We start from the raw sequence: 60,459 nt of genomic DNA on the forward strand, positions 1-60,459 counted from the left end.
GCAGCACGGAGCCAAGCCCGGCTGGCAGAGTGGGTTTTGCCCAAGAAGAGGAGCTGGGAGCGTGTGTAACTCGCTAACCACAGCCCCAGGGGGCATGCACCTGCCGGAATCGCTGCTTCCCAGAAAGGACAGCCAGCACCTCCCGCTAACTCGATTCCATGGTGCGCCAGGCCCATTAGGGTCAGGTTTCCCTGCACTGTCCAGCCAGCTCTAGGTCCCTGATTCCTGCCAGGGGAGGTGAGACGCTGCAACCACGCTGGCTAATGGGCATCTGGCCCTTGTAAGAGGTGCTCCCTGCCCCTCCCTTCTGGTCACAGCCCCATCCCACAGATGCTGGCAGCGGTGGGATCACACGTGGGGTTGCAGCGATAGGCCCGTCATTAGGGTGGTCTGGGATCTGCTCGAAGCCCCCTGGTCGCCCTCCGCTGCTGCACGGCTGGGCTCCCCCTCAGCGCAGATCGGGGAGATGGGGTGTAGAGCCTGGGGACAGGAGGGGGCAGCGCCCGCTGGGATGAAACGGACTCGGCAAAGGTTTAACTCAAAGCAGCGCCTTGCCCCAAAGGAGCAATGGCCGCGGGGCAGCAGTCGGAGTGTTTATTCTCTTTAATGAAGAAACCAGCCTAGCCCCTTTTTCAGGCCACACTTTTGGCTTTTGACAAAAAGTCCATTTGAACCCCAGCCAGTTAAAATAGCAGAGAAGCTGGGGGACGTTGGCTGAGACTCCAGAATTGTTTCTAAATTTCCCCCAACTAACAGGCGATTGTTGAGCACCTCTAGAAATAGCAGCGCCCGCCTGCCCCCATCCCATGCCCCGGGAGTGGGTTTGCTTTAGCAGGACGGGGGCTTGGCTTTCCCGACCCAGCGTACAAGTGAGCAGGGTAAGGAATGAGGGAGCAGGAATGGGAGGGTCCCTGCAGGCTGTTTTCATAACACAAGGTGGGGCTGGGTGGGGTGAAACTGGCCCCAAATGCCTGGGCATGTGGCCGGCCAAAGTGGCTCACAAAGGGGGTGAGGGTGGCATGGTGTCTGGCGGCTGAAAGGGAGTGGGACACACAGATGTTAGGCACATGCACGGATGGGAGGCGCCCAGAGACCCCGGTGACAGGAACCTACACACCAGACCATTCCCGGCCCAGGCTCCTGCCCCAGACAAAGGAGGCTGCAAAAGCAGGTCAGCAGCTCCTCCTGCTGGCTGCCATCTGGAAATGCAGGGCAGTCCCACAGCCGCCCAGCCCAGTGCCCCCCCCCCCCGGCCTTTGCAAAGGATTCTGCATGCAGCTGCAGAGGGGGAGCAGGGCATGGGCTGGGGGAGCCAGTCTCCGCTTCCAGGAGTGCTTTTAACTCTGCCCTGAGCAGGGCCAGCTCTGGCTTTTTTGCCACCCTAGGCAAAAAAGCCACCCGCCGCCCCCCCACCCCCAGCGCGGCAGGGGAGGGCACCGAGCAATCCCCGAGCGGCCGGAGCGCCAGGGGGAGGGCGGCCAGCCCGCCGCGGCTCTGCTCTCCCCGGCGGCCAGAGCGCCGGGGGAAGACGGAGAGAGCCCCTGGCGGCCAGAGCGCCGGGAGGAGGGCCGCTCTCCCCAGCAGCCAGAGCGCTGGGAGGAGGGCGGAGAGCCCGGCCAAGGCTCTCTGCTCTCCCCAGCGGCCAGAGCGCTGGGGGGAGGGCGGCGAGCCCGGCCAGGGCTCTCTGCTCTCCCCGGCGGCCAGAGCGCTGGGAGGAGGGCGGAGAGCCCGGCCAAGGCTCTCTGCTCTCCCCAGCGGCCAGAGCGCTGGGAGGAGGGCGGAGAGCCCGGCCAAGGCTCTCTGCTCTCCCCGGCGGCCAGAGTGCCGGGAGCAGGGCGGAGAGCCCCTGGCGGCCGGAGTGCCGCAGGGAGGGCGGCGAGCCCAGTCGCAGCCCCGCTCTCTGGCAGGAGCACCCCGCCGCGCCACCCCAAGCATATGCTTGGTGGGCTGGTGCCTGGAGCTGGCCCTGGCCCTGAGTCAACAGCCCCACTCCAGCCAGCCGGGCTGGATGGCACCATGCCTGGCACGACCAGCACCTACTCCTCCAGGAGCTGAGTGGCAAAGGACAGGCCACATCACCAGCCCCCCACATGCTAATACTGGGCATTAATCAGCCCTGGCAGTGCCAGGCTCAGCAAAGGCTGAAGATGGAGCAGGCTAGAGCCAAGCACCCTTCCTGGCTAGGCAGAGCCACACTGGGGGACGGACGGGACCCACATCCACACACCTTGCACAGCCCCCACCCATGTGCACCCCGCCTAAGCTGTGAGCCCAGCACCTTCACTGCCCCGACTACAGCTGCAAAAGCCCCCCCCTCCCAAGCCTAGCTCAGACCCTGCGGCAGCAGAGCTTGGAGCACTTCACCAAGGTCAGCAGCATCAGCCTCACTTTATAGATGGGGAAACTGAGGAAACAAGGCCGGGCCCTGTCCCTCAAGCATGGGCTGGGGCACCCATGAAGATGGGCAAAGGCTGCCGCAGAAGGACAAGCCCAGGGCCCGGGCCGGGGGCAGCCTGTGTGAAGAATGGAACCGCCCAGACCTGCAGTCAGCACCGGGTGCTGCAGCTTCCCCTAGGAGAACTCTGCCGGGGGGAGCGAATCCTCCTGCAGCCCAGGCCGGACAAAGCCATGTGCCCGCACCCCCGGCCACTGGGGACAGGATCCAGGAGGCAGGAGCCGACCTCCCACGGCCAGTGTTCCCTCTGTTTTCCCACGCGTGTGCGGAATGAATGTTATGTGCACCGGGCTGAGTTGGGGCCAGGGGAGGGGTGCCCCTCCCCCAGCTACAGCAGGTCCCGGTGGGGCGGGTTCCCTGAGCCCCTGCGCAGCTGCACACCTTACAGCGAAATTAGCCCCTGGCTCCTTGGCCCAGGGACTCTGCTGGGAGCAGGGCATTTTATGGGCCACGCTCAGGCACCTCCGCGTGCAGAGCCCTGAGGTGGGGCCCAGCCTGTGAGAACAGCACTGCGGTCCTGCCCTGCCCAGGGAAAGCGAGGGAGCCGTAGGCCAGGCTAGGCCAGGCTGCGGGAGGAGCTAGCGCTCGGAGGAGGGGGGCCTGCTGGCGTGGGGATGGGCACAGCAGGGCAGCTGGGAGAGCGGTGCCCTGACAGATGGCAGGGAGACGAGAATCAGTCACCACAACTGGACACCTTGGTACCCAAAATGGGACTGGGGATCAGCCTTCGGGTGTGAACTAGGCCCTGCCCCCAACGCCCTCAGCCAATCAGAGCAGAGACTTGGTCCCCTCCACCCTGCCCCCATACATTCACACCCTACCCACCCTGCGGTCCAGGGCCTGCCCCCCAGGAGGACAGGGCTGCTGCAGTTGGACCGAAGGCCCAGTACCTGCCGAGTACAGCAGGGCCGGGCTCTCCCGTGACCCCACCAGCGTTGATTTCACACATGGGCAGTGGCCCCCGTGCCCCATGCGGCAGCTGCCTCTCCTCCCTTCCGTACCAGGGCTCCAGTGCAATCCAGCTCACGGGGAGACGGCCCTCTTCCCCCACTACCGGCCCCCATTCTGGGCTGTACCATTGCATAGCCGCTTTCCTCACTGCACTACTGGGGCGAGCGGCGGGGGAGGGGTTAAGGCTGACCATGGCCCTGGGCTGCAGGAGGGGAGGGCACTCTGCCTGCCTGGAGTGGGACTCATTTCCCATGTGCTCCCTCCCACTGGGATATGTGCACACGCTGCCTCCCGCCTGCCCCCAACAGCCTGGCACTCGTCATAGCAACTCTTTATTCACAAACTTATCAAAAACCCTAATAAAAACCATCAAGGGCCCTAAGGGGGGAGTCCCAGAGCCCACAGCCACCCACCTGCACGCAGGAATGGGGGTGCAGAAAGGAGCCCCGCTGAGAGGAGGGGCTGCCCCTGGTTTCACTCCCGCTGCTCCTCTACAGCCTACAGTCAGTCAGTGGCAGGGCGGCATGGCACTGTCCTGTGGGGGAGGGCACTGCCCAGCCCTCGGGCCGCCCTGCAACATGGACAGCTTCAGTCCCTCTACAGCCTCCAGCGCTGGGCACGGCTGAACGGGCACCTTGACCTCAGTCACACTCCAGGGCCGTGGAGCTGGCAGCAGGAAAGCCAAGGGGCAGGTCGGTGGGTGCCAACAGCCAGGGGTAGAAGCTGCTGTGGCACAAGACTCAGACACCCCCCCCCTGCTCCTGGGGTGCATGGCAGCAGGGCAGGGGGCTGGTCTGTCAGCACCGGAGCTGCGGGTTCAGCTGCAGCAGCCACTCAATGGTCTCGAGCAGGTGGGCCATGCTGTAGTGCTGGGCAATGCTGCGGAAGACGTTGATCTGCTCCACGAAGGCCTGCGGGAGCAGAGGGAGCGGTTGGGGGAGGCACGGCACTGCAGCGCGGGTGGGGAGCCACGTGCCGGCACCAGGCCCAGGGCAGGACATGAGGAGCCAGCGGGCGGGCACAGGGGAGGAGAGGCTGGACTCCTGGCCATTTCCCATGGAGCACGGTGGGGCTGGGGGCCGTCAGGGGCAGCATGTACCTTGGTCTGGATCAGCAGGGTGAAGTCTCCAGCGCAGGCGCAGTAGATGGGCATGTGTGTCTCCTTCACGCCTTTGCACTTCACGCACACCTGGGAGCAGAGGAGCTTTGCTGAGGTGAGGGGCTAGCCCCAGGATTGGGCCCCAGCCCCCGGCCGAGGGGACAGCCTCACGTTGTCTGGCCCCAGTGGCCCACAGGGCCCTGCAGAGGGGGACTGTGTGTGCCTGCCCTCTCCCCCCACAACAGTGGTTGCTAAGCACACTGCAATCGTGCCAGCCAGAGGGCACTGGGCTCAGTCTCATAAGGTGGATAGAAAGCTGGCTAGCTTGTCGGGCTCAATGGGTAGTGGTCAACGGCTCCATGTCTAGCTGGCAGCCAGTTTCAAGCAGAGTGCCCCAAGAGTCGCTCCTGGGGCCGGTTTTGTTCAATATCTTTATTAATGATCTGGAAGATGGCGTGGACTGCACTCTCAGCAAGTTTGCAGTTGATACTAAACTAGGAGGAGTGGTAGATACGCTGGAGGGTAGGGATAGGATACAGAGGGACCTAGACAAATTAGAGGATTGAGCCAAAAGAAATCTGATGAGGTTCAACAAGGACAAGTGCAGAGTCCTGCACTTAGGACGGAAGAATCCCATGTACTGCTACAGACTAGGGACCGACTGGCTAGGCAGCAGTTCTGCAGAAAAGGACCTAAGGGTTACAGTGGACGAGAAGCTGGATATGAGTCAACAGTGTGCTCTTGTTGCCAAGAAGGCTAACGGCATTTTGGGCTGTATAAGTAGGGGCATTGCCAGCAGATCGAGGAACGTGATCATTCCCCTCTATTCAGCATTGGTGAGGCCTCATCTGGAGTACTGTGTCCAGTTTTGGGACCCACACTACAAGAAGGATGTGGAAAAATTGGAAAGAGTCCAGCGGACGGCAACAAAAATGATTAGGGGGCTGGAGCACGACTTATGAGGAGAGGCTGAGAGAACTGGGATTGTTTAGTCTGCAGAAGAGAAGAGTGAGGGGGGATTTGATAACTGCTTTCAACTACCTGAAGGGGGGTTCCAAAGAGGATGGATCTAGACTGTTCTCAGTGGTGGCAGATGACAGAACAAGGAGTAATGGTCTCAAGTTGCAGTTGGGGAGGTTTAGGTTGGATATTAGGAAAAACTTTTTCACTAGGAGGGTGGTGAAACACTGGAATGCGTTACCTAGGGAGGTGGTGGAATCTCCTTCCTTAGAGGTTTTTAAGGTCAGGCTTGACAAAGCCCTGGCTGGGATGATTTAGTTGGTGTTGGTCCTGCTTTGAGCAGGGGGTTGGACTAGATACCTCCTGAGGTCCCTTCCAACCCTGAGATTCTATGATTCATGTGTCTCGAGTGGCCGCCCCATTCGCCCGCCGCTGTGTGGAGAGCAGCCCCATGCCCAGGCTTTTGGGCAGCCCTGCCCCATCCAACGCGGGCAGCAGCTGGACATTAGCGGCAGCAAGGGCCCTGCCGAGACAGCCCCTCCCCCGCCTCTCACCAGGTCCTGCAGCGTGAAGGCCATCAGCTTCTTCTGCAGGGCTTCCACCAGGGCCGCTTCGATGGAGCCGCGCTCATACTCCGCCTGGCAGTTGGAGCACACCCAGCTGGGGGGCACAGCGCCATCCTAAGGGCAGAGACAGGGTGAGCGGGAGCGGGGCACTTGCTAGAGTTCAGCGTGGGAGCCCAGCGAGCTTCTGCGGCAGCCTGGTACCTGGCAGGGGCTGGGGTCTTTGCAGAGGTCCAGGTCCCTGCAGAAGTTGCAGTTGCGGCAGATCACCTCAGAGAGCACATAGGAGCGGCAGGGGTCCCGGAACTGGGCCTCCTCCGAGAACTCACCCACGTCCACCAGTCGCAGCAGGTCCCGCTTCAGCTTATTCACTTGATTGGTTATGTTGGCATCCAGCGACAGCACCTGCCGGAGGGGAGAGCCGCATGGGCCACCGGCTGCAAGGGTGGGGTCTGTGCCCCTCTCACGGGGCCGCAGCCACCCACACGGCCTGCAGAGTCCCTGGGGCTGCGATGGCAGCCGACTGGGGCAGCAGGGGAGGGGTAAATCCTTCCTGGGGGAACTAGCGGGCTGGAGCCCTGCACCAGGGCCTCCCGCTCTCTGCAGGAGGTGAGTGGCATGGGCAAGCTGCAGATCAGAGCAAGACCGCCTGGGGATTCCCCAGCCTGGCTGGCTCCCAGGAGGGCAGCTGTGCCAGAGTCCCGGGCGCAGGGGGAAGGGAAGAGCCCAGGGCTCTGCCGCGCAGCGGGCGCACCGCTAACCTTACAGACGTATTTGATGAACTCCAGCGCCGGGTTGTTGAGCGGCAGGTAAGAGCCAGGCAGCATTGGGAACATGTCTGAGGGCAGTGTGGCATGGCGGGAGCCAGTCACCTTCTTCTGGATCTTCTGAGTGATGGTGAAAAAGCTCTGGGTGAGCTCATTGGAGACATAGTCCTGCGAGAAGGTGATCACGCCTGGGGCGAGAGGGGAAAGGGCACCGTGAGCTAGACTGCGGCGTGACGGGGCCAGCTCGCCTCACCCCAGACACCAGCGTCCGGCAGGCTGCAGTCCCCAGGGCAAAGGAAGAGTTTAACTCACCAGGCATGGCGCCCGCCTCGCCCACAGCCTCCTGGGAAGCCTGGCTGCTGGCCCGCCTCCTGATGGGCGTGCTCCCAGGGGCGCTGCGCCGCATCTCCTCCTTCATGCTGTGGTACACGGCGACGATGTAGGCTGGGAAGAGGGGGCAGAGGCAAGGCTCCAACCACGATCCCAGCATGGCACCCTGTGGTGCTTGGGATTGGCCCCCAGCACAGCGCCGCCTGATGGGCGGACAGGAGGGGACGCCCCGGCAGGCTGCCCACCCCCATCCCAGGGGAGCCCCCTCAGATGGGCTGCCCACCCACAGGCACCTTCCAGGGGCTGTGTCTGTGCAGCGCACAGCGCGATGGCGTCTGGTCTGGGGACTCCCAGCTGCTATCACAACACAGTGTCAATGGAATGGGCAGAGATGGGGAGTCCCCACTGAGCGTCTCAAGGGGCAGCCGGGAAGAGCCTGGGTCTGGCTCCTGTGGGGGGCAGCAGTGAGTGCTTGGGGAGGGGAGCCCCCCCAAGAGCCCTGCAGGGGGCGCACTCACCTGACACGATCATGAGGAAGTAGTTCTGGCAGGAGGCTGCCTGGGGCAGGTACTGCACAATGTTCCAGTTGTTCTCCAGCAAATCCTCCACACTGGCCTCCCCCGGCTCTTCCTCCTCCTCAGCCTCCTCTTCCTCATCCTCACTGCCCTCCTCAGCACCCGCTTGCCGTTTGCTGGGGTCCGTCTAGACCAAAGGGCCAAGTGCTGGACAGTTACACGCCTGATTCCTGGCCCCATTTCACCTCCCTCAGTGGCTAACAGTGCCCCATGCCCAGCAGGGACAACCCATCCCCCTGCCCCCATGCCTGGCACAGCCCCTGCTCCCCTCTCCACAGTGCCTGCCCTGGGCACTTACCTCCCCAGAGGGGACGCTGGTGGGCACTCTCCCCTTGATGCCCCCGTAGTTAGCTGGGTCCATCCAGAGCAGGAACTCCCAGCAGCGGGAGAAGGAGATGGTCAGGGAGTGGAAGATCTCCTTCGAGTGGATGCTGGAGGGGAAGAGATGATGGTCACCCAGAGACATACGGAGACTGCAGCCTGCCCAGGCTCTGATTTCTACTTCGCACCTCGGAGGCAAGTCCCCTTGGGGCCCGAGAGAGGAGGGCAGTGTGGGATGTGTGCCCCACGTGGGGGTGCCACTCCCTCGCCCAGCCAGCCAGTAGAGACCCCTCACATCAGACCCCCTTCAGGGAGTGGGCCTGGCATAAGGCGACTGGAACATGGCTCTGCTCTGACCAGGGGGTGTCGAGTCTGTCCCACAGAGGCTCCAGGCCTGGGGACGAAGGGGCATGTTTGATCCAGGGGCTCCGGGACGACAACATCTGTGCTCATCAGGCTGCCCCGTACCCCGAGCACCCCCCAGATCCAAAGGCCGTGGGGAGCCCCTGCATTCTAATGGCTCGGATGCAGCCAGCTCTGGCATGCTGAGAGCCAGCCAGGCCAGGGTGCGTAGCTGGCACTGGGGGAAATTCGCTAGCCTGGGTTATGCAGGAGTCAGACTGGCCGATGCAGTGGGCGAGGGAATATCTTTGATTGGCCCAACTTCTGTTGAGGAGAGACATTGTTACCTCCCACAGCTGGTCTGCCCAGTGTCTGGGGCCCAGCACGGCTAGACCACCACTGCACAGAGGTGCTAGTGAGCGTGCCTGGGTTTAAACTCCAGGAACCACTGACTCCTGCTCTGAGCCACAGAGCCACCTGCCCCCGCCACGTCCTGGCTAGAGCCGTCGGCTGCAGCTTCTCCGCATGCCCCGGCTGTGGGGCTCAGCCCTGCCCAGCCGCACCTGTTGGTGATGTACTCCACGTAGGCAATGGCGTCCTCGATGCGCCGTTTCTTGGTGCACAGGATGATGCGGTTGAAGTTGGCGTAAACCACGGAAGAGCCGAGTCGCTTGAACTCGGCCACCAGCCTGGGGGAAGGGCGCAAAGGGGAGAGGAGCATGTGAGGCCGGTACTGCCCCCGCAGAGAGCTCTGGCCCCAGCCCCCTCTGCGGGCACAGCCTCAGGAGCAGACCCCATTGGGCATCGCATCTCTGAAGGGAGCTCCCCTTGGCAGGGTGCTGGGCACAGGAGGCCTGGCACAGGGCGTGGCCAGCCCAGCCGGCTGGGGCGCATGCAGTACCCTTTGGAGAGCACGGCAGTGCCATCACCCCTCCTGTGTTTGGCGCCTCCCCAGCCCAGTGCCCCGAACCTCTCAGCCTGGATCCCCTGCTCTGGGCAGGCGAGGGGGAACAGTGCAGGGTTCCCAGACTGCCGCCTGCGAGCTTGATCTTCCAGCCCTTCACCTCACGGCCACTGTTCAAGGTGCTATGTGAACCACTGATGTTTGAGAGCCGTCGGGCCCCAGAATGGCCCCCTGGCCTGCAGGTCTCAGCACGCCTCATCCCCCCGGCTCCGGCGCGGCCCCCCCCGCCTGCAGGTCTCAGCACGCCTCATCCCCCCCTGCTCCGGCGCGGCCCCCCCGCCTGCAGGTCTCAGCACGCCTCATCCTCCCGGCTCCGGCGCAGCCCCCCGCCTGCGGGTCTCAGCACGCCTCATCGCCCCGGCTCCGGCACGGCCCCCACTTGATGAGCACGTTAATGATGCCACCTAGTGGTGCTCTACGTGAGCTGCAGTCCCACAGCACAGCAGAGGCTGTCCGCGCTTCCAGCTGGCAAAAGCCCCATCCCCAGAGCCAGAGGAGTACAGCAGCGAGTGGGGTGACCCAGGTCCATTTTGGGGCCTGTCCTACCAACCTGCAGCTAGCTCCTCCCATCTGTTCACGCTGCCGTGGAGCTCAGGGGACCCGGCTGCAGCTGGCACCGTGACAGGGCGACACGCCGCACCATGGTCTATATCGCCCCCCCGCTGGCCCTGCCAGCCGCCCGCCCTCACTCACTGCAGGAAGAGCTTCTTCATCATGTTGTGCAGGGTGCGGTGCAGCGCCGGGTCGTGCAGCAGCGAGGCCGGTGAGCGGAGCCAGCGGTAGAAGTGGATCACCTGGTTGTCGGCATAGACGTTGTGGTACTGCGTGATCTCCTTCACCCAGCCCACCACCATGCTCTTCAGGATCCTGCCAGGAGAGCCAAGATCAGCCCCGGCTCAGCTCCGGGCAGAGCCCACAGGCCTCAGCCGGAGCCTGACCCCTCCAAATGCTGCTGGAGGAACCCCCCCCCCAGCACTCGGATGTCCCTGCGTCCCCACCACAGCCAGAGGCCAAACCTCCAGGTCCCCTCCCGCCGACACCTACAGACCCGGGAATGGGGGAAGGTCCCCTGTCCCTAGAGCCATGCTCCTGGCTACCCACAGCCATGCCCTTCGAACTGCTGCTCCAAAACACCTGCTGGGTACGCAAACGCCCCCCAGCCCTGCCAGGCGTCTCCTCGCAGAGCACCTGGCAGAGCCGGGCCCGCACTCCGGCCGCGCGGCCACACCTGAACGTGTTGGAGCAGAGGGCGGTCTCGTCGTAGCTGGCCGGGATGCTGGCGGCCTGGTTCCCCGTTACCATGTCCTCGAGAGACGCCTGCTGGATCACGTCGAAGCTGATGCTCATACTGGAGGCTCCCTCCATGTTGTTGATGTGGTGGGACTGCAGGATGGTGTTCACAGCCAGGCTCTGGATGTCCAGCTCCAGGCACACTGAATACAAGCAGCCTGTCAGCAGGAGGGAAGTCCCCCAGCCCCAGCACAGCGAACTCCTGGCCCCACTGAAGTCAATGGTTCAACACAAGCGAACCCCGCGCGGAGCTATTTACAGCTCAACTGTTGCAGTGTATGGCTACCCCTGTGGCTTTGTACAGAACGATGCCTGGGGGGGTGTGGCGTAGGGGCTGGTTATCTGGAGCAGCGGCTGCTGTGGAGATGGAGGGCCCTGAACCGTCTCACACCCTCTGATGAGGCAGGGCGGCCGCCTGGGTCTGCACAGCCACTAGCCGGCTGATCAGTCGCTAGCCGCAGCCAGGACTTCGCTATTTGCTGGCGTTTAAAGAGGCTCAGGGTCTCAGTTGCAGGGACCCTGGCCCTGGCAGGCTGTTCGGTGTTATTCAGCCTCTGGGTTGTTTTGCCTAGTTCTGAATGTTTCACAATAATGGGCTGACTTTCCGAGGACAGCCGGGGTGACCATGGGGGTGCTGGAGCTTCTATCCCCGGCATTTACTGGGGGTTTCCCGTCTCCAGAGACCAGCACAGCCCATAATGCAGACACAGCCTACGCCGCTGGACGGGGTTTCTCTGTTACCCTGTGTCTACACCGGGGCTATGTCAGCATGGCTGCATCAGGCGGAGGGGGGGGGTCAAAACGTAGCTCTGCCCATGTCACTTTTCACCATAAACCAGCCTCAGAATCGACTGCCTTGACCCTGGCTTAGCCAAGAGGCTCACAGCCCCAGGTGGGCCGGTGGCCAGGTGCTGAGCAGTCCCCCAAACACCCTACCCCTGGGGGGAGCAGGCTGGCTCCCCAACCCCTGCTTCTCACCCCCTGAGCAGCAGCCCAGCACCCCGCAGCCCCCTCCTCACCGGTGGAATAGCAGCCCGGGTTGTTGATCTCCACCGAGGCTCTGTCATCAAACTCCATGACCAGCCGGTTGTCATCCGCCTCCTTGCCCCCGAGGTCCGGGCGGGCCGTGGGCGAGAGCCACAGCAAGTGGTTGTGGCGACGCAGGTGGCGGGAGAAGAAGAGGTCGGAGCCGAAGGTGGAGATGTCGTCAGGGAGGTTCCCAATGGGGATGTGATAGTACCTGGGACGGGGAAGGCGAGGGGCAAGGCTCAGCCAGGTACAGAGACAGCGACTGACACTGGCCTGCCCCATCTCAGGGGCACAGGACAGAGCCAACCACAGCCCTCCCACTGTGCCAGGCACCTGTCCCCACCCATACTGTCCCCAGACAGGGGGCAGCAGCAGCAGCTCACCTGCTCATCTCAAAGGCCTGTGACAGGCAGGTGTCAAGGTTGAGGTAGTGGCGGATCATGCGGCGGGCAGCATGGCGCTGCCAGTCCAGGACGGCATAGCTGATGTCATCTGTCACCCGCACGGGAACCAAGGGGAACTCTTCGAAGACGGGAATCCCGCTCGCCAGCCGCTTCACGTCCCAGTTGGACTGCACAGCGATCAGCGTGGGGCCCCTGCGCTCGTCCTGCACGGGGCGGGAGGGGAGTTGGGGCTGGCCGGGGCACAGGACAGCCCCTCCGGGGGGTACGGAGGCCTCTGCCTAGGTGGGGAAACTGCAGCCTGGCCAGCGAGTGCCCGTGGCTGATAACACCCGCCCCTGCAGCGGGTCAGAGCACCCCGCACAGCTGGTGGGTCCCAGTGCATTCTGGGGCCTCTGCCTCCTCTCCATCACGTTGGTCACCACGGCTGGGAGCAGGGGCTCTGGGGACGTGGCCCCAAGGAACGAGTCGAGAGGCCTAACTGCAAGGCTTGGGGAGAGACCGCACCTGGCTAGGGCGACGGCTGGCCAGTCAGGGCCGGGGTGGGTGTAAAGTGCTGGGCCAATGGTCTGCTGCCGCGCCTGCGTGTCTAGCCCAGCCCGAGTGCCAGGGGGCGGCCGTGCGGCTCACGCGCCTGGCTCCTACCTTGTAGCCCAGCAGCAGACGCTGGATGGCCCTGGAAACCGTCTTGATGTCGGTCTCGGCTCGCACCTCGAAGGTGTGCTTGTCCGGAGGGAGCAGCTCCTCGCCCACCTTCTCCAGCATGGCACTGCGCTCTGACGAGTACAGGTTGGCGAGGTTTGGCATCTGGTTACTGCGCACCTGTGCCAAAAAGAGAGCGGGTCAGGGGGGAGCAGGGCCCCCAGTCCTCTCGTCCAGGGGCCAGCGGCTCCAGACGCTGCAGTTCTCTGTGCTGAGAGAGGTTTGGAGAACAGCTCTGCCGCTCTCCTGCTGGAGCGCACTGGGAAGCACCCCGCAGTCCCCCGCCCGCAGCCTTACCGTGTCCAGCACGAAGACAGAGGCCTTGCGCTGCGATGGGATGAAGAGGCCGAAGAGCGCTTTGCTGCCCTGGGCGTTGTGATAGAGATACATGTGCCGGATGCTCCCTAGGAACGCAGAGCAGACAGGTCAGAGCCCTGGGGCTGGTCCTGCTGCCCTCCTGCCCTCACACCCAGCCTCGGGGCCTTACCTGGCTCCAGGTAGCTGAACTGGGCCAGCGAGCGCATCTCCAGGTGCTCCAGGGCAAAGGTTTCAGCCTCGCGGCCGGTGAGGTGCCTGACCAGCTGCCTGCTGACCATGCACACGCAGCCCAGGTGGATCAAGGCGCGCAGCAGTAACGGCACCTGGGGAGGGGCAGAGCTCGTCAGCGTCCCTAGGAATCCCCGGGCGCAGGCTCTGACGCTGGGCCAGCAGCTCTTCACGTGGGTGGGGGCGGGCCAGAGGGGTAGTCACCCGTGGAGCTCGCTTGGGCAGTTCGGTTGCCCCGCCCCATTTCCCTGTGCGATCTCACTTGGCGATCTGCTTCCCCTCCCCTCACCCGCTGCTGCATTTCCCTGGAGGGAGAGCCCTGTCGAGCCTGGGCACTGGGGGAAGGCTGTGTTTTAGACACCTCCGGCGACAGGGCACCCGATGCTGCAGGCAGGGGGCTCCCAGGCCTGAGGCAGGCTGGGGTAACCCCCGAGTGGTCCACGGGAGCCTGTGTTCCCATCCCCCAGCTGAGGCCAGGTTTGGCCAGCAGTTTAGGAGTCAGAACCCCAGTGGGTACCAGGCGTGGTCACCTGAGTCTCGTACACTCCCTCGATGTCTGGGGCAGACAGACCGGCGTTGATCTCGTTGATGTGCTCTTGATACATGTCCTCGGGAACGGAGTACTCGTACAGGTTGTAGAGGAGATTCGAGCGGGGCAGAACCCTGTTCACCTGCCAGAAAGACACACACAACCGTACACCAGTCTGCACCCCTCCCATGGGTGGGAGGAGCCCCAAACGCCCCCGGGACAGCTACAGAACTACAGCTGCTCCCAGAACTGGCTCAGGCCCTGACTGAATAGGCCACCCACCTCCCAGTGCTAGCCCATTCCCACATGGAAAGGAGTCTGGTGGATTCATCCACTGTGCACATCTCAAAACCACCATAACTGCCTGCCTCTGCTCAGTAGGCCAGTGCTGGGACAGCAGGGGACTGTGGGTCCAGACTGAGGGGTGCTGACAGAGCAGGGGAGGCAGCGCTGGGACAGCAGGGGCTGTGAGTCGGGACTGAGAGCTGCTGGCGGGGGTAGGGCTGGGATAGCAGGGGGCTGCGGGTCAGGACTGAGGGGCGCAGGCCGAGCAGTGTGGGGAAGGGGCAGGGGTAGGGCTGGGACAGCAGGGGCTGCGGGTCAGGACTGAGGGGTGCTGGCAGAGCAGTGGGGGGGCAGCACTGGGATAGCAGGGGGCTGCGGGTCGGGACTGAGGGGCACTGGCTGTGCAGGGGGGGCAGGGCTGGGACAGCAGGGGCTGCGGGTCAGGACTGAGGGGTGCTGGCAGAGCTGGGTAGAGGGGCAGGGCTGGCAGAGCAGTGGGGGGCAGGGGCAGGACTGAGGGGTGCTGGCAGAGCAGGGTAGAGGGGCCCACACAGCACGCTGTCTGCACTTGGCCTCTAGCTGACAGGATTTCCCTCCCCAGGCAGTTGACTCGTTGCCCGTGTGCAGCTCCCCTCACCTTCCGGTAGGCGGGTCCCTCCTCTGGCTTGGCCACCCGCTGGTTGACGTAGAAGATGCGCGGGATGCTCAGCTTGATGCAGTGCAGGTCGCTCCCGATGACGGCCCACAGCCTGAACAGGCCCGGCTGGCTGGTCTCAGCAACCTGCAGGCGAGAAGGCGGCTCAGAGGCCCGGTGGGAGGCAGCGCACAGTGTTACTCACTCTTCCCCCATGGGCTTGTAGGGCCCCCTGCTCACCGGGCACCTGCCTTGAGAGACGCCGCTCCCTCTGGGGCCGCCAGCCACACTGGATGTTTTCTTAACCTTCAGACTTGAGAGGCAGGGGCGTTCTGGCCATGCTGTGCCTTCGCCTCCCTAATCCCCCGCACGCGATCAATTAGCACCCTGGGGGGCCGTCTCTTCCTGGGGCTGGAGGCCAAGCCCTCCTAGCTCAAATCCAGGCCATGAGCCAGGGGAGATCCCCACTGTCCGGTCTCCCTGGGATTCCCCCCGCTGCAGCTGGGAGTCTGCAGGAGGGATTTCCAAGCGGCGGCTGAGCACCCGTGACGGACTCAGCAGAGACACCCCACCTCCCGCTGCCTGGTACCTGCACGATCTGCCAGGGCAGGTCCAGGATGCTGCGGGCTGTCCTGCGCAGATAGCTGCTGAGCCCCTTGGAGGGCCCATCCCGGATCACGCCCCCGCCCAGCACCACCTCGCCATCCTCCAGCCGCCGCTTCTTCCGGCGGGCCTGGCGCTGCCGCGCCTGCAGCTCCCACTTCTTCTTGTGGTACTGGAGCCAGGCCAGGCGCTCCTCCTGGGGGGAGAGCAAAGGGGGGTGACTGGGGCGAGGATCATGGAGATACTATTAGCTGCAAACATGCCCAGGGCAATCCCCTGAGACATGGATATCTGCTACCACCCAGCCCCTCCTACTGGCTCTGGGGCATGGCCATGGAGCTGGGCTAAGCCTGCCCTTCCCCCCCACCGCTGCCCCCTCCGCTCCCCAGACAAGTGAGCCTCTCATAGCTATTGCCCTGCCTCCCACCGGAGCGTCTTTACCTTGGTGGTGCCAGTAGGTGGGGGCGGGCCCAGGATCTCCCGCCAGGACTGGGTCAGCTCCAGGTTCTGAGACATCTCCTGGCTCTCCCCTGCCACCGGGACCCGCTTGCGCTTACTGGCGACAGGAACCGACGGCTGCAGGGGCTTCGCAGCCCCAAAATCCTCCATGTCGGCAACCTGTGTGCAGGGGGTGCCCTCCTGGGGCTGGTTGGCGGTCACCTGGGGTGGGAACAAGGGCAGGGGTGCTCAGCGGTGGTGGCCAGGGTGTGGGAACAGACAGGGCCCCACATGGGGCCCTGGCAAACAGCATCGGCCAGTCCCCCTGCTGTGTCTCAGCCCTACCCCCATTACCTGTCTCTTGCCTTCACTAGTGAACAGCTCGTTGATTTTCTTCTGCTTGTACACGTCGTTCTTCTCCAGGAGCTTCTTGTGCAGCCAGTCGGGGTGTCGGACGCGGGGCACGGGGTTCTTCACCTGCAGGGACATGGCCTGTCACGCCAGCAGCAGGGGGAGAGGCCAGGGACCCAGCCCCTCCAGGCCCAGGACCCAGCCCCTCCAGGCCCAGCCGCCCCCTCACCTGCTGCAGTGCCGCAGGGATGGTGATGATCTTCTGGATGGTGCTGCCGAGTCTCTCGATGTAGTAGTCCCAGTCCAGGATCTGGGGGCAGGGACAGGGGGACAGTTAGCATTGGGGAAGGCAGAGCAGCAGGGAGTTTGGGTCCGCACAGCCTCTTTGTGCCCGGGTACTAGCCACGCCCCTGGCCGGGTGCCAGTGACGGGCAGTCAGTACCGGTGTCTCCGGATCACTTACCGTCCGGATGTTGAAGTCCTGCAGGGAGGGGCTCTTCAGCCATTTCCGGAGGTAGTGCTTCCGCACTGTGAGCTCGGCTTGGAAGATGGCCAGCGGGATGGCCCTGGGGTACACGGGAACACTCATCAGCCAGTGGGTGCTGGCAGCACAGAACCCGCTCCCCGAGCCTGCAGGGAGGCCAAGGGCCGTCCTGGCTCGTCCCCCTCCCCAGAGCATCCTATTAGGGCTCATTGCAGCAGGCAGGTACAAGCTCCATCTTACCCCCATGCCTTCATTATGGTCTGCCCCCGGCGGTCGAGACTTCTCGCTGTGGGCCCCAGTGCCTCTCAAAGCAGATTTACCTCTCGGTAACCGGGGACCCTTCCGGTTTCTTGGAGATGATGAATCGGCAGCTCAGCCCAGCGTCCTTCACCATCTGATCCCCCAGGAACTCGGCCAGGCGCTTGGCCGTGCTGATGGAGGTGGATTTCTGCTCCCCGTAATCCTCCAGCTTGCGGGACATGGAGCGGTTCTCGGAAATCAGCTCAAATAACTCCGAGTCCGGCATGTTGGCAGCCTGGGGAGACAGCGCATCTGTGGGAACCCTGTTGCTATTAGCTGGTGCTGCAGGAGCATACGGTCCTCTATGGGGGGCGCTATACGAGCCGCTCTCTGCCACAATCTATACCGAGAACACACAGACTACAGCTTGGCTGTGTGTCTGTGTGTGTGTGTCTCTGTGTTTTACATTGTCACTTTATGGCACTATAGGGGCATTTATCATCCTGATCAGGCATGAGAGTGGCCACTGGAAGCTCCCAAGTGTCCCTTGGGGACCCCGTGCCCCCATTTGTTTCCTAGGGTTACCCACTCTCCCCAATTTCTTGGCTTTGTCTAGGTCAGCGCTCTCCGATTTTGACCCAGGGAAGGTGGCCAGACTCCACAGAGCATCCTTGGCCGCATCCTACCCTGCGAGGGTCCCCGCAAAATGAACCCAGTGAGAGCTTAGCAGCACTGCCCTGCCGGGAGAACTCACAGAAGAATCAGAGCTGCCTGCAAAGAGACGTCTACTTAACCTCCCGATTCCATCCCTCAGTAACGTCTCTTATGGGGCTGGCCAAGGCTGGGTGTGTTTGACCAGGCCTTCCTCCTCCTGCACGGGCAGAGAGCAGGACGCCCAGTCTGACACCAGCACTTCTCTGACAACAGCCTGATGTCGAACCCAGGGTTCTGACCTCCCTGCAGGATGGGGAGAGGGGAACCCAGTCTCCTGGCTCTGCCTTGCTACGTGTCTTTGTCACTCCCCAGCTATCAAAGAGGGGTGGATGGGAATGACCTAGTGACCCAGCTCTGGGGAGGGGTCTACACTCATCCCAGGATGGGAGCTGCTGGAGAAGAAAGGCAAATATTAGCCCAACACGGAAAACAGCAGCCAAGGGAGTGCTGCAAACACAGGTCTACCGACAGGTCCTGTTCTCCTCCGACGTCAGGAGCAACAGAGAGAACCAAAGCCATAGAGCCGGGATGGCCCTCGGGGAAACAAGAGGTCGCTGGAGAGAATGTCCATCGTCCCCTTGCTGCTCTCCCTTAGCTCCTGACGGCAGGGCACCAGTGCATCCCTTGTCCTCTCATCCAGGGGGTTGCGCCCCTCTCCCCACCGGGGCCCACGTTACAGCGCAGAGAAGCAAGAGGCTGGGCGCTCACCTTGCTGTAAAGCACATCGAGCCAGTAGTCGGCCACCTTGGCCACGGAGGCGTAGACCTCCTCCAGCGTGGTGCCCTTCAGGAAGGCCTCGAACACGGACGACTGGAAGATCTTAACCAGCTGCAGCTCCCCACGCCGCTTCACTTCAAACCCCTTCAGCTCAGCCAGGGACCCGTCCTCATTGAACACTGCGTATCTGGGAGACAGAGCTGGTGAGAGACTGCCCAGCACTCCAGGGCACGTCCTTTCCCTGCCAGCAGAGATGGGCCTCGCCGTGCTCCTGGACACCTCCCGCCGCATTGCCAGGCTGGCCAAGGACTGTGGTGCTAGAGAATAAACCCGAATTCACGCAGCTCAAAGTCAAGGCGCTGAGTGATAAAGCCCTGCTCCACGGAGCTCCCAGCTGGGAGCGTTTCTCACCGGAATGCTTCAGGCAAGGAAGGGCCGACAGGAGTTGTGTGGGGGACAGAACAGGCAGGGGGTGGATGCTGAACGGGGCACTGCTCCACGCCTAGGGGGCAGGGAGAAGTGGATGGTGCAGGACAGGGGGTGAGGAAAGCATGGCAGAGCTATGGAGAGCTTCCCAGGGGAGGATGAGGGAGCTGCCTGCTTGTGAAGGGGCAGAGGAAGCTGCCGGTGCAATCAGAGAGGAGAGATGTTACTAGAACACATCCCTCCAACCGCAAGCCCTGGCTCTCTGCAGTTCACATCCCCTGCCCCAGCCAATCACCAGTGCACACAAACCAGTTTGAGCCTCCCAGGGCCACGCTCTCCAAGCAAGCTGGGTGCATGGAGCAGAGGTCATGAGTAGCCACATCACTCTGAAGATGCCAAAGGAGGGTCAGTCCCACACCGGGGCCCCCAGGGGAGTGTGAATGCAGAGAATTATGGAAGGCCCTCCGCCATCCATGTGACTATGGGACATGTTGGCAGGGCCTCTGGGCAGCAGTTGGTTCAACGTGTGATAGGCCAAGGTGCCCACCCAGATCAGCAACTGCATCTGCCCCAATCCTGCAGCTACTGGTCTCAAGGAGCCCAGGGTGCTCGACATCACACCGGTTTCCATGGTGATGGACTGTACCAGAGCTGGATGGAGCGGGAGAAGGCTGCAAGTTACTTGTGAACAGGAACTGAGCGGGGTTGAACAAGGAGATGGCTCTTCAGTTTAACAGGCATTGGAAGGCCCCTGACTGGATTCCCTGAATATGAAAATGAGATGGGAAGGCAAAGGTGAATTTTACCGTGATGCAAATGCGATACCCACAGCGGGAAGAGAAGATGGCGGGCATGAGGACGGAGTTGCATTGCTGCTAAAGCTGAAGGCAAGCCAGGTTCTTACAGCATTTAGCTTGCTATCTCCTTGTACATCGAAGATGAGATTCAGAATCAAATCTGAGCAGTTACAACAGTACTAATATATGCACCAACCTCAGCAGTGCCCAAGGAAGAAATTGACAAACGTTATAAAGAGCTACAGAAAACAATAGAAGGAGTTTCAAGAGATTTTAAAGCAAAGGTAGGATTGGACTGGAATTCCTGGGCTGGAGCAATAGGCAGATGTAGATGAAGAAAACAGAAGAGGAGAAAGGCAGAAAGTTAGTAGCTTAAGTAACAGCCCGGTGATAAAGAACACACTATTTCAACAAAGAAAGTGGCAGAGGAGGTGGACATGGATATCACCTGAGGGGCAAACGAAGAACATGACAGACTTTGTACTTGTGAATTGCAGATATAAATCAAGTGTGGAGATCATATGAGGCTGTTATCAGATCAGATCATAAATTAGTCCCTGCATCAATGAGGTTGAGGCTGAGAGAAATCTAAGAAGTGCCAAAACCCAAGATCCATAATGCAGACAAACTGAAAGAGCTGGATATCAGGAAAGACTAAAACATGTGGAAAAATATCACGTCTCTGCTAAAAGAAGAAACGAACGTTGAAGGGACGTGAGAACCGTGTACAAAATGGGATTATGAGAGTGGGTGAATAAGGGCTGGTCTACACTGGGGGGGGGGTGTCGATGTAAGATACGCAAACTTCAGCTATTCGACTTACCCCACTGAGGACGGCGGCAAATCGACCGCCACGGCTCCCCCATGGACGCCCTTACTCCTCCTGACGAGGTGGACTATGCGCGTCGATTCGGGGATCGATTTATCGCGTCTAGATGAGACGCAATAAATCGATCCCTGAGAGATCGATTTCTACCCGCCGATCCGGGCGGGTAGTGAAGACATGCCCTAAGTGTTGGGCTGCAAGGCCAAAGGCGGATAGCCGATGAAATGCTGCAGTACAGTGACAAGCGTAGGAAGCTAAAGGAGAATGAAAAGGATGATGCAAGTTTAAGAGCTGAGTACAATCGGCTGACCAGAGAGACAAAACAGGAAGCAAAGAGAAGAGAACAATGTAAGGAAGCAGAAGAATCCATGAAGAGAAATGTGACACAGGTGTTATATGTCAATATAAGAGAAATCAGTAATATAGGGGGACAGACGAGCTGAAGATGTCGGCAGTGAGAGACAAGTGTGGAATAATAATTGGGGGCAAATAAGCAAAGAGGAAGCGATGGAAAGAATACTTTGAAGAGCTGTGCCACGTGCAGAACATGGGGGGAACCATCCTGGAGAAGCTCCTCAGCTCAAACCAGGGAGAACAGATGCTGGAATTCTTAGAAGTAGCAAAAGATCTTGACAGGCAGTTTGAAAAGGAAAAAGGGGCCGACGTAAGCTCAGAGCTGCTGCAAGCAGGCAAGGAACACACGGTGAAGGCGATGCACAAGCCGGGCACAGGTCTACACGCAGCAAGTGCCAAGCGAACGGGGAGAGGCGATAATAGGACTGATGTATAAAAACGGAGAAGAGTCAGTGGAGCAATGACAGAAGAATCAGCTCATCGAGCAGGCCAGGAAAGCATTCCTCAACGCATTGCGGACCAGAACGAAGTCGTCTATGGAAGCAGCGCTTGCAGAGAAATGGGCTGGATTTCGACCGGGATGAATGAAGCACAACAGATCAGTTATTTGTGATGAGATGGATATCAGACAAGTACCTAGAACACAGCCAAACCTGTCACAACAGACTTCAGAGTCTTGACTGCATTTGGCAGAGAGGGTTATGGCAAGCTAGGAGAACGTCTGGCATCCATGAAGAACGGAGCAAACACCCACAGCAAGTTTTTGAGTGTGGTGAGAGCAGAAAAGACGCAGATGGTATGGTGCAGGGCAACTGTAGAAGTGAGACAAAGATGGACACTCTCCTCAGAGCTTGGTACTGGATGCAGTCATGGCTGTAGCACTGACAGATGAAATGGGAGGAGTCATGTTACGTGGTAGACAGTGCGCAGCCTTCAATTCGCGGAGGATACTGACTCACAGCATTGACCTAGGATGATTTATAGAGAATAAGTGATAAGGTCGACTGGGACAGCAGAACATTTGGATTGAAGATCAGCATGGAGAAGACTGGAAGACCAGAGAAAGAGGTAAAGATCAAACAGAACAAACTGTGTACCGTGGAGGACTAGTATTGAAGAACGGGATTTGGGAAGATAACAAAAAGAAGACTCTGTCTAGCTGTTACCACATTGGGATAACTCTAGATCTTGCAGAAGGGTAAAGACATTTTGATAAAAGCAGAAGTCAACGTATATGAGGCTCCCTCATGCCAATACTGCTGGAGTATGAGAATAGCCGATGAACAAAAGATCTTGACTGCAGAAATGAACTGGCTGAGGGGAAAACGGAAGACTGCAGAAAATAAACAAACAAAGAGAAGAAAAAGGTTAAGGCAAAAAATAACGCTGTTACAGAAGATTCAAGAAAGAAGAGGATGGTTTGGACACTTCAAGAAGGATACCACCCATGGGAATATGTACCAGAGTGTAAGGAACTAGAAAGAGAGGAAGATCAAGGATGCATTGGATAGACATGGTGAAGAATGACACGGAACAGAGAGGATTAAAGATCACCAAAGCCATGAAGCTGGTACAAGACAAAGTGGTGGAAAGACTTCATTTGGGCCCTGTTGTTGCTGCTGAGCTGACAGACGGGAAATCCAGGAGGAGAAGAACTGCCACAGCACATCCCTGGGCCAGAAGGTTAGTGGGATTCAAACAAGGATCAGATATTCGTGTGGCTCCGGAGAACAGCAGAGTTACAGGGAATCGGGAGGGATCTAAGCCAAAGGCTATGAGCCAAGCTCTCGCTGGGAAAGAATATTTCATAACTGCCAATTGGGAGTTTCCTTGCTCTGTCCTCTAAAGGACACTAGACTAGATAGGTCACTTGTCTAAGCCCATCTGGTCATTCCTACACTCCCAGGTTTTCAGTGGGATTGCTTGGGCTGCAAGTCAAGGGAGAATCAGGTCCAAAGGTTCTGTTGATGTAACATGGAACCTGCCCAGTTAAAATCTCTGCCAGCAAACGTAAGAGCTAAGGCTCCCCCAGCAATGCTAGGCCCTCTTCTGGCCAACCGGCACGTCTGACACATTCCTGGTAGTGAACCAGAGTTAACAATAGAAGGTACTCCCTAGGCCAGGCTCACCCCACTGTACTGCTGGTGAAGTCAGTTCAGCCTCGTTCACATTGCAGCTGGAATCTGGACTGTTGCATTTCCTGAGTTCTGTGCAGCTCTGAGCAGGTAAGGAAGCAGGGACTGGCTTGCTTCACGCCCCTATCAGAGAGCGCAAATAGCCAACCTGCCCACCTCCCTCTGAGCAAAGTGACACTCACCGTTTCTTCAGTTTCTTGCCCTCCTCCTTGGAGGCTGGGAGGATCATGGCCAGGTATGGCCCATCTACTTCAAAGAAGATGCTGTTCTCTGAGCGGGTAACGTAGGTGAGCGAAGCTGGGTCCACGAGCTCCTGGTACTGATCATTCGTGAAGCCTTCCTGTAAACACGTCGTCATAGGACCACTTCACTGCACTGCTGGCTTGCCAATCCGCGGGGCGAAAGGGGGACATTCCCCCAACACACCCACCTGGAGTGACCCCCAAGGACCCGCTGCTCCCACAAATGAGCAGGGAAGGACAGCAAACACTCTCTGCTCCCTCACCAGGGTAATGGGCATCAGCCTGGCACCCCACAGGACAAGCCACACTCCCACGGCCCTGGGGTGGAGCATCGACCTGCCAGCCAGCTGAGATGCTGGACTGAGTCTGCCTCCTGATCTGCACTTCAGCAAGACACAAAATAGAAGCTTTACAAAGCACCTCACTCTGTGGGGGGCTGGCACGGGGCGGGCTGGACAGACAGGAGCAGGGTGCGCTGGGTTTGGACCAGAGGAGGAGAGGGTGGCGGAGAACTGTCCTGACAGAGGCTTTAGCGAGGCGGTAATGGGGTGTAGGCAGCCGTCAGCCCCGGGCTGTGTCAGAGCGAGGAGCAGAGGTGGGCATGCTGCACTCCAGTCTCTGAAGGTCCCAAGCCAGGCTCTACGCTGGCAACCGGCAGACAGGCGAAGGGCATTGCACGGGTCCCTGGGGTCATGGCGCCATTCAGCCAGCGTGCACAGACTGAAGGGAGCATGTGCACACGCATGCATGCGCTAATCCTGGGCTCCTGCTCTCTATGAGCTGCCATCTGCACCGTGCTGCAGGGTTCTGGGACTCTCTCCCCCACCCTCAAGGTGCCAGGCTTGTGCCAATGATTCCCCCGGTTGGCACTGGGCAAGCAGCAAGTGAGGCTCCAAGGCCCTGTTCATTCGTGGTGAGACAGGACTGGAACAGAAGCTGCCCTCTGGGGTGGCCCGACATCTGTAATTCCCAACGAAGGCAGAGCAGCCTTCACTGGCTCCACGCGTGGGTGAAGGCCAAGATCACTCTCCCCTTTGGGAAAGCAGGTCCGCTGGAGTCCTCCTCTCCTGACCTTCCCTCTCCATCCCCTCCCAGCTGGTCTACGCCGGGGCTGGATTTACCTTCACCAGGATGTTCAGCATGGCACCGGGATAGGAGATTGTCACCTTGGGCTTCTTCGCATTGGTCGATTTGATGACAAAGTTTTCTGGGAAGCTGTTGGGAAGGACGCACCAGATTCCATCCGTGTCCAGCTCCAGCGGCCTCCTAGGAAGGGAGAGCACAGCTTGGCAGAGAGAAGGGCAGGGCCTTTCTGCAGAGCACGCCCAGTTAACACGGGCAGCTGGATGGAAGAACCTGCAGGTGGCAGAGCCTTAGTATCCCACATCTCGGCCGTGATTCACAAGCCTTCATGCCACTTGTCCCATCAGGGCGGTCCTGCAGCCACGGCCTCTCCCCAAATCCTCCCACAGGCCCCTGCCCCAGGTCATTAACCCCCTCTGGCACTTACCCAATCTGCTCGATCAGCTCCCTGGCCTGGGTGATGATGTTTGCTCCAGTGAAGCAGACAATCCCGGCCATCTCCATGGAGTACCAGCGGGCCCTGGTGGAGAGAGGGGCCAGGTATGAACAGGAGCTGGCAGCGAGCTCATGCCAACCTTTGGGAAAAGGGCATGGCAAGGAGACCCAGAAGGGAAGGTCGAAGGGCAAGAGTGATGCCCAGTGGTAGGTTGTATCCCCTTCCCCGCCCGGACTTGTCTGGTTAGGCTGTAAGTTCTTCGAGGCAGGGACTGTCTATTGCTGGTTGTTCAGGGCCCAGCACAAGGGGTCTTGCTGCCATAATAACAGCAGTAAGGGGAGTGGTACAGGGATCACTCACAGGCTTGGAAACCAGCGAGAAGCTGGGGAAGGAGGGGGCAGAATCACTAGAGTGACCCCCCCGCCCCCCGCAGCCTCTCCCAGCAGGGGTCTGGCAGGGAGGAGCGTGTGTCTAGCTCCCCTCGGAGAGGGCTGCAGGCAGCACCCACCCTTTGCGCATCACATAGCCGTAGAAGGAGTTGAGGATACACTTATGTGCCAGCTGCAAGGAGTCATACAGGATCTCCATGTTCTTGCAGCGTTTCACTTCAGTGGCGTCTCCCATCTCTGTGGCGGCAGACAGCTTCTTCTTCCACACCTGAGAGAGGGAGAGAGCGCCACGCACGGGTCAGAACGCTCCCGCCCAGGCACTACAGACATGAGCAGCGTCCAGTTATTCCCCAAGATAACAGCCCCCAGTACGGGATGGGTGCTCCGGGATCAATTGCGTAGACTCTACATCCCTTTCTCCTGGACCTAGGGAACAAGATCGCATGCTAGATGGAGAGGAGCTTTCCTGCTTCCCGCTCAGCCCTGAAGGATGTGCTCCTCACAGACGTCACACAACAGCAGCTGAGCTGCCTCCAATCAGCTCTGCCCCCATCTCATTGCACAGATGCCAGCAAACTGCGTAGTGGGAGGAGATGGGATGAAATCCAACAGCAGAGCCACGTGGGTTGGCAGGGCCTTCTAGCCCACCCCGTGCCTGGGGGCAGGACTGAGGCAATTACTGAAGACAAGCCGCAAAGCACAAGATGGTTTGGGCCTTTGCTGAGCCGTTTTGGAGATGGACTCAAGGGTCTTTCGTTTTTTCCTATGTGCATTAGGGACATCAGGTCCCAACCGCCCTCAGCTGGAGGGCCCGACTGGCGTTGGGACAGGATGGGGACGCACAAGGGGCTGACAGCTGAGCTGCAGCTCTCTGGGCCCGAAGCGAGGGGCCGCAGAGTCTTAGGCAGCATACGGCTCAGCAAAGGGAATAAAACCAACCAATGGGCTTTGATTCCCAGTTCCCATCTCTGGGCCATTTCCTTCGATGAGCACCCACAGCCCAGCCCCCATCTCCACACCCAGCTCACCCCAGTGCCTACAGGGAAATTCCTCTTGCTGGTTTGCTCTGCTGCAGCATTTCCCTGCCTCCAGGGAGGAGGGGAGCCGATCCCTGTCCCCTTTAGAGCAGTCTGTATGCTTAGGGTCCCCCTCTCCCAGCCCAGCTCTAGTCTGCAGTCCTCTCACCTCATGGCTGTCTCGGTTTAAATGTGCTGCCCCAAAGTGAACCCAGGGCAAGGAAACAGGATGCCTGGGTGCAGTGTTGGCTAAATCCCAGATGAACTAAACCTGCAGCCACTCAGCTCACTGGTGTAGCAAGCGATTGGGTCTTGGAGCTGTTCATGCCTCACCGCTGCTGCTTACTGAGTAAGATGGATCAGTGGGAGACCCAGGCATGTCCCCTCGGCCCTCCCGGAACTGCCACATGGAGGGACCTGTCTCTGTTCTGAGCTTGGGTCTGATTCAGCAAGCCGGCCTCAGAGCTCCTGAGCATAGCTGCTCATGCTTGGCCCTGGCGGCTTCTGGAAGCAGAGATCAGCTCTTCCAGGACAAGGGCATTCGTGGCTCCCCCAGTGACACCCGGGGCAGAGGGATCCGACGGCCACACCTTGTGCAGACCCTTGAACTCGTAGCGACGGTCTCTGAAGGCTCGCACGGTGTCCACGTAGAACGAGTTCTCCCGCTGGCAGATGGTGGTGACGCGCTCCTCCACCTTGGTGACGTGCAGCTTCTTATAGGCCTTGCGGCAGTAATCTGTGCCGGAGAGACAGCAGAAGCACTTAGCCAGAGACCAGCACGCCCACACGGACGCTCACCCCCACTGGTGGGCACAGGAGGATGGCAGTAGCAACTAAGCTTTGCATGGGGCAGGCCATAACAGCAGGGAGAAACAGCACCTGCCAACACAGGGGTCAGGCTGGGGGCATACAAAAAGAGTGATGGTGTTCTCCTCACGCTCCACCCTCAAGCCCCAGAATAGGGGGATGGGTCTGCTAAACAGTGCCTCACGAGCAGTAAAAACGCTCCCGGGGTTGACATTGCTATTCATCATTAGGTTTCAGAGTTAAAACTCATCTGAGATGAATGGGGCTGTTCATGTCTCAGACTGAATCCAGAGCGCTCTCCACAGACTACAGCACTAAACTTGGAGGGTTTTCTTCACAACCCAAAGGGCTAGAAACTCACTGCCCAGCCCCAACGGGGACCTCAGAAGAGAGCTGGCGTAACAGCCTGCTGAGAGCAGACGTGATCGGTCCTGGCACACAAAGTAACTCCAACTTCAGCAGCTAGGAAGAAGCAGCTGGTTACAAGAACACTCAGCACATGGACAGAGGAGGTGTATGATGACAGATGGAAGGGAGAAAGCCAGTTGTGCCTGCCTAGCCAATGTCTACATTACAGTGCCATTACAAGGTGGCAGTGGGTTATCCCTTAGAGCCCGCAGATTGTACCAGCATGGACTAGGCAAACAGGGGGAGCTAATCTGGAGAAATATCTTCAGGGGAAGTGACCCTTCAGCACCCCGATGGAGCAAACTGAATCACAAGGTGCCATGCACTCAGAGTTCAGTAAATGTCATTTTAAGCTAGTTCTCACCCGCCAGTCGCTTCTTCTCAAACTTGGCCTGTTCCTCACGGGACAGCTCGTGAAAAGCACGGGGCGGGCCGTCCGGGTAGAGCGGGGGCAGCTTCTCTGACTCCAGCTGCTGCTGGATGCGGTGGTACTCGCTGCGGCTCGCGGGCACTGCAAGGGAAGGACAGCCATGAGCACGTCTGAACAGGAGTCGGGGGAGGACTGTTCCTAGACCAGGCTCCGGGGTCTCCCTGCAGCGTAGCACAGCAAAGGAACCTCTGCAAAGAAAGCAACACTCACTGAATTCCCCTCTCCACTGCCAGGTCATCCGGCGCTGGCAATTGGCACCTGGCTTGTTAAAGTCACAGGCAGCGCACGTGGCCTCGTCCACCATCGCCGAGGGCTGGAGAGAGAGAGAGAGAGAGATCAGAGAACCTGGCTCTAACCCCGGCTTGGCCTACAGCCCAGGCCTCTAGCAACTGGGTTCAGAGCTCTGCCTCCTCAGAGGCTTCTCTCCTGACCCGCTGGCAGCCGTATGTATAGCAGGCCCTTCCAAATGCCCGACTGGGCATCAGTACCCAGCCCTGCTGCCGCACTTCCTCCTGAGTGGGCAGTTAGCTCTCGCTGGCTGGGAAGCAGGCAGGGTCTGTGAGCCTTGTCCCACTGGGATGGGAACCCAGGAGGAGGCTGCCTGCTACCCACCTGCAGCCTGTTTGTAAGGATGATATTGGGGTACATGGCCCCCACGTCCAGATGGTAGATGAGGGGACACTCGATCCGGTTCGGAATGTCCTTCAGGGAGTTCAGCTTGACTTTAATTTCATCACACACCTGCGGTGAGGGGAAGAGGCAGAAACCAGACAGAAGTGAATCAGCAAGTGAGCCGAGTACACGGCACGGCCTCCCCTCCACAGGGACAGGTACGTCACTCAACCTTCCTGTGAGCACAGAGCGCACGAGGACCCGGAGTAACAGCCAACGGAGCAGTATTCTGATCGTCACCAGCACTGATTCCCATTAGCCTCAGTCACAGGACGCTGATTCTGATGTTAACTATTTAATACAACGGAATGGGGCCAGGTACAGGTGGGGGGAGGGGGAAGGTGGTGAACTCAGGGCTGAAAAGAACAATAGCTAAAGGGGAGCGGCTATATGATGCTAACACACACGGCTCGTCTCCTACAGGCCCCAAGCTGTGCCACACCCCCACCTAGGCAGGAATCAGGCCTAGGTCCAAGCTACCTCCTGGAAGTTGGTGACTTGATCCAGGGGCAAACCCTCCTCCTCCTCGATGGCATGCCGCAGGGTCTTCTCCACACGCTGCAGCAGGAAGTCGAAGGCAACAGGGTTCTGGGGGGACATGGGAATGACAGTGTAACTATGAGGCTGTCTCCAGCTCCTCTCACCCAACCTCCCTCCCCTAGCCAGGGGGAGGAAAGCAATTACAAACTCCTCCCGAGCTGTCCGTTTCTGTGCCTGCTTTAGATGGGCCTAGGACAACGGAAGGCATCCATGCAACAAGCCACTCTCCACACTAACCTACAGCTTACTCTAGGGTGTGTTTCCCTCCCCTTGGTAAGAGCCATACATTTGCCATCCCAGGGTCTAACCGCACTGAAGGAGATGGGGGCACAGGCAGATTGTGAGCAGTGTAGGTCACCAGCAGACCCTTGGCAGGCACTGTGCATCCTAGACCCCATCCAGCCAGAGCCTCCAGGCAGATCCGGCGTTTCCCTACAGGGCTCTACGACTGCCATACAGTCTGGGCAGCACAAAACGGGCATGAAACAGGAGGCTTCCCACAGCTGGAAAGCCACGCTCCCAGGATTAGGAGCACACCCGTACACCCCCAGCGTTTCACTTGGGACAAAGCTGACCTAGCCGCCAGCTCCTAGTCCACCCTTGCTGTCCCTGAGACCCAAGGGTCAGCTCTAGCAAGGACCTCTTATATTCAGCCTATGTGCCGCCCTATCTTCTGCGGCAGGAACGATCGTTGTTGGGCTGGCCTATTCCATAGCACTGGGTCCCTACAGCACGTTACACCAAGCCCCGGCCCCAGTGAACGTACCGGCGAAAAGCCCAACGAACACACAGTGAGCGGCGGGCACTGCAGGGAGAGACTGAAGGTGGAAAGGGCGGGTGGGCACAGGGAGTGCTGTGGAAAGCAGCACCCAGTTGGGAGTGGGTGAGAGACAGAGCAAGGAGAGAGGGCAGGAGGTCGTGTGTGATCTTGACGGAGAGGAAGGCAGGGCGGCTGACTCCAGGACGCTGGCCAGCATTGAAGTCTCAGATCCTGGCATTCCTTTGGCTTGGCTGGTTGTTAGTTCCAGCTGGGGAAAGGTTTTTGCCAGTCTGAGCTATGTTTGGATTCAGGAGCCAGAGGATCCCAGCACAACAGAAAACACAGGGGAAAGTAACTACTAATTGGGGGGCGGGGGTGGGGGAGATGGGCTCTCTACACCCCTCCCCGCCCCAGAGATGGGGGGAGGGGAGATCACACCCAGGCTCACACCATTTTAAAGCGGCAGGGGATGTCGCTGCGGAAGACCCCCGACTCTAGTGCCTCCACATGGCCCCCGACGTAGGTCTCCGAGTCTAGCACATGCCCATCCTCGGTGAGCTTGTTGAACTCCTGCTCCTGCTTGTTGGGGAAGATGATGTTGGCGTGATAGGCCTGGACCATGAGCAGCGCCTCGCACAGCGTCCCTGAGCCTTTCCGCAGCACCTGCAGGGAGAGACGTGGGGGCACTCGGCATCAGGACACATGGCCGGGAGCGAGCCATGCAGGAACCCGGGGGACAGCGAGACAAGGTGCTTGGCTTGGCAACACCCAGCTTGTGCTAATAGTGGGGAGCAGAGAACCCCCTGCCCTGGAAGGGGATCCCTTAGGGGAGCCTCACACACTGCACCTATACTAGTGACTGGCAGAGAGCTGCCCTGCGGCTGGGGCTCATGGCAGGCCTACCCGGTGTGAACTTGCCCATGCCACATCTCCCAGCACTCCCATCGTCACCAGTATTAGTGCAACAGGGGGAGACTTCCTCAAAACTGCTAGCCCAGACAGCTCCCCCCAGATCCCTAAGTGACTCTGGCCCAGGAGAATGCCCTCTCCTGGGTAAACGCCCAGCGCCCCGTGTAACACCGGCGGGAGCCTGATCTGCAGACGTGCTGAGCGCTCAGAACTCCAGCTGAAGTCACTGGGAGCTCTGAGCACTGCAAGAGCCACAGCCCCTATTGACAGACATGCCCCCCCCCCTCCAAGTCTACTCTCATGCCTCGCCCCTTGGCAACGGGGACCCTCTGCCAGCATGGCCGCGTTCCACCGACACAGAGCACTCAGCTCCTTTGCCCGGCCCAGCCCGGGCGCTAGCTCCTGCGCACCCACCTCGTCGGGCTCCATGGGGATGATGGTGCACAGGGCGAAGATGAACGGGTGCACGTACTTCATGTACATGTAGTAGGTAGCAACAGCGTCGGACACCGAGTAAGTGGCCAGCGTCTGATGGGAAACAGCAAAGAGCTGGATTAATTCAAGTGGAGCTCAGCGGATGAGTCTAGCAGAGCGACGCCTGCCCCGGGCCTGTTCCCCGCTGCACACACCACAGCCCGGGGGGACGTGGGCAATGGGCAGTCACAGACAGTAACTGTCTACGAGCTGTATGCTCAGAGGGGACGGGGGAAAAGAGCCACTTGCCACGTAACTGCCCATATGCCCCATAGTGCTGGGAGTGGGGAGCTGCTTCCTGTCCACGTGTACACGGAGCCTTCCCCCCCCGCTGTAGTGGGAGTGAAGCATTGCACAGCACTTCTACGGCCCAAGTGCTTCACCCGCTGTAGATGAGTGACCGGTCCCGTTAGTGAAATCAACATGACAGGACCAGGAGGGATCATAGAATCATAGAATCTCAGGGCTGGAAGGGACCTCGGGAGGTCATCTAGTCTATCCCCCTGCTCAGAGCAGGGCCAATCCCCAGACAGATTTTTGCCCCAGATCCCTAAATGGCTCCCTCAAGGATTGAACTCACAACCCTGGGTTTAGCAGGCCAATGATCAAACCACTGAGCTATCCCCCGGGCAGGCTCTGCTGATTACATGGGAACCCCATCCAAGGCTGCCAGAGACAGAGGAGGCCAAAGTGACTCTCCAGCTTCCTTCCATGCCCACTGCATTAGCCGAAGGCATTTATGCCCACCCAGAACTAGCCCAAATGGTCAGTGATGCCGACCAGTGCCCCAAGCTTCCCGGGGCCTGTCTCCTGATCACTGGGTCCAGAGGCTGCAGAGCGGAGAGTACCTGAGGCTCTTCTGTAGCCATCCGGCACATCTCTTCGGGGTCCAGCTCCACCGGGTCGTAACCCAGCTTCGCTTTGGCTGCTGCTTTCAGGTTGTGGCTCCCCACGGGGAGGTAACTGTCTCTCTTCACCCACCTGGGGAGAGGAACCAGAGTGAGCCACCCTGCCCCAGGAAACCCTGAACCACACTGGCAGCACCTTGATTACTCAGACAAGTGGGGGGAGAGGGCATGGCCTTCGTCCAAGGTACCGGGAGCCAGCCCTAGTGCAGGGAGGGGCTGGGCATCTGTGCCAGTGCCCTCAATCCTGCTCATCTGCATCCTCTGCAACCCTTAAACCCAGTCCCAGCGCCAGCACTCCTCAGCCCTCCTACTTTAAATCACTGAGTGCAGGGGACGTGACCCTGGGACTACCGGCAGGAGGAGGGTGATTATCCGGACTGTGGATCCCCGTCCCATAGGAACAGGACTGACTAAACCACTCGTTCTCCTCTGCCTCTCCTGGGTCCCCGAGCTCAGACTGCAGGCTGGAATGTCATCACCCGCCCGCCAGGCAATGGGCTGAGGCCAACCCCTCGGACTCGTCAGCCAAGCCAGAGCGCTAGCAGACATCTGCCAGGTCCAGGCCTTAGCTTGCTGCACTGCCCAGACCCTAGCGTACCCAGAGCTGGACACGGACTGACCCACCAATGCAACGAGGCACTATGCATGAAGCCAGTGAGCAACGTCTCCTGAGGGGCAGCTCACTGGCCAGTGTCCACGCTCCTCCGGGAACGGGCACTTTACAAACCCAGAGCCATGAGGGGGAGAGCCAGGGGTGCCCAGAAGGGAGGCAGCAGCTGGTACCTTAGACAGTCCATGTGGATGCACTGGGAGGCTTTGTACTCTCCTTGGCTGTCCTTTTGGAATCCAATCTCTTGGTACATATTCAGTCCATGCACTGCGGCTCTGGTTTCCACAAAGGGCCTGGGGAGGGAGGCGGAGCATAGTACAGAGGGAACACAAACACAGGCACCTTCACCTCTCCTCCCTTGGAGAAGTGCTTTCAAACCTGGCTTCCTTTACAGGCCATGCAAGCCAGAGCTCCTCCCAGCCCCCTTCCCTTCCCTTCCCGGCTACCATACAGAGTTTGGACCCAAAGAGTCCCCTCGGCACAGTGTTACACAGGGGATGGGCACAACTACTCAGTGACCTTCTGTATCTGGACCCAGGACTCAATGCTCAGCCAACCCAAGCTGCATAGAGCCCCCCACTGCTCTGCTCTCCCCAGGTCTCTCTGCAGTTTTCTTCGTCTCCTCTCTGTTCACTGCCCCACCAGTTTGGGAGCAGCAGCACGTAAACATGGTGGTATTTACACCAGAGACAAGACGCGGCTGTGCAGATGGCAGAGCAGGGCTTGGAAAGCTAGAAGTAACTAGATTGGAACATCCAGGGTCACTGCTTCCCCACCCTGAGAGACGCGGCTCTGCACCCCACCTCCCCCACATCGCAGGGCTCTGTAGTGTGGGACCCATTGGCTTTGATCAGTCCCACAGCTCAGAGAAAGAGCTCTTAAGAGAGGGTGTTCCAGACAGAGTGGCTGAATACTCCACATGGATCAGAACAGCCTTGCACAGCCACCTTGTGACTCCCTGGAAATGAAGGAGGGACACATGGTCTAGTGCCTGCTCCTGCCCCCAGCTGACTTGCCCTATAGTTTCCACTTCCATCCTTACCAGTCAAAGAAGTCCCCATTGTAAGTGACCATGATGGTGGGTTTGGTCTCCTGGACATGTTCAAACCACCTCTGGATTAAATGGGCCTGGATTTAAGAGAAAGGTGAGATGTGGATATAACGTAACCTACCCTCTGCTCTCCTTCTCACGGAACCTGATCTGCTCTAGTGTGACTAAACACAGGAAACAAAACCTGTTCATTTGTTGTGACCGACACTACGATCACACTGTAATCCCCAAAGGAAGCAGCCAACTCTCTCTGGCCTGCCTAGACCTGGGTGGCAATTTGAATCTCGTCTTCCAAACCGAACCTACTCACCTCATCCGGCTCGTTAAAGACGCAAAAGGGACCCTCGTACTCCGGCTTGGGAGTAAACTCAAAATCTTCAATATCCTCAGAGACGATCTCCCTGTTTGTGATCAGGTAGCCCTAGGAGGCAGCAAAGGAGAAGGGTTAGTGAACGCGTGCACCGCAAGTGCAGGGTACTTGGGGAGAGCTCCACAGAGCCAGCTTGGCCAGTCCTTGGGGCTGAAGATGCTGGTGGTGCATCAGCCAGTGCAAGGACCTGTGTCTATCACCAGGCTTGAGGGACTGGGAGGAGACAATGATGGAGAGTCCTGAATTTTCCCCACCCTCTCCCAGGTATTGCTGCTTATCCAAAGAGGGGGGCCCCCTAGCCCCAGATGGAAGGAGTGCGGGTTTTGTAAGAGAAGACTGAAAGGAAAGCCCTTGGGAACCCTACAGTCTCTGGTGTAGATATTAGTTTCACTCCCTGAGCCATAGACACTAAGCAACATGCAATAAGAGAAAAAGGAGTTGGCTGAAGTCACGGGTGGGCTCGGAGCCGGGCTCTGCTGCTGGAATGTGTGGAGGCAGCAGCCCTGGCTGGACAGTTACCTGGCCATCAATCATGTAGGAGATCATCATGATCTGGTCTGTCTCTGCATCAGGGAACTTCAGGGGGAGCTTGGTGGTTTCAATGTCAAAGGCCAGCACAACAGGATCCTGAAAAAGACCCAACACGTCAAGGTCAGCACGGGAGCCTGGATCCAAACAACGTGATTCCAGCTAGTGCGGGCAGAGACAATGTGCTAACTGAGTGAAGTGAGGCAGAAACACTGCTTGATCACATCACCTCCTAATCAACCCAAGCCGCTACCTCGAGCCCATCCTCTAACCTTGCACCATGATCCCTTTGGAGCCTGTGGTACAAGACCAGCCACGTTTGGGAAAACCTCACCCCATTTCACTGGTGGAAGCCAACTTCAAGCAGAGAATAACCAGCCACGCAGGAGAGGCACAGACTTCCGCCCCCAACTGGAGCACTCACCGGTCGCTCCACCAGGTCGTCTCGGCGGGTGATTTCCGGAGGGTAGATGCTGCCCCGATAGCGGACATTGTACCAATGAGCCTGTCGCAGCAGGAGAGAATCAGAGGAGCTGCGTTAACACGGCATCTCCCAATACCATGTGCTGGGTGTTGAGCTGACACCTAATACATGCCATCTGAAAGAAGGGCAGCATGGGCTAAGGGCCAGAGCAGGGGGCTGGGCGGTAAGGATCCCAGTTCTATCACGGGATCAAGTTGTCGCCTTGGGCAAGCCACTTGGCTGCCGTGCCTCAGTTTCCAGAGCTGAGAAACAGGGCTAACAGTAATTGCCTACATCACAAAGGCTGACTCGTTGCCATGGAGACCCTTGGATGGATGAGAGACAAAGAATTTTCATCACCTCTGCCCCTCAAGGGCACAGCGCTAGAACAAACGTTCTACCCCCTCCTGGCACGCTGGCTTCTTCACTCACCACATGAATCTTCAGGTCGATGGACAGGCGGATGTGGTACGGCACGTCGTACTCCCGCATGTCAACTATGTTGTCCATCTGGTTGACAGTCTTCTTCGAGGGCCCCTCATCATCCATGGTCAGGCTGCCACCGATCAGAGCACTGCAAGGCACAGGGGAGAGGGATGGTTTAAATAATCAGTCTATGCACAGGTCTCAGACTCAGGGGGAATGAAGATAAGAAACAACACTGTAGCAGCAGCTCTAGTCAGTGTGACCTGAACAGGACAGTAGCACCAGCAGATGCTAGGGCAGTCACCAGAAGGAACTCTTCCCTATTAATCCGGCAGCCAGCTTCAGAAAAGGAAAAGAACAGTTACTTACCCTAGGGTTATGGTGGTTCTTTGTGGTGTTCTGTCTGTGTGGATCCCACTCAAGGTGCACATGCGCCTCATGTGCGAGAGATTTGCATGTATGAGGCTCACGCTCACCTCGAGTGGGATCCATGGACAAAGGAGAACTGGGACATTTGCTGTGGTCACCAGGGCAAGCATCAGCTCAGGGAGTTCCCTCCCTATCCAGAGGAGCTGACTTCAGGACCTGTCAACTTAACACCGAGCAAAGGAAACAGCTAGAGTTAACCCTTTCAGTGCTGGTTAGAGAAGAGGTAGGTCTGGGTCACATGGGAAACACCTCGCTAAGCACAGTGCAAGAACATAAGGGAATCCTGCTGGGCCCTGGGACCAGCCCCTCCAGGTGTATTGCCAAAGAGGAGAACATGTACCTGGACAGCATGGACGTGTAGGTGTCGCTCGCCTGGTCCCGCTCCCTGTTCTTCTTCACAGCAGGAGAGATTTCCCGCCGCACCTTCACCAGGTCATCCACAGTGTTGAAAGATAGCTTGATGTAGTTCCGCTTCAGGCCCACCAGGTGATTTGGCTACAAAGGGACGGACCGGCCAATGAGGAAACGACAGTGAGAATGGGGGGGCTAGAGTCTGTACAAGCGAGAGGCGGTTGAGAAAGGAGATGGACCAAGAAAGACAGTCGGAGTTGGGGAGATGGGGGTGAGAAGAGACCACAGAACAAGGGGCTGAGGGGTGTGGATGGGGAGAAAGGTAGGGAAGAGAAAGTGCCTGTCAAGAGTCAACATTATTTCCCCTGATCAATGTCCAGGCCCTATGCCTGGTATGCGCAGAATACAGACCTAGGAGAACAGAGCCATACAGACCAGCCTGCATCCCACTCTCCCCAGACTTGTACGCCCCTTTCCCATTAGAGCTGTGCAACCGACCAGCAACAGGACCGGGGGCAGAGTAGCTACTCACCAAGTCCAGATCCTCTTTGGGAACCGTTTCCAGCTTGGCGATTTTCCCCTGGTACTTCTTGGAGAGGAAGGAGGACACTTCCCGCTCGCAGCCCTGCACAGAGACTAGAGCTTCAAGAGGGCAGCCTAGGGTGACCAGATGTCCCGATTTTATAGGGACAGTCCCGATATTTGGAGCTTTTTCTTACATAGGTGCCTATTACCTCCCCCGGGCCCATCCTGATTTCTGGTCACCCTAGGGCAGCCAAAGCCCTGCCCATCAAAGCAGAGCAGATTTACAGATACTGTCTCACTTGGGGCTGTGTCCTGCACCTCTAGATGGGCAGGGGCTTTAATAGAGGCCTGACTGGAAACCAATCTCTTCCACACTGGGAGAGGAGTTTGGTTTTGTTTTAAACAAGGTTCCTAAAAGGTAAAATCCCAGAACTGTCAGCCAGGCCCTCAATTTTGCAGCTAACCAGGTGAGGGGCAGAGTGACAGGACAGTAAACCCTCAGCTCCCTACTGGGCCGTGAACAGAAATGAAAGGTGCACTTAGTCACAGGATTGTGTGCCGAAGCCAAACAGGGCTGCTGATTAGGAGCTGAAGGGCTCGCTGAGCAAGAGCGCCAGGTGGCTGGTACTTTGAGGGGCAGCTCATTCAGAAACACAAGCAAATATCCTCCGAAACACATCAGAAAGATTATGTACATTTGGTATAGCTGCTTGCCATCTCCTTTCGGGTCGACCGCTGACAGCCAGCCTCGGCGAGGCTTCAGACATCAGCACTGCAAGTAGCGCTGAAGTCAATATTTTATCATTTGGATGGATAATATCATATTAATATTCATTTTAAAACATTTTTTCAATTTGTTCCTATTTATATTTTCACAGTTGCAGGAAAGTAGGCAAAGGTGACCAGCCGATTATTTCATGACAGGAGATGTTGAAATTCAAGAAGTTCAAGGTTTATAACGGTTAAAAGAGAAATTGTCAACATCCCATGTCAAAATATACAAAGTAAACATCCTTAAATCAAACTCTAATGATTTTTCTAGCAGCAGTTTTCTTATTTGGTCTATCTGTAAATGTAGATTGTTAGCCATGGAAGCGTGTTTTCGTTGGTTTGTGGGTGTTCAGCAAAAATCAGCATTTACTGATAAAAATCTGATCCTTCCAAGCCCAACTATAACCCTGGATTACTGTCTCAGCGGCCAGGACCTCCCTCCCCCTCCCCCCAAGCCCCTTCAGGCTGTTATCGTGCTCCTGCCCCAGCCCCACACCTGCCTAACTCACACCCCTGGTTCATGCCCACATCTGCCTCCACACTCTACCCCAAGCCCTGTGTGCCAGCCCCACAGCCACGGAGTCCATACCCACCTTCCGGGTTGCAATATAGAAGTAGGGTTTATAGGGCAGGGCCACCTGGAAAAGAGCAGAGACAGTCAGCATGGCACATGCCTGGGTAGGAGGGGAGAGGCATGTAGTTCAGCACATTTCCCGCTATGGGTTAGTGTGTGAGACCCACACAGACCTGCATAAACCCACGCTGCTGTCTGTCTCTCTCTCGCGCACAAACAATAATCTAACACACACCTTCCCATGAACCCTTCAGCTTGGTCCTGACACACAAACACACCCTCCCCACTCCCCTCTGGCTCTCAAGCAGAGTCCAGCGGGGGCCCTTCCCACCCCAGCCTGTGCAGACAGAATTCCATGGCGGAGTAAGCTTCCCCCCTTAAAATCTAATCAAGAAGGAATTGAAGCATCTGGACGCCTAGGAAAAGCAGAACTTCAGGGCAAGAACATAGAAGACACTATAGTAACACCCACCCACGCAGCAGGGAGGCACCACAGGATGAGGCCAGCACTGACCTCCTGCTACCATGGCAATCACTGGCCATTGTGAGCAAACCTCATGCAGGCATCCTCACCTGCCTCTGACTGATGCATCGGATACATAACAATACAGGCAAACGTTACGCATGTGGCCCAATCCCACCTCCAGCCAACCACCCCTACCTACACCTGGCAGCACAGACGTGAGGCTGGACTGGTGATCAGACTGTTTCTTTAGGTGTATGCGGTGTTGGTCCCAGGATGTTACAAAGACAAGGGTGAGGTAATCTCTTTGGACAGTTGGCCCAATAACAGATATTACCCTGCCCAGTTTGTCTTTCTGTTTCCTTAGTGTTCCTCACAATGCCCTTTTATGGATTAAAGGAGAACCAGGAAAGAGTCAACTGAACTGCAAGGCAATCTGCGGGGTCTGTACCCCTTAATGCAGTCACCCAACTCCCTTCTGCACCCTCTTTGTCAATGGGACTTGTGCCCAAAGGAGGAGCTGCCCTTTGGTGTTAATGCTCCAGCGTCAGTCAGGAGGCGGTTTCCAGTGTACAGCTCTGCAAAGTCTTCCCCCCAAACCATCCAGCCAGACTCCTCTGCACCCTCCAAGGGCAGCGGCTCCTCCGTCCTCTGCGCCTAAGGTTAAAGGGACTCACCTTCAACCTGCTCCCATCCTCCTGGATGAAGTAATAATCCACGCAGCTGACCAAGCGTTTGTCATCGTCCAAAATCTCTGTCTGCCAGAGGGGAAAGCAGCACATCACAGACCCCTCCCTAGGGCACAGAGCCCGAGACCCCCGCCCCCCCCAGCATCACAGGCTGCCCCCGCTCAGCCCCCCCCACTTCCGTGCAGTCTCGTGACCCCCCCGTCCGGCAAACCGGATCCCCACGCGCGGCCCCGACACCCGCGGCCCACCGGGTGCATGTTGATCAGCCAGCCCGTCTTCTCCCCCGGCTCCTTGGCCCGCTCGAACCCGAACTGCGCGTCCAGCCGGTCGGTCCGCTGGCTGCGCTCCAGGCGCTTGAGGGCGGAGAGCCCGGAGCCATCGTCCCTGCGGAGAGCAGCGCGTCAGGCCGGGCGGGGCGGGGACCGGGACCGCCTCGCGCCCGCAGGGAGCCCCCGCCCCGCCCCACGGCCCCATCCCGCGCGCCCCTCACCGGGGGGGGTCGGGGTCCCCGCCCGCGGGCTCGGCGCGGCGCCGCCCGCTGTTCCTCAGCATCATCCCGGCCGCGAATTTCCCGCGCTGCACCCAGCTCCCGCGAGATCTGCCTGACGCCGCCCCCTCCGCGGGCGCCGGGCCCGTTCTCCGCCTCCGGACGCTACGCCAATCACAGGGCGCTCCTGGCGCACGCCCCTCCGACAGCCAATGGGAGAGAAGCCACCCTCTCCATCGGCCCGCCCCGCCACGGGCAGGCCCCGCCCTTTAGCCTCACCCCACCTCCAAGCTTAGGAAACGAGCCCAGGCCCCGCCCTAACAAGGATAGCCCCGCCCCTCGCGGGTCTGGTCCCGCCCCCGAGCTACCTGCCCAGACTCTAGTACTCAGAACCCCGCCCCTTGGCTCGCGGGCCCCGCCCAGCTGGCCCCTCCCGGAGGCGACGGGCGCACGCGCAGTAGCCAGCCCAGGGTCGCTGGTGCCGCGGCGCGATGTGCCCGGCGCTCTCCAAGCCGCCGCCGCCGGGGCCGCTGCCCCGCAGGCTGCTCGCCCGGTACCTGCTGCTGCTGCGGCTCTACCCGCTGCTCACCAAGGCGGCGTCCAGGTGAGCGCCGGGCAGAGAGACCGGGACTGACCCCCCCAGGCCCCCCCCCGAGAGACCGGGACCGACCCCCCCAACCGGGGAACCAGCCCCCCCCTCCCGGGAGAAACCGGGACCGACCCCCCCCCCAACCCGGGGAACCAGCCCCCCCCTCCCGGGAGAGACCGGGACCGACCCCCCTCCCAATCGGGGAACCAGCCCCCTCCTCTCGGGAGAGACCGGGACCGACACCCCCTCCCGGGGAACCAGCCCCCCCAACCCGGGAGAAACCGGGACCGACACCCCCTCCTGGGAGAGACCGGGACCGCCCCCCCTCCCAATCGGGGAACCAGCCCCCTCCTCTCGGGAGAGACCGGGACCGACACCCCCTCCTGGGAGAGACCGGGACCGACACCCCCTCCCAACCGGGGAACCAGCCCCCCCTCCTGGGAGAGACCGGGACCGACACCCCCTCCTGGGAGAGACCGGGACCGACCCCCCTCCCAATCGGGGAACCAGCCCCCTCCTCTCGGGAGAGACCGGGACCGACACCCCCTCCCGGGGAACCAGTCCCCCCTCCTGGGAGAGACCGGGACCGACCCCCCCCAACCCGGGGAACCAGCCCCCCCAACCCGGGAGAAACCGGGACCGACACCCCCTCCTGGGAGAGACCGGGACCGCCCCCCCTCCCAACCGGGGAACCATTCCCCCCTCCCGGGAGAAACCGGGACTGACACCCCCTCCCGGGAGAGACCGGGACCCCGGCCCAGCCGGGGAACCAGCCCCCCCCTCCCGGGAGAGACCGGTACCCCCCCTGCTTTGTTGTGAGTTGTGCAGTTGCGCTCGTTTCGCACCTCCCTGCACGCGGCTGGCCTGGCGTACCCAAGGGCAGAGTCCTGGTTAACACGGTGCCAGCTAACCCGTGCTCCCCGCCTGCCCCATGCAGACAGCGCCAGGTGTCTGGCAGGACTGTTCCCAGGGCAGAGCCCCAGCTGCAGCGGGATTGCAGGATCCTTGGCTCTCGCCCCCTTGCCCTTCGGGGCTGGGTGCACTCCGTGGGGCTGGCACACCACCTGTCAGCCAGTTCTTGGGCCTGCTGGCGAGGTGCGGCAGCAGCCTTGGCCAGACCTCCCAGGCCTCTCACCCCGTGGCTGTAACAGGCAGTGAGCGGAAAGTGGGGCTGTATGTGTGCATGGGCTGCCGGGGGTGTTACCAGCTGCAGTCAGCAGCCCACAAGACATCACAGTGGGCTGGGTCCAGCAGCCTCTGAGCTGTGATGGGCGGGGGCGGGGGTGTCACTCCTGCTCACTCACTGAAGACATCGGCACTGGCTGCACTTCTCAGCAGAGGCACCACGGACTCTCAGGGTCACAGACACTGAGCTCCCCTCTAAACCAGACGGGTCCCTGCAGGGCGGGGACGAGGCATGTTGCTGGAGCAGGAGAAACTTGCCCTGCGGCTGCCCGGGCTGTACCTGCTCTGTCCATGATGGAGGGCAGAGGACAGTTTGTACAGCACCTAGCGCAGTGGGGCCCTGCTCCTATGATTGGGGTCCCTAGGTGCTACCACAGTCTAGATAATAACACCAGTCTCCAGAGCCATCATGGTGGCACCTCTTGCCAGCACTCCATACACCAACTTAACCCTTCAGCTTCCCCCAGAACAAGAGGAATCTGATTGCCAGGCCAAAGTTCAGACTGGATCCAACGTAACGCCCTGGCCAGAGATCTTAAGGCATTTTCCCTGCTATTGATTTAATCAACCGATGATCTCAGTAAAGAATAAAATTGTCAGACACATAGAAGAACATAAACTGTTGAGCAATAGTCAACATGGTTTCTGTAAAGGGAAATCCTGTCTTACTAATCTATTAGAGTTCTTTGAAGGGGTCAACAAACGTGTGGACAAGGGGGATCCAGTGGACATAGTGTACTTAGATTTCCAGAAAGCCTTTGACAAGTCCCTCACCAAAGGCTCTTACATAAATTAAACTGTCATGGGATAAAAGGGAAGGTCCTTTCATGGATTGAGAACTGGTTAAAAGACAAGGAACAAAGGGTAGGAATTAATGGTAAATTCTCAGAATGGAGAGGGGTAACTAGTGGTGTTCCCTAAGGGTCAGTCCTCGGACCAATCCTATTCAACTTGTTCATAAATGATCTGGAGAAAGGGGTAAACAGTGAGGTGGCAAAGTTTGCAGATGATACTAAACTGCTGAAGATAGTTAAGCCCAAAGCAGACTGTGAAGAACTTCAAAAAGATCTCACAAAACTAAGTGATTGGGCAACAAAATGGCAAATGAAATTTAATGTGGATAAATGTAAAGTAATGCACATTGGAAAAAATAACCCCAACTATACATACAATATGATGGGGGCTAATTTAGCTACAACAAGTCAGGAAAAAGATCTTGGAGTCATCGTGGATAGTTCTCTGAAGATGTCCACGCAGTGTGCAGAGGCGGTCAAAAAAGCAAACAGGATGTTAGGAATCATTAAAAAGGGGATAGAGAATAAGACTGAGAATATATTATTGCCTTTATATAAATCAATGGTACACCCACATCTCGAATACTGCATACAGATGTGGTCTCCTCGTCTCAAAAAAGATATACTGGCACTAGAAAAGGTTCAGAGAAGGGCAACTAAAATGATTAGGGGTTTGGAACGGGTTCCATATGAGGAGAGATTAAAGAGGCTCGGACTCTTCAGCTTGGAAAAGAGGAGACTAAAGGGGGATATGATAGAGGTATATAAAATCATGAGTGATGTGGAGCAAGTGAATAAGGAAAAGTTATTTACTTATTCCCATAATACAAGAACTAGGGGCCACCAAATGAAATTAATGGGCAGCAGGTTTAAAACAAATACAAGGAAGTTCTTCTTCATGCAGCGCACAGTCAACTTGTGGAACTCCTTACCTGAGGAGGTTGTGAAGGCTAGGACTATAACAGCGTTTAAAAGAGAACTGGATAAATTCATGGTGGTTAAGTCCATTAGTGGCTATTAGCCAGGATGGGTAAGGAATGGTGTCCCTAGCTTCTGTTTGTCAGAGGGTGGAGATGGATGGCAGGAGAGAGATCACTTGATCATTGCCTGTTAGGTTCACTCCCTCTGGGCACCTGGCATTGGCCACTGTTGGTAGACAGGGTACTGGGCTAGATGGACCTTTGGTGTGACCCGGTACGGCCGTTCTTATGTTCTTACATTCTTCGGGAGCTTATCAGCAGGGCCATTGCTGTGAGGCCCGGAGGCGCCGCTGTTCACAGAGCCTTCTCCTGGCACATGCTGAAGGGGGAATTGAGGTGAAGGGGTCTTGCTCCCATGCAGTACAAAGACGGGGATGCACTCTGAAGCTGTGCTACAGACGTATCTGGCTTTGAATGCTGGAGGTGGGGTAACTCCCGGGCCAGGTTTCGGAGCTGGAAACGGAGATGTTGCACACTGCATGAGGAGAGTGCTGGCGAGAAGCAGATCTGTGTTGAGCAAGTGATCGCACAGGGCTGGGTGGGGCTGGCAAACCAAGCACCCACACGTTCAGGTGGGGACGTGCCCCAGCTTGTGATTTGCAGCTGATTGGAGCCGAGGAACGGAGAGTCAGGACTCCTGGGTTCCATCGCCGACTCTTGTGACAAGTTGCTTCAGCCCTGTTTCCCCCAGCTCTAAAATGGGAACACTGTGGCCTTGCCTCACAGGAAGGTTAAGTCGATCTAACTTACATCACTCGGGTGTGAAAAGCCCCCACCCCCTTCCGAGCAACACAAGTTTCGCGCTGTGCATGTGGTGAGAGCCGTTCTCCCATTGACATAGCTCCACAGGCGTCTCGCCGAGGTGGAGTAATGCCGACGGGAGAGCGCTCCCAGAGCGCGTCTTCCCCAGACGCTCTGCAGCGGTGCCGATGTAGCGCTGTCATGTAGACGTGTAAAGCACTTGGAGACTCCTGGCTGAAGGTGTGGAGAAGAGTGAAGCACTCAGTGTTTGCCCTGTGGCCATGTGATACGCTGAAGAGTAAATGGAACCCAGCCCAGTGTGAATAACTGATGTCGCTAACCTCAGAGCGCTCTCTTGCTTTTTCTTCTCTCGCAGTTCCCCTCTTTAAACCCTCCCCTCACCTTCACCATCTCCTTCACCATCTCCATTGCCTTCGGCTCAATTTCCCACCACTTGGCCTCTGACTGGGTGGGCCAAAGGAGAAGTGTGACCTAGTGGTTAGGGTGCTAGCCTAGAACTTGGGGGACCTCGGTTCAAGTCCATGCTCCGCCACAGACTGTCCTGTGTAACTTTGGGCAAGTCACTTTAGTCTCTGTGCCTCAGTTCCCATCTGTGCAATGGGGATAAATGGCACCTCCTCACCGGGGCTTGTGAGGATAAGCGCATTAAAGACTGTGAGGTGCTCAGATGCTACAGTGATGTGTGCCATGGGCGTATCATGGAGAGACAGACAAGCTGCTCCCTCTCACCAGCCACTGTCTATTCTTCCCATGGGCCTTGGTCTTCCTTCCCCTCCCTGAGGCACTGACCAGCCAGAGGGACGGGAAGTTAGGGCTATGCATTTGGGAGCAGGGAAAAGGATTTCTATGTCCATTTCTGCCGAAATGGACAGTGTCTGGCCAGCAGGGATAATAGTGCCTGTTCTTGTGACGCTCTTTGAGATCCACCAGTGAGCCACGCTACCCAAGGACAGAGTATAAGCGGTGTCTCGGAGACTGTCGGTCACCTGGGGCCATCGACAGGTAGACGTGTTGTGTTGCTCTCCGCTGGTCCAGCATACTCCCCATGGCTGAGAGAGCCGGGCTCTTTCCTTCCCACGCACCCTCCCCAGGAATAAAGGGCTGGTGCGTGTGATTCCACTGCCCCGGGGAGGTTGTGTAGGTGTACACGAATGGAAGGTAGGGCTGATCAAATGCTCGTCACAATCAATGCGGAAGGCTGTCAGTGGAAGCAGGATTTGGCCCACAGCAAACTGTTCTCTTGCTCATGCACCAGCAGGAGCCTTTAACTCTCTCTCTCTTAGCTGGTTGGTTTTTCAGGGCAGCACAAACTTCCTCCCCCCCCCCCCCCCCTCCCTCCCAAGCCTGCAGCTCTGACTGGCACACGCCAGGAGCAGTTCTCCTGGGGCCACTTTCAACGCCGAGCTGCAATCTAAAGGACACTTTCAAGTGAATGGACTCTGCAGACTGTCAGAAAAGCGGCCAGTTTTCAGGGATGTTTAAGACCCTGCTGAATGGATGGGGTTGCAGTCCACAGATCTGGTCTGCCACAGAAACAGGGCTCAAAAGAGGGAGGGCCTGGGCGAGGTGGTGGAACTCTGCTGGTACCTCATTAGCCACCTCCTTCCTCCTATAACCCTTCTCCTTTGCGGGGTGGTTGCTGCCCTACCCGTCCCTTTCCCTGGTAGTTCACATCAAGTGCCGAGGCACAGCTAGGAGTGAGAGGATGAAACTGAGAAGGAAAACATGGCTTGAAGAACTGTATCTGGCTATGTGATTTTCTCACCAAGGTAGGGGGTGAAGGCCCCATCACTGGGATATTTTAAATGAGGCTGGCTGAAGCAGAGGAGAGCTGTAGGGAATGGGGAACCTGACCGAATCTCTGATTTCCATGGCACTGCGTATGTGAACTAGCCAGATACTGTTGCTAATGGTCCATAGTAAAATAGTTACCAACACTGCCATTTGTTTTTATCATTAGTCTTCAGAGTCAACACATCACTGAGCAGGTAGCACAGGCTCTTAGCTGAGTCTGGAAGGCCGCACCATGTATGGGGGGTGGGGGGTCACGTCTGGGCATGTTTGCCACACAGCCATAAGGGTCAGAAGCTTTAATTTAAAAAATAACAACAAAACCCATTCTCTTCTGTTGAAAGTGATGGGCCTCGTAGTGGGCTGCTGGGAGCATTTCCCTGGTCACGGGCTGCAGGATGTGAGCCAGTGCTGCGAAATCTAGATGAGACACAGAATTTCTCCCCCACCCCATTGCTGGGTTTCATTGCGAGCATGCAGGAAGCGTGAAGCTTCAGCGCTTGCTGTGCCGATCAGTGACTGCTCCCACCCTGATCTGACTGGTCCTGGAGCTACCGCACTCTTCTCCGATGGCTGTGCTCAGAGCTCAGGTTCCCTCTTGGACTCTGGGTTACTTGGCTGGCTTCTGATCTCAATCCCTTCCCTCTGCCTGCAGTGCTGTTTTGTCAGCGCTTGGGAGCCTCCTGTCCCAGGTCATTGAGAGGAGCCGGAAAAAGCCAGGGTCATCTAAAAGCTTGGACCTGAGCGGGCCCTTGAGATTCGCCATCTATGGGTAAGTCACAGGTGCTAGTTGCATCACTTAGTGCACCTCTGGAAGGTGCTCCGGTACCATGGTGATGGGCGTGATCTTGACCAGAGAGGATGTTGAGTTGGTGGTGCTCCGCTCCTGGAGGTGTGTGAGAAGCAGGAAACGCTGCTTTGCAAAGTGCTTCCCACCTCACTATTATGGCACCATTAGCATCTCTCTCTGGAGCAAGAGAAAGGATGGTCTGGTTAGAGCAGTAGCACAGTACTCTCCGCCACAGACTTCCTGTGTGGCCTTGGGCAAGTCACTTGTCTCTCGGGACTTCAGTTCCCATCTGTACAATGGAGATAAGATAAGAGCCCTGCCCCTGCGCATAGGGGTGTTGTGGGGATAAACACATCCAAGATCATGAGGTGCTCAGATACTGTGGTAATGAGGCCAGCTAAGAACCTAAGCTGGAGCTGGATGGAAGGCTGGAGGACAGCGATGAAGCACAGTCATGCCCTCTGGTTTGTCAGGTTCCTGTTCACAGGGCCACTCAGTCACTATTTCTACCTGTACCTGGAGCAGCTGATCCCATCGAATGTCCCCTTCGCCATGGTCAAGAGGCTTCTGCTGGACCGTCTGGTTGTTGCTCCACCCTTCCTGCTGCTCTTCTTCTTCGTCATGAACCTGCTGGAGGTAGGTGCCTATCTCCAGTGTGTGCTTTGCATCATCACTGAACAGAGACCCCCACTGTGGACCAGCTCCTAGGCTGTGTTTCCACTCCCTTGGCTGAAGTCAGGCTGTAGGGTTTGGGGGGTAGTGTTCTGGATGCTGCAACAGACAGTTAAGATAGATTCCATCCAGGCACATAAGCACACGGATACATCTATCTTCTTGTCACTGATGATCTAGAAGAGGCCCTGTCGGTCAGAGCAGGGGACCTTCTTGCTCTGCTGCTGTCTTCCTGTGAGCTCTGAAGTAGCTCCCTCAGCTGCTCTGGGCCTTGGCTTGCCCTGCTATACAGCAGGGATGCTCCTGTTTAACATCAGCCTGGGGTTTGTGATCTCCTGAGGGTACTGCATGGCCAGTCGCTCTGGTCCCCTCTGCTGGAATGGCTAGTGTGATGCACATCGGGTGCGCCTGGCTCTCACAGCTGGTGAGTGCTTCTCTCTAGCTGCGCTCTCCATCAGGATCTGTGTCTTTGTAACCCCTTTGCCCAGGTGGCTTAGGGCTCTGTAAGGGTGAGAGTCGGGGCCTCTTCCTCTGGAGTTTAGGCCTGGTCTCCCTGGCCATCACCGATGTTCCTTGTGTTCCAGGGGAAGGATCTGTCTGCGTTTGCTGAGAAGATAAAGAGTGGTTACTGGGCAGCACTCAAAATGAACTGGAAAGTGTGGACCCCCTTCCAGTTCATTAATGTCAATTACGTCCCTATGCAGGTAAGTCTCTGTCTGCTCACGTGCTGTCCTTGCCTGGGAATTCTGACCGCTTTTGCAGCCCTACATCCAGGTTTATAGCATGGGCTTTTTTCCCCACTAGTATATGTCCAGGGTCCCCTTATCAATCACCCTAAGATCCCCTTCCTTTAATATTTCTGTCCTCCATGCTAGCAGCCCCCTCAATTGCTCTTGTGCTTAAGATTTTGGCCTGTACATGTTACTGAGGTCCCCATTGCCCACAATCAGTTGTTCACGTGTGAAGGACTGCACAAATCCAGACAGACCCTGACACTTGTCAGTAAGACATGGGCACTCACACCCGTATCTGAAGTGGGTGTTGCGTCCCAGTGCAGTAAGTGACCCAGTGGGACTGTCAGCCCCAGGCCAGTCTGTATCTTGACACTTCTCTCCACAGTTTCGGGTGTTGTTTGGAAACCTCGTTGCTCTCTTCTGGTTTGCCTACCTGGCCTCCATCAAGAAGCGATAGCATCACAGCTGTAGTTTTGGGCTGGCCCGCGTCACCTGTTGAGGCAATTGTGCTCTGAGAGCCCGCAGCCCCCACTTCAATCTGGGAGCATCTGCAAGAACTGACACTGCAAATCCTCTGTGATTCCACACCGTGCATGCTGCCCTAGTGCCGACAGTGCCTAGTACGATGAGTAGGGCGCCCGTCCCTGCCCAGGAGCCCCGGGCACTCTCCTAGTACAAATAATACTTTGATTCTTTTCTGACTAAGACCTTGAATAACTGCTTTCTAATGGTGCTTAACAATAACCACAAAATCAACTGGTAGGGTAAGAAACCAGGACAAAGTGTTCTGGGTCTTTTACTCATTTTTAAGTATAATAAAATGGCTATTTCACTCCTTTCTTGTGAAGTTTTATTTTTACTCTGGTGACTTGCTGGTTATGTTTGAGATATATGACAGATCCGTGCAGAAGTGGACAGTCTCTTCTTAGTTGCAGGAAGGAATAAAATAAATCTCCTTTGAAAGAGAGAGACGAAGGAAAGTGCAGGTCCCCTAATTTGTGGGGCAGGAGAGAGCTAATAAGTGACAACATTAAAAAGGCTGATGTGCTTAATGCGTATTTTGCTTCAGTCTTTACTGAAAAGGTTAATGGTGACCAAATTCTCAACACATTAATATTAGCAACCAGGAGGAAGGAACACAAGCCAAAATACGTAAAGAACAGGTTAAAGCATATTTAAGTAAGTTAGATGTGTTCAAGTTGGCAGAGCCTGATGAAATTCATCCTAGGGTATTTAAGGAACTAACTGCAGAAATCTCAGAACTATTAGCAATTATCTTTGAGAACTCCTGGAGGATGGGTAAGATGCCAACACGGTACCTATCTTTAAAAAAGGAACAGAGGATCTGGGGAGCTATAGACCTGTCAGCCTAACTTCAATACCTGCAAAGATGTCGGGACAAATTATTGAACAGCCAATCTGCAAGCTGTCCAATGTGACATTCTCTTAAGCAAACTAGGGAAATGTGGTCTAGATGAAATTAGTAAAGGTGGGTGCCCAACTGGTTGAAAGACCATACTCAGAGTAGTTCTCAATGGGTTGCTGTCAAACTGGGCAGGTGTATCTAGCTATATCCCGTAGGTCTGGGTCTACCAATCCTGGGTCTGGTACTAGTCAATATTTTTGATGATGGAGTGAAGAATATGCTTACCAAATTTGGAGATGACACCAAGCAGGGAGGGGTTGAAAGCACTTGGAGGACAGGATTTAGTGACCTTGACAAATTAGAGAATTGATCTGCAATCAGCAAGATGCAATTCAGTAAAGATAAGTGCACTAATCAATTCTCTAATTTGTATATCACTTGGGGAAGAAACAATCAAATACACAACTAACAAATGGGGAGTAAATGACGAGGTGGTAGTACTGCTGAAAAGGGTCTGGGAGTTATTGGGGATCACAGATTGAATGAGTTGTCAATGTGATGCAGTTGTGAAAAAGGCTAATATTCTCTAGGGCAGTGGTTCTCAAAGCTGGTCCACCGTTTGTTCAGAGAAAGCCCCTGGCGGGCCGGGACAGTTTGTTTACCTGCCGCGTCCGCAGGTTTGGCCGATCGTGGCTCCCACTGGCCGCGGTTCGCTGCTCCAGGCCAATGGCGGCTGCGGGAAGCAGCGCGGGCCGAGGGATGTGCTGGCCGCCCTTTCTGCAGCCCTCATTGGCCTGGAGCAGCGCAATCAGCCGAACCTGTGGATGCGGCAGGTAAACAAACCGGCCCGGCCCACCAGGGGCTTTCCCTGAACAAGCGGCAGACTGGCTTTGAGAACCACTGCTCTAGTGTATTAACATGAGAGTCAGATGAAAGACATGGGAAGTAATCGTCTTGCTCTACTCGGCACAGGTGAGGCCTCAGCTGGAGCACTGTGTCCAGTTCTGGGCACCACACTTTAGGAAAGATGTGAACAAATTGGAGAGAGTCCAGAGGAGAGCAACAAAAAATGATCAAAGGTTTAGGAAACCTGCCCTATGAGGAAAGGTTAAAACTGGGCATGTTTAGTCTTGAGAAAAGAAGACTGAGGAGGGACCTGATACCAGTCCTCAAATATGTTAAAGGCTGTTCTAAAGAAGACTGTGGTCATAAGAACGACCATACAGGGTCAGACCAATGGTCTGTCTAGCCCAGTATCCTGACTTCTGACAGTAGCCAATGCCAGATGCTTCTGAGAGAGTGAATAGAACGGGAATTTATCACGTGATCCACCCCTTTCAGCCAGTCCTAGCTGCTGGCATTTGGAGGTTCAGGGACACCCAGAGCATGGGGTTGCATCTCTGAATATCTTGGCTGGTATTGATGGACCTATCCGCCATGAACGTATCTAGTTCTTTTTTGAACCGGGTTATACTTTTGGCCTTCACAACAACCCCTGACAAGTTCCACAGGTTGACTCTGTGTTGTGTGAACTTGAAGTACGTTCTTACGTTCGTTTTAAACCTGCTGCCTATTAATTTCATTAGGTGACTCCTTGTTCTTGTGTTATGTGAAGAGGTAAATACTACTCCTTATTCACTTTCTCCCACCAATCATGATTTTATAGACTATCATACCTCCCCTCAGTTGTCTCTTTTCCAAGCAGAACACTCCCAGCCTTCTTAATCTCTCCTCATATGGAAACTCTTTCATATCCCCAATCATTTTTGTTGCCTTTCTTGGTACGTTTTCCAATCCTAATATCTTTTTTGAGCTGGGACAATCAGAACTGCATGCAGTATTCAAGGTGTGGGCGTACAATGGATTGATTGTTCTCCCTGTCTACTGAAGGCAGGACACGAAGCAATGGGCTTAATCTCCAGGAAGGGCGATTTAGGAAAGATATTAGGAAAAACTTGCTAACTCTATGGGTAAAGTACTGGAATTGGCTTCTGAGGGACAATGCGGAATTCCTGTCCTTAGAGGTTTTAAGAACAGGTTGGACAAACACCTGTCAGGGATGGTCTGGGTTGACTTAGTCCTGCTGCAGCACAGGGGATTGGACTTGCTGATTCTTGAAGTCCTTTCCAGCCCTACATTTCAATGATTTTACCTTCTCCATTTCTCATTGTTGTGCTTCATCCAGGACTCTATACGGCCTCCTTAACAGTTGTGTTCAGATACTCAAATTCCAACCCCGGCCGAATCTCACTGACCTATGACCTTAGGAGCCTAACATCCCTGGGCTGGGAAGAAAAGGAAGAATCAAGCCTACTTGTATTTTTGTGCAGCTCATATTACATCACACTGAGCACTCTTGAAGCAGATTGGCTAACCCAGCCACGTGCCAATACAGTAAATTCACACGATGTACCGCATCTGATTGTCTCTCTGTGTGTTGTGCTGAATAGCAGTTTTTACTTAGATAACGTGGCTAGGACAGGTAATCTTGTGATCCATGCTGGGGTGGGGCCAATACTTGGAAAGGTGCTGGAGTCCTGAAAGCATTTGTTCTGCTCCATCCAAGTGTGCCTGACCCTGGAGATCCTCAAAGAACGGCTGTCAGAGTAGGTGTTGCCTACTTTACATAATTGTTTAAAATTTTCCTTGCCTCTTGAGAGGATGGAAGGACAAAAGCCACAAAGAACAATCTATGCTGTTGTACAAGGCTTAAAAACAAGTGCATTAATTTTCTTCCACTGAATTCACGTCCAGCAGTCTCCACAACAGGGACCGTGTCATGGTTGGCTGAGGCTGTCTGCTGAGCTCCTGGTAGGACTTCTGCCTTCGCCTCGTTGCTAGAAGTTCGTTACTTTGACCTCTCAGGCTAACTCATCGGCAGAGACAGACTTCACCAGCCCAGTGCACGTGCAGTAGCTTTTAAAATACCTGTTGCTATCTCTGCATCACCACAGAGTTCCTATGAGTGGATGTGGGTGTCTGCTCGGACACTGTAAGGGACTGTTGTTTTTCTGTACAACTGAACCCACTGTGAACCTCCCCCAAGTCTCTTGATTATGGCTCTGAAACAATGTTAGGAGGGAAGAGGATAAATACTTCTGCCGATGAATTGTCCAGTGTAGGAGAAGATCCTCATTCAGATCTCCAGTGAGGGATGAGGACAGGGCAGCCATTGGCATCCAAAGGTCTGATTCAGCATTTCCCTGTGCTTTGTGTAGTGTGCAGAGAAGGTGTCAAATGCTACGGCTCTTCAGTGGGCTACGACCACAGCTCCATCACACTGGGCCCAGCAGCCTGGGGGCAAACCCAGCCCTGGTAGGCACTGACACCAGAGGGTTATGCTGCTCCCTGAAGTTCCTCCCAAATGGACGGCAGCTTCCCTGGCCCTCCCTCCTGCCCTTCGTTGCTGAGGGAAACGCCAGCCTATTTTTTGCTTTCCTGACACAGTCCAGCCTAGTGTCGAATTCCCAGGGTGGTTTGCCCTTTGCAGAGATCGGCCCCCAGCTCTGCTGCCCCTGCTGAGGCATTAGCAGCAGCTGGCGTCAGGGAGCGAGCTCGGCCAGGAAAGTCCACCTGGGTGATCGTGCTCCATAGCTCACACCGTCATCTGTGGCATTCAGCCACCTCCTCGCCTCTGTTTCCCCACAGATTGTGGCCAGACACAGCACAGAGGTAGGCAGTGCTGCAGAGTGCAGTAACTGACGGGGCCTTTGGGCCCAGCTCCCTCCTGTGTAACAGGTCCCCTCCTTCCTCCCAGGGAACCGCTGCTGATATCCCAGACCAAGATCTGCCAGGAAATACAGACCCTCACGTTGTCTACAGCTTCTGGGGAGCCTCTGGCCAGTACCTTCCTGGAGACACCCCGAACGGGGTGTGGGGGAGGGGAGACCAGCCCAGGCTCCGAGGGCAGGGAGATTGCTAGCCCCAGAACTGTTTTCAGAGCAAGCAGAGCTCAGCTTTGCTCCCCAGCTCAAAGCGGAAGAGGCCAGGCCGTAGCCATGTCGGGACGCCTGCATAGGTGTGCAGCCTGCTCCCTAGGGCAGGGAAGCCAGCAGTCCAGAGCAGAGCTGGAGGACCAACAGGAAAATCTGTATATTAAAGCCAACCAGAGGCAGAGTATGGAGCGCTGTGAAATGACGTTAGGAGCTCTGCTGCTGCCCTAGGCAAGGAGAGAGGGTGTATTCCTCCTCGTGCACCCCGGGAAGATGTAACAGAGGGACAGGGTTTTCCTGCCACATGTAAAGGCTGGAAAGTAGCTGGCTGCTGTCCCCAGCTGCTGCTGCGGGTCACCCTGCCCTGAAGTCCAGGTATTGTTCCCAGCTTCTCCTGCAGGTTGCCATGGCTCCCACCCCCTGCCCCAGCAGAGGGATGTGCAGCCAGGGGGCAAAGCAGCCCAGTTGTGGAAGAACAAGCCCACAGGAAGGGGCCTAGTTCTTCCCTTCTAGCCCCCCGGCCTCCGTTTTATTAGGCCAGAAGGTTCCCAGTGTGCACCCTTCCCAGTTCAGCAGGCCCTTCGCAGGCAGCTGGGTCCAGACAAATGCCTCAGCCCCCTTCTGGGGGTGAGAAAAGTAGGAGCTGACACCAGCTGGTAACGGGTGGGCAGTACTGTGGGTGTGGTGCCTCCACCTGGCCAGCTCTCCGCCTCAGGGCTTCTCTCTGAAAAACCCAGGGGGACACAAAGCTATTTCACCCAGGTCCATGGGGCTTTGCTCCTCGAGATCAGACACTCCGGCGATCAGTTCCCAGCACTCTTAACGGTATTGCAGGAGACTGTCTGGAAAGCTGAGGCTATCCAGAGTCATTGGGAAAGGCAACGTACGCTCCTGGCTCTTGCCAGATGCTATAGAAAGGAATACAGGTCACGTGGCCAGCTGAAGCAAGCCATGTAGCATGAGAGGAGAATACACCAGTCCACAAGCGGTTGCCGGACCAAGTACAGGGTGCTGAGGCCAGGTCGGGGCTGCCCTCTGTTGTCTCAGAGCTATCTTCAGGACTCCCAACCAGTTGGTGCCAGGCCAGGAGCAAATGGCTACCTATAGCCATGATCCCAATGAGGTCACCGGCCATTGTCCAGAGGGGCACTCTACAGAGCTGTGCACGAATCATGGGAACAGCTTTCTCCCAGCTGGAGTTTCAGCAACGCATGGAAATGGTGGGACATGAACGAAGTCACTTGTCCTCCACTTCAGATCAGAACGATACAACCCACTCCCCAGCTTACGTTTTGCCTCAGAACCGGGACTGCAGGGCTCCCTCTGAACATCTAAATAAGGTCCTAAAAGTAGCTTGTCTGCAAAGCTTTTTACCATCTGGGACCGGGGTGCTCCACTGACCTCAGGATGGCGCCTCCTCCTGGCTGCTCTGGGAATTAGCTCTGCCAGGCCGACGGCCCTTCCTGCGGCATGCTGTCACTCGGTGTCTGTCTTCTCTGTGGCCCCTCTCTCGTTCCAGGAGCTGCAGCCTCCTCTTGGTGACTCAGCCCTCCAGCCAGCTCACTAGTAACGTTTTCCCCTTCCGGGGTGTCTTTCAAAGTCTCTTTCCACGTGTGGCATCAGGCAGGCCTCACACCCATTGTCCTGACTCAGCCACTGACCCGGGCTGTCTTCCAGCTCACTGCCCCACCAGTGGTGGGTAGGGGAACCTGGGCCCACCCTCTACTCTGGGTTCTGGGCCAGAGGCCCTACAACACGCAGCCAAGGTCTGTTCAGTCCTTGCTGCTCACTCTCTAGGCTGCTTCCTACCTCACGTCCCATGTGCTCTGTTTTCTACCCTGCTCTCTTCAGGGCCCGCCCTTCCTGCCAGGCCAGGCCAGGCCTGGCCCTCAGGGTCCTACTCTTTCCCTGGGTTCTCTCCTTTCCTCAGAACGTCACCACAAACTTCCTCCCAGCCTCCTTTGCTGCTGCCAACTTCCAGGATATATACTAGCCAAGCCCACCTCTAATCAGGTGAGCTTCCCTCTAATCAAAGCTCCCCACTCAGCCTATATTACCCTTTGCTACTTAATTGGCTGATTGGGCCCACCTGGCCTACCTCAGCCCTCAGAGCCAGTGTAGAGAGTATATCCCATTGCACCATCCCACAGACTAGTCCTCCATTTTGCATATGGACGGTGTGGCGAACTGGCACTCTTCTGATTAATTTGTATGGATAACATCTGTCACTCAGTTTCCCTTCTCCCTTGTATTGTGACCCACCGGCTGTAAAGGGTTAATTTCTTTTTGGAAACAGGACAAGTAATGTCATTCTTTTGTTCCCAGATGTATACATTTATATTTAGCCATATTAAAATGTACAGGGCTGGCTCTGTAGGCAGGGAGCTAACCAAGGAACTACAGCTCCCAGGGGCCCCTGTTGGTTCTCAGCTCTCATGCTGGATTCTTGCGCCCCTGCAAATCTGCCACCCCAAGCAACTGCTTGCTTTGCTGGGGCCTAGAGACGGCCCTGGCTGAGGGGGAAGTGGAGAAGAATTACCAAAGACAACCACCAACAAGAAATCCTTGAAGATGCTCCAAAGCAGGAAGCCTGTGACAGTCCAGTGAGTCACCAAAGTATCAGGAAGTTGGACCAATGGTGGACACTGGAACAGTAAGAGAAACTGGAGAAACTGAATGAATTCCGTGCGTCACCCTTCTCCAGAAGGCTTTGTCTGAGAGTTCTGAAGGAATAGAAGAAAAAATTGGCCAAGCTGCTGACAAAAATGTGGGATCTATTATTTATTAATGCACAGGAAACTTGGCTGCGAAACAAAGAAACAGCTCCACAACCTCCAAAAAAGGGGGCCGAGCGTAACATTTCCTTGCTGTTGTGGGTTTATATCAGGTGTGTTATGTGTGTAGCAGACTTAAAAGCTTCACAATCAAGATTTTGATGTATTAATTTCCTAGGTCGTTGCAGTATTTGAACAGGGGTGAGGGGGAGACTTCTGGAGATGGTTTCAACCAGTGGATGGATGGATGCCAGAGCTGTGCCACGGACGTGCAGCAGCTGCTGCTGAAGATGGTGAAAATATTGAATAGCTGCTCATTAAGTGGGTGCCAGGTGTTCTGTGCACTGAATAAGGCAGAGGGTCAGTGGAGAGAACAGTACGTGATCATGGAATTGAAGACTGTATGATAATGGATGTGCACAAGGGGGGTGAATTAAGTTTGCACAGACGACCTCACTTCTGGCATTTCCTAAGTAGCTCCAAAGGCCGGGGTGCTAGAGCCGTTCAAACAAAAGGTCGCCAGAATTTTTTAACATTGGCAAAACAACATATATTCCCCTAGCCCTGTTCTCGGATATGGTTGAACCATTAAAAAAAAGAATTTAGCCTGATGAGTCTTAATGTGGGGGCAGATTACCCCACAACTGCCTCCTGTGGGGTTCTGCCTCCTTCCTCCGGAGCACCTGGCAGTGGCCATGCTCAGAGACAGGATCACTCAGGTCTGATCCAGGTTGGCAATTCCTGTTCTCCTGACCTCCATTATTGTGACATTTCCTTTCTGTCCTCCAGTGGGAACTGTTAAACTAGCTGACATGTCTTTGACTGTGAGAAAACAGCCCCTTACCTTTCCGACACACCTCTTGCATTTTCCCTTTAACACGGCAGAGTATCTACACGCAGCCACTGCTCTTCTTGCTTCTCCTAGAGAGGGAACACAGATAACATCACATATTAAAAACTGTGTCTGTCCAGTGATATTTGCGTTTCTAGAGCCAGTTCCAGCACCTGTTGCCCTCCCCACTTCAACAAAGATTTTGGTGCCCTTGGTTGTGGGAGGAGGATGGTAGAATATCACAGTCTACCCTCACCTCGCAATGAACCCTGGAGGTAGCAGGGGCTCCCCACAGCCAGTGTTTCTACCACCCTTCTGCCTGGGAGAGGCTGGGACTTGAGTACCTGGAGGCTCCCTCACAGCCAGTGCTTCTGCAGCACCTCCTACTGGGTCAGCCTGGTACTGCACTAGCAGGAGGCTACTCCAGAGCTTCTGTTATTTTCTTGTGAGCGTTTCATTGTTTTGTCTGGAGGTTTTATTTCTGCATCGCCCAATTATAATTTTTTGAGGCCCCTTACGTGTTTGTTCCTCAGGTTCTGCTTTGTCTGGAGATGACGAATGGGGTGGCTGGGCTTCCTCTCTGCCTTGTCCAGTTACAGCAGGAAAGTGAAAGACTGGAATAGCAGAGAAACCACTATCATCTGAGATCATGTTCTGGGAAATAACCTGACACAGACTGGACATCTAGAGAGCAGTTTGCACCCTAGCGCCCAGCGTTTGTGTTGGTAACGCCAGCGCCATCCCTGATCCCACCCCATAACTCCTCTGCCCTCCCACAGCCTAACGTTGTATTGCCTGTCTGCTGCACTAACGCCGCCACCAGGGCTTGGTCTAGGATGCTGTCTCCATTTTATAGATGGGGAAGTGACTAGAGGTGAGAGGCAGTGACACACCTAAGGCCATACTGCAAATCAGTGGCAGAGTGGGGGAAGAGAGCCCATTTTTTGACTCTTAACTTTGTATTCAGTCCTCTAGAGCATAGCCAGCCTTCCTCGATCTGTCCCTGCAGACCCAGGATCCAGCCTGTTGCTCTCTCCCCTGCGCAGCTGTTTTAAAGGGAAAACATTGAAAGTGGAAAAAAAGGCAGCTTTTCTTACCTGGAGGAAGGGAACTTATATCACCACCACCGCGCACTGCAAAACAAACATCAGAGAGTGAGATCAGGACCCTCAGCCCCCTGCGGAGAAGTATCCCTCTCCCACCTTTCCCCACTGTCCCAGTCCTGCTCTCAGCGCCTTTAGAAAGAAGCTTTTTATCCCAGATGGCTGTGTCCCTCTCCCGCACTGAATGGTGCTGGGGCTCTGCTATTTCTAGCCTGCTGGGGCAGCAGGGTGAGACCCATAAAATTATTAATCTGCAGACTTGCTGCTCTCTGACCGGATAGAAAGACTATGGGGTCGGCTGCTGCCTGTTAGATGTGAAAACAGTACCTAAGCTCCTCCCACTAGTGAACAAACCCCACCCCTCCTAGGTGGAACCTGAGGGTCTATTCAATCCCACCGTCTCCTTATGCAAGTGATCACGATCTGATCACATTTATAATGTGAAAGCAAAGTCCAGACGGGTAATATATATCCTTGCTGCTTTAACAGGGCCAATTTCACAAAGCTGAAAACAATTATGAGAGAAATCAGCTGGGAGGAAGAATTTAATCAGCAAAATGTGAATGATAATTGGGAATCATTTAAGAGCACCTTACTAGATGCCCAAAAAGACACAGTCTAGAAAGAAGGCCGTACTGGTTTTTAAAAAAAACCAACCTGGTTTAGAGGGATGTGAAGGCAGCTATACAAAATAAAAAAATAATATACAACAAACAGAAGAAAGGGAAAGCTGATAGTAATGAATATAAATCAGAGGTTAGGAATTGTAGAAAATTCTTAAGGGAAGAAAAAGGACACACGGCAACATCTATGGCAGAGATAAGAACAATAAAAGGAGTTTTTTAAATACATTAAAAAGAAAAAGAATCCTGACAATGGTATTGGCCCATTACAAGATGGACATGGTAGAATTATCAATAATAATGGAGAAAAGGCAGAAGTGTTCAATAAATATTTCTGTTCCATAATTGGGGAATAAACAGATAACATAGTCTCATCATATACCTCTAGTATCTCGGGAGGATCTTAACAGAAGCTACCAAAATTAGATATTTTTAACTTAGCTGGTCCAGATAATGAAAGAAGGCACAAATTTACAACGGTGAGAGTAATTAACTGTCGGAACAATTTCCCAAGGGTCGCGGTGGATTCTCCATCACTGGCTATTTTAAACCCAAGATTGGCTGTTGGCTGTTTCTAAAGGCTCCGCCCTAGGCTTTATTGTGGGGCAGTTCGACAGCCTGTGTGCTACTGGAGGTCTGACACTAGACGATCACAATGGTCCCTTCGGGCCTTGGAATCTATCCCTAGGAACCCACTCCTGGTCTGTGGGAGGAGGGGTTTTCCTCCTTCTTCCTCTCCTGGCTTCTGGGAGCCGAGCTCTGCCCCACCGCTGCACCTTCCTGCCTGCTGCTAAGAGGGGGCACCACCACCTTCTCATCCCCACACCCGGCGGGGATGGGGCATCCTGCATTACTGCCCCCCACCCTGACTGCTGGGGAGGGGCTTTCCATTCTCGCCCCTCCCTCCATGCAGATGAGGCAAGGCCCAGGTTCCTCCTTCCCACCTGCCCCATGTGTGCATGTTCTGGCAGCTCTTTTATACATGTGTGGGCTGTCCAGACATGGCCTCCCCCCACCTCTAGGAGCAGGGTGCCTAGTGACCCTTCCCCTTTCCTGCAGCCCCCTCCCCCCCCCAATGCCATTCTCTTCCACCCCCACCCACACAGAGCAGCTGCAGCCCATCAGCCTGGGTGGCTTTTATTTGGCAAAATAACAAATCTAAGAAAGAACCCACATAAAGTCTCCTGGGTAAGCAATTGCCAGTAGGATCACCCCGGCCCTGCCTGGCCCCCTGAGTTGCTCTGGGTCTCACTGGGGGTCTCCCTGCGGGAATGATCCGGATGCTGTTAAAGCTCAGACATTCCCTGGAGATGCGCCCTGGGCAGTAAAATCCATTGGCTCTTCATTCAGCGATCCTGGTTGTGCTTTCCTTCAGTTCAGCCGATCCGTCCCCTTGGTAAAGGCCGTCACCAGCCCCTCGTAAGGACAACAGCACGCAGCTTCTCCCTCCTCCCCCCGATCACCTACTCTCCTGGCCACCCCATCCAGTCGCATCTCCCGCACTCCCCTCCCTGCTGACCCTCCCATCATCGCCCCGCACTTACAGCGAGGAACCAGGATGACAATGCAGTGATTGGTCAGCCCTTGGTGCCGCAGACTCCTGGCAACTTCCAGCTGTTTGCCCGTGAATATCAGTCTAAACCTATCAACATCGTCGTTGAAAATGTTTTTTTCTAACACCCTCCTCTTCAGATCCACCCCAGTGCCCTCCCAACACACGTCCAGGGCACTCACCCTGCCACTCAACTCTCTAAGATTGTGCCCTGGGCCCTGCCAGCGGCTGCAGAGTTCCCAGTGGGTTCATGCTCGATAATGCCTGAGCTCCACGTTGTGCAGAGATGTACAGACCCACCCGTGGATTCCTCAGAGCCCCCCCGCCCCCTTTCTCCGGAT

General features: G+C 56.7%; 2 protein-coding genes across 2 annotated transcripts; one reads left to right on the forward strand and one right to left on the reverse strand.

Annotated features, from left to right (window-relative positions):
* Positions 1 to 3,746: 3,746 nt before the first annotated feature.
* POLE (DNA polymerase epsilon, catalytic subunit) lies at positions 3,747 to 39,718 on the reverse strand. Its single transcript, XM_054005951.1, has 49 exons — positions 39,643 to 39,718; positions 39,401 to 39,536; positions 39,141 to 39,221; positions 38,020 to 38,064; positions 36,663 to 36,755; positions 36,120 to 36,274; positions 35,357 to 35,498; positions 34,886 to 34,966; positions 34,453 to 34,560; positions 33,874 to 33,984; positions 33,555 to 33,640; positions 32,686 to 32,805; positions 31,843 to 31,975; positions 30,935 to 31,048; positions 30,062 to 30,274; positions 28,792 to 28,899; positions 28,252 to 28,380; positions 27,850 to 27,952; positions 27,574 to 27,720; positions 26,585 to 26,730; positions 25,098 to 25,246; positions 24,581 to 24,673; positions 24,192 to 24,336; positions 23,011 to 23,168; positions 18,282 to 18,477; positions 16,940 to 17,154; positions 16,599 to 16,701; positions 16,365 to 16,445; positions 16,139 to 16,261; positions 15,788 to 16,006; positions 15,333 to 15,542; positions 14,747 to 14,890; positions 13,826 to 13,966; positions 13,237 to 13,390; positions 13,047 to 13,153; positions 12,693 to 12,869; positions 12,030 to 12,253; positions 11,637 to 11,857; positions 10,556 to 10,760; positions 10,021 to 10,194; positions 8,927 to 9,052; positions 7,999 to 8,131; positions 7,644 to 7,827; positions 7,108 to 7,239; positions 6,790 to 6,983; positions 6,233 to 6,433; positions 6,020 to 6,145; positions 4,506 to 4,595; positions 3,747 to 4,317 (listed from the first exon to the last, which is right to left on the reverse strand). Exons 1-49 carry the CDS (start codon positions 39,705 to 39,707, stop codon positions 4,204 to 4,206), a joined length of 6,855 nt encoding a protein of 2,284 aa, XP_053861926.1. The 5' UTR covers positions 39,708 to 39,718; the 3' UTR covers positions 3,747 to 4,203.
* Positions 39,719 to 40,087: 369 nt separating this feature from the next.
* On the forward strand, positions 40,088 to 48,771 carry PXMP2 (peroxisomal membrane protein 2). Its single transcript, XM_054006861.1, has 5 exons — positions 40,088 to 40,243; positions 46,396 to 46,512; positions 47,004 to 47,166; positions 47,787 to 47,906; positions 48,322 to 48,771. Exons 1-5 carry the CDS (start codon positions 40,131 to 40,133, stop codon positions 48,391 to 48,393), a joined length of 585 nt encoding a protein of 194 aa, XP_053862836.1. The 5' UTR covers positions 40,088 to 40,130; the 3' UTR covers positions 48,394 to 48,771.
* The last annotated feature ends 11,688 nt before the right edge of the window (positions 48,772 to 60,459 follow it).

The sequence above is a fragment of the Malaclemys terrapin genome, chromosome 16 (genome assembly GCF_027887155.1).
Source record: "Malaclemys terrapin pileata isolate rMalTer1 chromosome 16, rMalTer1.hap1, whole genome shotgun sequence".
Lineage (NCBI taxonomy): Eukaryota > Metazoa > Chordata > Testudines > Emydidae > Malaclemys > Malaclemys terrapin.

What these genes read in the sequence shown, in the direction of transcription:
- POLE (XM_054005951.1), bottom strand. Translation starts at nt 39,707, where the DNA reads ATGATGCTGAGGAACAGCGGGCGGCGCCGCGCCGAGCCCGCGGGCGGG. An exon ending in TACACGTCCATGCTGTCCAG is followed by an intron (nt 35,499 to 36,119) that starts GTACATGTTCTC and finishes TGTGCCTTGCAG; the next exon opens with TGCTCTGATCGGTGGCAGCC. An exon ending in CCAGCGTCCCCTCTGGGGAG is followed by an intron (nt 7,828 to 7,998) that starts GTAAGTGCCCAG and finishes CCTTTGGTCTAG; the next exon opens with ACGGACCCCAGCAAACGGCA.
- PXMP2 (XM_054006861.1), top strand. Translation starts at nt 40,131, where the DNA reads ATGTGCCCGGCGCTCTCCAAGCCGCCGCCGCCGGGGCCGCTGCCCCGC. An exon ending in CTCACCAAGGCGGCGTCCAG is followed by an intron (nt 40,244 to 46,395) that starts GTGAGCGCCGGG and finishes CTCTGCCTGCAG; the next exon opens with TGCTGTTTTGTCAGCGCTTG. An exon ending in TTGAGATTCGCCATCTATGG is followed by an intron (nt 46,513 to 47,003) that starts GTAAGTCACAGG and finishes CTGGTTTGTCAG; the next exon opens with GTTCCTGTTCACAGGGCCAC.